This window comes from Pinus tabuliformis, chromosome 1_1 (assembly GCF_031772625.1).
Source record: "Pinus tabuliformis cultivar Carrire ecotype Pingquan chromosome 1_1, CPIR1, whole genome shotgun sequence".
NCBI classification, from domain to species: Eukaryota; Viridiplantae; Streptophyta; class Pinopsida; order Pinales; family Pinaceae; genus Pinus; species Pinus tabuliformis.
In genome coordinates, this window is record NC_142297.1 from 707815820 (window position 1) to 707887908 (window position 72089).

Here is a 72089-nt window from a genome sequence, read left to right on the forward strand (position 1 = left end):
TTGATGTATGGTTCTCTTGTTGTCGGTGGCATGGTTTTTCTAGGTTATGACAATGGTTTCAACCTAGCCTTTCCTTTTTCTAGATGTTATGGTATGTTGGGATGTTTATCTTGGTTTTGATCTTTGATTTGTCGGATGTATTTCGAAATTCGCGGCGGAGGTTGTCTCAAGGTTCATTCCCAAAGACCTAGGAATCCCTTGAATGGTTTTGGCAGGATACACGATAAAGCCTAGGGGAGAAGTCTTGGTTTAGGGCCTAGTGATCCGGGTTTGGATTACGGTAAAGCCTGAGATACAAGGAGATGAAAAATTCCTGAAGGATAATGATGGATTCCAGATGACATTCCAAGTTCAGTTCAGTTGTGATCGAAGCACCGGTTTTGATGTGATCACGGTTTGGTGAGGGTGGAGGTGGTTTAACCTATGGATTCCCTTGGTTGTTCTTGGATTGGTTGTTCTATGAGATCCCACATTCATGCTTGGAATATGGCACGGGGGTGACTGATTGAAAGAGAGACTTGGTTCAGCCATGTCTATGGTCGGGTGGTACGTGGAAGTCTCGAACCTAGTCAAATTTGCCTATGATTAATAAAAGTTAAGTTCTCTTACATCTGTACTTTTTTATATGTGGATTTAATGGTTTTCATATCTCTGATATTTATATGGTTTAATGCTTGTTATAAGCATGGTTATGTGATTGGTTCATGTAATGGTTTTTTCATGTATTTACTTGTAATTTTTAAATGGATGGATGCAAGACTTAATTGATGATATAATAGTCCAATGGAGAAGGAAGTGATCCTTTTGGTTATGTTTCATAAGTTCTTTCAGTCATTTATGCTATGTCTTGTATCTTAGACCTCTAGGTTGCATTAATGCTAAGTGTTTGATAGAATGTCAGTCCCAGTTGGGGATGCTCGGGCCTAGTCCTGAGGTTTATTTTTTGTTTATCGTCTTTCTTATCATGTCTTTGATGGATTCTGAAAGTTGTAGCAATTTTTGGGCAGAGGCTGAGATTCTGGGCTAGAAAAGTGGCTCAAATCTTAGGGTCACTAGCACAGGTCTACTGAGAAAATTCCACAATCACTAGCACTGAGTCATATGAGAGTGACTTTGAGTTGTTGGTCATTGTCTTGTCGATAGCATGAGAGCGACTTTGGGTTATGAGGCTTAAAACATCAGCGAGACCTAGGGACAAGATGTCTGAGTGGCTGACATGTCTCTTGGGTGTGTCATTGCTAATCTGGATGGGTATGTTTGATGAGTTTTGTTGATTCCATTTCTTTAAGGTCACCAAGGAGATCAAATCCCTTATAGAGACCTCTCTCATTGCATGTTTTCCTGGCTATTTTCTTGCTTGGGTGGACTTGGGAGGAGGGGGTGTTAAAGACAGATTCATTAGAGCTTGGGGCTAATTCCTCCACCAATGAGCATATCACGATTTGTTTTGCTAAGAATATTTATGGATATTTTGTGTTACATATGAGGTTGGATTACACTAATATTGAATCTTGTTATTATGGACCCGACTTTGGACATACTTATGAGCACGATGGGGCTCGTAGGAACCATCACCATCTACCAACAACTTCAAGATTCTTTCCACTACCGTCTCAGAACTTGGTATTACCGTCAGAGCTAGAGGAGATATCTCAGCTCGGTGGTGAGACCAAGGAGACTATTGTAGACAACATGTGAACATCATTGGCCAGTGTGTGTGTTGCAATGGATGGAGAGATTAAGATACCACCACCATTGCCTCATAGCATGCCAGTGCTCTTATATGAGGATGCATTTATTGTGATTTTAGCCTTTAATCATCTTTTGACATATACATGTATGTATCGTGATGTCATTCATGAGACTTAGAGGGTGCATGAGTTGTGTGACACAATCCAGGTATACACACACACACACATATATATACATACGAAACGTTTGACTGTTATTGTCAAATTATGCATAATTATTTATATTAATTTCTAGTTCGTATTAGATTATATTTATGTTAATAAGTTCATGATGACATGTAGACACATCCTAGTTACATGGATGAACTTATGAGGTCATTCGAGGGGGGAGTTGATAAGCAATGCCATCCTCAAACAAAGCATGTTTCCTTGGTTTCACCTCCACCGAAACATGCTTTCTCCTCCACCTACAGCTCCACCTCATATGTTCACTTATGTGGAGGAGAGTCACTATGTACAACCACATGGACCAACAGTTGAGGTAAATATTTTTATTCCTAATATTTCAACATTTATTTTTTAAAGTTACACATATATGCTAATTAATTTATAGACTAATTATAATTTGTCTTTGCCATTGTGTACACAAGCACATATGCAAAGTGTCATGGATGTCATTGTTATGTGCATACATGAGTGGGATGTTGGGTTTACAAGCATTGATGATGAGGGTCAATTAATGCAAGCCCCAATAATTGAGCCACGGGCATGGGAGCACCAAACATAGATTCATTGGACCCCCATCCTATCTGTCTTACATTTAGACTTGATTGAGGTTAGTAGATTCATGTATATGTAATTAAAAATGTGTTTCAAAATCATTTATTTCCATTTTGATTATTTTATACAAATAATGATCTGATTAGTTTGAATTTGAATGTGTTATATTGCAGTACCAACTTATAGACACTTACTTTACGCAATATAACTCATATAGGAGTTCTAGTGGTACTTAGAGCGTTATAGTTTGTATATTTTTAGGCTCATTTCATGGGGCACATTCACATGTGATACAATTTTTTTTATATTTTCATACATGGACAGTTTATGGATGTACATCATGGATATTATTTTAGTTTATGGATTCTTATTATTTCAATTTATGGAATTTCACGTGATATTTGTAATTTGTATATATTTTCATATGGATAGTTTATTGATAAATGTATTCACTATTTCAGTTTATGGATTTGTATTAATATTGTTTATGTATGCTCATTAATTTTTTAAGTTTATGGATCTGTTAAAATTATTTTGCTAATTTAGAAAATTTTCCATATATTATAACTTTTATTAGTAAAATATATGTTCAATTTTGATTTTCAGTCTCGCAGACCAAGAAAACAAGTACAATCTAAAGTTATGATGAAAGTCACTTTTATACCTAATATGAACTAAAATATATCTTGTATCAATTTAATATCGAACATGGAAAGAATCCCAATCATGCTTCATATTGGCTTGTAGAAAGTGTCTTTTAGTGCAATCAACATGTATGTTATTACAATTCAATTTTAAAAATAAATTATTTGAATTATAAAGTCATACCCACCCATATACCATTGAATGAACAACTTTTTTAAGTATTTCAATAAATTTTTTATTTTAACGTTGAATAAAAAGCACAAATAGGGTTGAAATAAGTTTTATTCAATTTTAAAAGATGTCATGTAAACAACAAATAGTTTTTATTCAACATTATTGATTTTGAGGTTATCTACAAGAGCTTAGTCAGTGAAATTACGAGAGTAGAGAAAATGGCCATCGCAGTGATTCTGGTTTGCGCAGGGAATGGAACCCTCGGCATGGCGATTGGAAGAGGCCGAGTGGGAAGGAAGGAGGCAGCTACTGATCCATGCAGGCTCGACAACAAGATCGCGACATTGGAAGTTCTCGGCCCTCTCCAAATTTCTGAAGCAGCCCGGATCATGAGCGCATATACCTGGAAAATGCCGGAAGATGTGGGTACAGTAGTAAATCAACCTCTGCATGCTGGGCCAAAGGAGGTTAGGGCCGATCTGAAGGAGAGAGCTGCAAATACGCTCGAGACCAGAGACCTACAGATTTCTTTCAGTGTGGGGCTCGGATCTCTTTTTGGGGGCCGAGATCTGGCAGAGTTTGACTTGATAAACACAGGATCGGTCAGCCTAGTGTTGATTTGGCTCACCTCTCCATAGTTTTTTCACGGAGGTGGGAAATCGATAGGGTTCGGCTCCACAAATGCTTCCCTCCTCCACACGAACTCTGCATGTAAGCTTTGGGGACGGTGGGCCGCAGATCGAAGCCACAAAAGCGTGAGAACCAATCTCGGCAGATCTGGGCCGGATCAACCAGATCTGAGCCCCAAACAAAGTAGATCTCGGGCGGATCTTTTCATTTGGAACAAGACCCAGGTTTTCTACCTTCCTATGTGGATCCGCGAGGAGGGTTCTCTCTGGCTGAAGATCGAAGCACAAAAATGCACGCATGAACAAAAAAACCGATGGGCCGTATGGAGTTTAGGGGCAAGGGCCCGTCAAAATCAGATTGCATGGAGAAACGAAAGGGGGGGTCTGTATGTTACAGATCTGCCCCCCTTTACAATGAATGGGCTCAAATTTGGTAGCTACGGCATGGATCTACACGATCTAGGCCTTGCCCGAGTACCCATCTGAGATCAACTGGAGTCCAGGTGGCAGAACGGAGAAAACAACCCTAGATCGGGCAGGTTTTATGCAGATCCAGACAAGCGAACGAAACCAGATCTAGAACTTCGCCATCAGTCAAGGCAGGTAACAAAATTTTGTTTTCAGATCCTGATTAAACCCCCACAGGGGAAATCTCGATTAGTATGGGTTCATGCAGGAGATACCCCCATGCAGCTAAAACAACAAATATGGGCAGAAATGGGGTACCCAGTTCAGACCCAGCACCTGGTCAGCGGAAGGTGGTCTCTCCAGGACCATAGAACTCTGGAAAGTTATGAGATTGGACCAGGATCAATCATTATTTTAAATCTCAGATTGAGAGGAGGGGCTCTGCCTCAGGGACAACCAAGCTCCTCAGGGGGAGACAAGGGGAAAAAAGCTGCAGCCCAGCACCAGCCAAAATCTTATAAAAATATTTTACAGGGCAGCAGAAATTCAAGGCCATTACCAGATCAAGGAGGACAATTGCCCAGGCCATACATAGTAGATCAGTCAGAGCAAACCCCAGCTCTAAACTTAGATTCCTCAGGGCTCGATGATTTCGTCAAGTCCTATGAAACGCAAGCTTTAATTTGCTGTTTCAACAGCTTTTGGCCTAAACCACTGGATCTTCACCAGCTGGACCATGGAGTGTGATATTCATTTATGTGCAAAGGGTTTTTTCATTGTGAGATTCACATCCAAGGAAGTCAGAGATACAGTCATCAATACCGGACCATGGTTTTGGGGAACAGCAGGGCTGTTTATGACTCCATGGTTCCCAGATTTCGATCCAAATAAAATGACGGTAACCAGATTGCCAGTTTGGGTTAGACTACACAATCTTCCATTGCACTTTTGGGATGAATGGGTGTTGGAAGGTATTGGGAACAGCATAGGGAAATATATCAAAACAGACCGGGACAGGATCGATGAAAGGATCTACACTTACGCACGTATCTGTGTGGAAGTAGACTTAAGTAAAGGACTGCCGGAAAATATAAGGTTGATCTACAAACAACAGAACTAGGTGCAGGTACTAGACTACGAAAACACCGCTTTCAGATGTAGGATCTGTAGGCAGACAGGCCACTTACAAAGCACATGTCCAGAAGCCAAGAATAGGAAGAAGCAGAAAGGGAAGCAGAGGAAAGGTTGGAATTTTTCTCACCCAGATTCAGAGGATGAAGAATCAGAAGCAGAAGAGGAAGAACCTCCAGCAAAGAAAACAGAGGCAACCCAAGAAATGGAGAAACAGAAAGGAACCCCATCAGACAAAAAGGCAGGGGAGACAAGCATGGATCCTAGTACGGGAGGCACCAAACGGCACCACCACCCAGAAACTTCAGATTCAGACAAGGAACCTGGCCTACAGAACACAGAGACACAACTAGTCATTGCTTCGATCGAGCCCACACAAGGAGTATGGCGCAAGGTCGAAAAGAAAAAGGGGAGAAAAACTTGAAGCGTGAGTTTTTCTACTCACTGCCGGATTCCAGTTTTTGCTCCTTTCATTCTCTCTTCTCTCTTCTATTTTCTTATTCTTTTTTCACGTTAGTCCCCTAACGTTGCGTGGGGTGCGAAAGCACTCGAGCCCTTGAGGCAGCCTATGGAATGCTTAATTGCATCTTCTTTGTGTAACTTTTCTTTATCTTTTTAATAAAAAGTTACCGGTTTTTTCCTTTGGAAAAAAAAAAGAGCTTAGTCATAATATGATATAAGTCAATCGTATTGAAATTTAATGTATAGGTCAAAAAATAATATATGACAACATTTATATAATTTTATATATTGCTATAAACTTTCCTAAATTACAAGTAGTTATCCAAGTATTTCAATCAATTCCTTATCATGGAAATAAGTTTTATTCAATTTTTAAAAACTCAAATATGGTTGAAATAAGTTATATATTCAATTTTTAAAGATGCAGAGATGTAAAAGTTACATATACAAGTTTTATTCGATTTTATTCAGTTTGAGGTTATCTACAAAAGCTTAGTCATAATGCACGTCATCAATATTTTTTTATGCTTACACTAAAATCAATTCACAATGTTAAACTAATTGCCTTGAAGTTAATGTACACCATATATCTAGTTACATCAAATAAGAAATCAAAATCTTCACTTAAATCAATGCAAGAAATCAAATAGGATGAAAAATCAACATCTACGCTAAAATCAATGTATATAATGCAAACAATCAAATAGTATCAGAAATCAACATCTACATTGAAATCAATGCATCTAATTATGCAAGCAATCAAATAGGATTAGAACTCAACATCTACACTGGAATCAATTCATCTAGTGCTAGCAATCAAATAAGATTAGGAATCAACATCTACACTCAAATTAATGCACCTAATGCAAGCTCAATTAAACACTATAGAAATTAACATCTTTAATGAAATTAATGCATCTAATGCAAGCAATGAAGTAGAACTAGAAATCAACATCTACACAAATTACAATGGCATATAATGCAAAAAATCAAATAGGATTAGAAATCAACATTTGTACATTGAAATAAATGAATCTAATGCAAGCGATTTTCTTCCCTTTCTCTCCCCCCTCCATCTATATCTATATCTCCCTCCATCTCTCCTTCTTTGTCTCTCTATCTCACCCCACAAGACACACACATTCTCTCTCTTCATATCTATCTATCTCGCTCTTCTTCCCTCTCCCCCCCTTCCATCTATATCTCTATCTCCCTCTGTCTCTCCTTTTTCATCTCTCTATATCACCTCACAAATAGACAAATTGTTTCTCCATATATATCTATTTATCCCTCCCTCTCCCTCTCCCTCTCCCTCCCTCTTCCCCTTCTCTCCCTATGTCTCCCCTTTTATCTCTCTTCCCTCCTAGTCTCCTCTCTTCCTCTCTCTCCATCTCCCTTTTCACTCCCTCTCTCTCTCTCTCTCTCCATCCCCCTTACCACTCCCTCTCTCTCTCCACCTTTCTCTCTCTATATGTATTCCTTCTTACCTCCCTCTCTCCCCCCTTCCAACTCCGTTTCTCTCTCTCTCCCCCTCCCTCTCAAGTCCTTTCTCTTTATTCCTTTCTCTTCCACCTCCCTTTTCTCTCCCCCTCATCGCTCACTCACTCACTCTCTCTCTCTTTATATATCTCTCTCTAGCTTTGTCCTAAACCTCTATTGACTATATCCCTCCCTCTCTCATTCCCTCCCCCCCTTCTCTCCATCTCTCCTTCGTTGTATTTCTATATCACCCACAAACATACGCATACTCTCTCCATCTCTCCCTCATCGCTCCCTTTCTCTCTCTATGTGTCTTGAACTTCTTCCTTCCCTCTCTTTTCCTCCAACTCCATCTCTCGAGCTCCCTCTCTTTCTCATAGACTCTCTCCTCCTTTCCTTCTCTCCATATTTGTGTCTCCCTCTCTCTCTCTTACCCTTCTCTTCCACTATCTCTCCTCTATATTTCAAAAAAAAAAAAATTACTTTGACAATAAAAATATTATGTTTAATTTTTTTATTTTTTTTCGATGTCATACAACAATTTTTTTTTTTTTTTTTATATAATTCATATTTAAAATGCAAGATTATTTCAAATGTGTGTTTTACATTCACTTGGAGGGAAAATGATAATTTTTCATGGAAATATGATCTAAAAGTTTCCAAAATATTAATGTTCCAACCACCTCCATCAAAGTTACATAGAACGTTTCATGTCTTCCAATATTAAATATTTAAGTTTTTTTTATTTAAAGGTAGATTTAGGTTATGATTACTTCAATATTTTAAAAATATTATATATTTTATTATGTTAGATTTATAAAAAAAAATTAGGTTAAGTAAAATTAACATATTGAGTCAGCTTGTATGACTCTTTTTGTGTTAATGACCCTTTTGTTGACACCTATGGTATATATCAACCATATTCTAATGTGGTTGTACTAGTATACATTATAATATAACAAATTTTATGTTATATTAAAGTTAATACTATTATATTAATCCAAAATTAATAAACTTAATATTAATATTAAGATATAATACTAAATTTTTTATATTAATATCATATTTCATAATATAATTTAATAATATAATATTAATATTTTAATATTAATATTATATTTAATAAGGTTTCTACATGACATGATAACAAAAATTATAATAAAATTTGGAATTTTAAAATGTGGTAAAAACTTAAATTTTAGGTCATTCAATTTTTTTTATAAAGGCATGATCAAGCATAATAGCTCAATCGAGCTATGTAGCTCGATCGAGCCCTTATTAAACACGTATATGGCTCGATCGAGGGTTTACGAAACCCTCAATAGAGCTATTTGAATTTGAAATTTAATCACTCGATAGAGCACTTTAAGCATAAGATCGAGCCTATGAAGTCCTAAAATCCACAATTTCAGCACCCTTTCTGCAAAATGTCTTGCAACACCATTTTTTACCCTAGCGGACTTAGGGAAAACTTTTTCCTTAGGTGGCGAGGTTGATCATGGTGGATTGATGAAGGAATCCTCTATCCAATGACACATGATTTTGACATTTTTTAATTCATATGATATTTTTCATCTGATTTCTTTTAAACATAATGATTGAAATTTTTTGAACAATTTAAAGAGGTTGAATAAAAAATGAATATCATAAAATATATGCAACGAAAAAATTTCAAAACTACCACTATATTCATTTAGAGTCCCCTTCAAAAGAGTACTTTTGATTTTTCAACTTATTTAAATAGTTGAAAAAAACCTTAAGTGAACGCGTGTCTCCAAAATGCAATTGAAATATTACTTCACCAACTTTGAAAAATAATAAAAAATATGATTTAGCATAAAAAATAATTTTTTAATATGAAAAACTTAGCTCTCTCCATATAGATCATGCTCATATATATATATATATATATATATATATATATCTATATATATATATATATATATATATATATATATATATATATATATATATATATATATATATATATATATATCTATATACATATACATATACATATACATATACATATACATATACATCTACATCTACATCTACATCTACATCTACATCTACATCTACATATACATATATATATATATATACACACATATATATACATATATATATACATATATATACATAAACACACACACACACACACATATATATATATATATAGATATATATATATATATATATATATATATATATATATATATATATATATATATATATATATATATATATATATATATATAGATATATATATATATTGCTCTTCTATGTCGAAGCCCTTCCCTTCAATCCAATCCAATCCGGCAGTTCCATTCCGACAATCCCATAAAAAAACTTAGCTGTCCAACCAAGGGGTGAATGAGAATCCGTCCGTGTCGTGCCATGTCATCCATCCTCCAGCAACATGAGAATGGTTAGAAAGGTCAAACCTATTGGCTACTCGACCATCAATCCATCCACCCCTTCAGGTAGCACTTACTTTCCCAGGCTTCCTTCCCTTATTAAGTACGCACTGAACCGAGCTTCCTGGTTTCACAGACTTGTTATCCTTCCTGTCTCTTTCTGGGGATGACCATCTTTCTGTTCTGGGATGACCTTCCATCTGTCCTTTCTCTTCTCGTGGGTGTGTTCTTCCTAAGTCTTCTGTCTTTCCTTCAACTTCCCTCACCATATGAATAGTGAGTGACCCCTAAGAAGTAAGGGCCCTTATTGGCGACTTGCTTCCGCTCATATATATATATATATATATATATATATATATATATATATACATTGCACATTTTCGTCTAAGTTATGCTACATGAACACACACATACCTCTCAATATGTGTGAAAAATTGCAAGGACCAACATTTCATTTAATGGAAAATTGACATATTATATGGCACTAAATATTTTTGCAAAAAATATCATTATGCCAACGACATAATTCTCCACAATTTTTCTTTTTCTTCATAATCAAAACTCACAGTGCTTATATGAATTTTGAGGGCTTCATTTCAATAAAACAGGAAAAAATTGAAATTTCATCACCATATTTGGCCCAAAAGTGTAACCCATCTTAATGCATTCGCCCTTATAAAATAATGGCAAGTAATATATTTATCTAGAGCTACTAAAGATGGTTTATATAAATGAGATATAATATAGATATGGTGGACACTATATAGTTCATATTAGTTACTTAATATGATTGCACAACTATTGGATGTGATATCACAATCAATTAAGGCACCCTTCTTTTTCCTTCAATATCTATTATGTTTCCATGGATCTTTCTCTCCATTCAGAACCTTTTCACGCTAGAGAAGGAAAGTGAAAATAATGTTAGAAAATATTTCCCTTGTACACCTCTTACCCATAAGATCCTTAGATGTAGTTGGGCTATCCATTTCTAATAGGGATCAAGAAATGTGGAAAGAATAGAAAGAAAGAGGTAGGGGAACAATGTAAGAAAGTAGAAGGTGGGTCGATGGGGATCCTTGAAATATGGGGTAGGACAACAAAAGTGGAATTGATTCGATGAGGGTAATAATGTATGCACATGGTGATGGATAGGATGGATTAGAGTCAAGGCATATATATTGATTGAAGGGGGAGCATATCTTCTCACTATCTACTTCCCCAACCATTATTGTTCCATATTTAATTGGCCCACGCACAATCCATTCCATTATTAAGTATAGTAAACAAAAACCCAAAAAACAAAGGTGTGATGATACTTGAAAATCAAATTTGGGTGCTATTTGAGTATCATTGCAAAATCTATTAGAGCTGATAGAACATATCACTAGTCATCGTTGGTCTATAGCTTCCTTTTTCACATGGAAGATTTAAACGCCTTGATAGGTAGAGATCAAGATTTCCCATTTGATTGCTATTCTATTATGATTTTGAGACCGACCCTTGAATATTACTGCCTATTGCAATTAGCCTCTCACCTCTCTTAAAATGGTCTAGTGAAACTCTATGTAAGCATGCATCTCACTTTCCATAACTGGCCATTAAAAGAACACAACTTCAATTGAAATATAATAATTACCCAATCAAGCATCCATCTTTAATACTAGCTCGTTCTAGCAAACAAAAGTTTCAGAGTTAGAACAAACCCAAAATAAAGAATGAATTCCTAGCCAACATTCCCTCTTCCAATGCCATTCTTTTTACTTAAGAGTGGAAAATTATTGTCCATTTGAATCAAACTATGTGGTAGTTTTGGGGTGGTTTCTTTCAAGCCCACCTAAGCCCAATTCTTCAGGTTAAATGATCAAATTATAGATTTCCAAATCAAATCTAGAAATAGGCAAGTCAAAGGAAACAAAATCAAGTTAACAAGTATTCAATTATCTCTAGCCTATGAGTAGGTTATGAACTTATGTAAATATATGCACACATTACTACTAATCCCATCATCACAAAGTAATAAAATAGGGATACAATAAAACTATTCCCTTTTTGTGAAAATTATTAACATACTACCTATTCAATTGTTTCTTGAGAATGGTCTTCTTGTAGCAAGGCAGATAATGGGAGACATAAGAGAAATAGTAATATGACTTTGAGCTATGCATGAAGTGGAGTTAGTTTGTGTAGCATTGAATTTAACAATTTTAATTGACGTTATGGTGCATCAAACATAATTTCATTGCATGCTTTATCCAAAGTAGTAGTAGATGAGTAAACAAGATATAGAAGAGGTGGATGGAGAGCTTTCTATATGTGGATGTTGAGGATATATATATATATATATATATATATATTACACATTTTCGTCTAAGTTATGCTACATGAACACACACATACCTCTCAATATGTGTGAAAAATTGCAAGGACCAACATTTCATTTAATGGAAAATTGACATATTATATGGCACTAAATATTTTTGCAAAAAATATCATTATGCCAACAACATAATTCTCCACAATTTTTCTTTTTCTTCATAATCAAAACTCACAGTGCTTATATGAATTTTGAGGGCTTCATTTCAATAAAACAGGAAAAAATTGAAATTTCATCACCACACTTGGCTCAAAAGTGTAACCCATCTTAATGCATTCACCCTTATAAAATAATGGCGAGTAATATAATTTATCTAGAGCTACTAAAGATGGTTTACATAAATGAGATATAATATAGATATGGTGGACACTATATAGTTCATATTAGTTACTTAATATGATTGCACAACTATTGGATGTGATACCATAATCAATTAAGGCATCCTTCTTTTTCCTTCAATATCTATTATGTTTCCATGGCTCTTTCTCTCCATTCAGAACCTTTTCATGCTAGAGAAGGAAAGGAAAATAATGTTATAAAATATTTCCCTTGTACACCTCTTACCCATAAGAGCCTTAGATGCAGTTGGGCTATCCATTTCTAATAGGGATCAAGAAATGTGGAAAGAATAGAAAGAAAGAGGTAGGGGAACAATGTAAGAAAGTAGAAGGTGAGTCGATGGGGATCCTTGAAATATCGGGTAGGACAACAAAAGTGGAATTGATTCGTTGAGGGTAATAATGTATGAACATGGTGATGGATAGGATGGATTAGAGTTAGGGCATATATATTGATTGAAGGAGGAGGATATCTTCTTACTATCTACTTCCCCAACCATCATTGTTCCATATTTAATTGGCCCATGCACAATCCATTCCATTATTAAGTATAGTAAACAAAAACCCAAAAAACAAAGGTGTGATGATACTTGAAAATCAAATTTGGGTGCTAAGATGAAAGTGTTTGAAGTTTGAGTATCATTGCAAAATCTATTAGAGCTGATAGAACATATCACTAGTCATCGTTGGTCTATAGCTTCCTTTGTTACATGGAAGATTGAAACACCTTGATAGGTAGAGATCAAGATTTCCCATTTGATTGCTATTCTATTATGATTTTGAGACCAACCCTTGAATATTACTGCCTATTGCAATTAGCCTCTCACCTTTCTTAAAATGGTCTAGTGAAACTCTATGTAAGCATGCATCTCACTTTCCATAATTGGCCATTGAAAGAACACAACTTGAATTGAAATATAATAATTACCCAATCAAGCATCCATATTTAATACTAGCTCGTTCTAGCAAACAAAAGTTTCAGAGTTAGAACAAACCCAAAATAAAGAATGAATTCCTAGCCAACATTCCCTCTTTCAATGCCATTCTTGTTACTTAAGAGTGGAAAATTATTGTCCATTTGAATCAAACGATGTGGTAGTTTTGGGGTGGTTTCTTTCAAGCCCACCTAAGCCCAATTCTTCAGGTTAAATGATCAAATTATAGATTTCCAAATCAAATCTAGAAATAGGCAAGTCAAAGGAAACAAAAGCAAGTTAACAAGTATTCAATTATCTCTAGCCTATGAGTAGGTTATGAACTTATGTAAATATGTGCACACATTACTACTAATCCCATCATCACAAAGTAATAAAATAGGGATACAATAAAACCATTCCCTTTTTGTGAAAATTATTAACATACTTCCTATTCAATTGTTTCTTGAGAATGGTCTTCTTGTGGCAAAGCAGATAAGGGGAGACATAAGAGAAATAGTAATATGACTTTGAGCTATGCATGAAGTGGAGTTAGTTTGTGTAGCATTGAATTTAACAATTTTAATTGATGTTATGGTGCATCAAACATAATTTCATTGCATGCATTATCCAAAGTAGTAGTAGATGAGTAAACAAGAAATAGAAGAGGTGGATGGAGAGCTTGCTATATGTGGATGTTGAGGAGGGGAAGAAGGAAAATGAGTGTTTCAACGATTAAAAAATGGGATGCAATAACCATGAAGCTTGACACTAAAGTTTCCAAAATCCCTCCAAACTAGTGCATAGTTTAGGATGGTTAGGAGGTATACAATCACTCATGGTTCTTGTGGTGAACAAACTTTTTATAGGACAGGTGCAATTCATTTTTTCATTGTTAATGAGCATAAGCATAGTTCTTTTAGGGATTTGAATATTTTGGATTCTATTAGTGTTTGCAATTTCCATTATCAACATAATGACCTATTCCCATTTGAATTAAATTACCACCTAAATCATATAAGAATGTAGGTAGAGAATATTTTAGGGCATTAGTTTTAATTTTTCCTATTAAGAAAAAATTATCTTATTTCCATTCCATTTTCCTAAAATGTTTTTTCCAAATTTTATAGTATAAAAATATATACTCTAAAAATATCACCAAATATTAATAAAAACTATATCAAATATTTAAAATTTAAAATTTAAAATATTTATACAAAACTATTATAAATATTTATGTTCACATTTTTAAATTTACTGAAGCTAACCAAAACTTCTACTACTTCTACTTTTATGTTAAATATAAAACCTTAAAATTTTTCTTAAAATTAAATTCTCCATTGACTCCACTTTACTTTATCATTCAATGCCTTACCATCAATCCATGCACTTATGTCCATTCCAAAAATCCATTGCAACCTTTTCTTTCACAACGCTATACAGCTCATTTCATGTTTCCAAATTAACCTGCCTTACAATATGATAAAAAATTCCCATAACATTGAAATATAGAGACATCCTCTTTAAATATTTATTGCGCTTCACATGCAGATGAGTAAGGCTTGTCGGCATCAACTTTGTGGACATTCTGCACGGGTTGACTTATAACTCATTTATGGAGGAAAGTTGAGTGTGTGGTGTTTTCCCAAGGTAGGGTAGAAGAGTCTTATTTAGGTTTAGTTTCTCAAATATTTTATTATAAGAGTTTTATTTAGGTTTAGTTTTTCAAATATTTTATTATAAAAGTCTTATTTAGGTTTAGTTTTCCAAATATTTTATTATAAACGGGGTATAAGTAGAATTTCCATTTTAATAAATTAATAGATATTTTATAAAAAAAATTAGTATTAATATTTAATATTTTTATTTTTATTGGTTTTTTAAATAATAGGAAAATTTATTATAATTTAGTTGTCAAATTAACAATAAGGACAATTATTTTTGGTTACTCTTCATAAATGTAAGCTAACTCATCGTTTGTATTTAAGAAAAAACATATTACCTAGAATGACTAGTTGGTGGTTTATAAAGAGGCAGACTTCCACTCCTTCCAGATACCTAGGTATCTTACGCAGTTAACCCCTTCATCTCTATTGTTATAAAGTAATTTATTATTAAACCATGTTTTTAAATCTTTTATTTATATATTATTTAATTTTTTATTGTTATATATATATATATATATATATATATATATATATATATATTTACAAAATTTTAGAAATACATATTTTTTAATAAAAAATAAATAAATAGCAATAATTTTATTTATCAAATTATTTAACATCATTTTCAATTTTTATGTGAATAATTAACCCTTTATTTTGTATGTGTGCAAAATGCTCCTAAAATATAAGTATTTGAACATCCTTAACCATAAGAGCGACAAGGACCACTTCAAATCAACCATGGAAATGAGGACATAACTAATGGGGCATATGGTAGTAGGTATCCTAGTATACATAGGTTAGACAGATCTGACACGATCAAAGATGGCATGTTGTTCGACACTCTGAATAGGAGAGGTGATTGACATAGGTACTATTCCAATTTGGGTTCTGATAGACATCATGATCATCATTGTCATCATCCTTACAAGAGGAGTGATAGGGGATACTTTCCAAATGAGTTTAAGTAGGCAATTCCACCTACCTTTGATGGAGAGATGAAGAAATTACAAGATGTAGAAGAATGGTTGCTTCATATGAAGAAATTCTTCTGAATGCATGAATATTCAGAAAACATGAAAGCAAAGATAACCACTTTCAGTCTCAAAGGTAAGGTGGATATTTGGTGGGAGGAAGTGAAGAATATCAAAGGTATACATGAGGAGGATTTGACTTGGCATGCATTTGAAAGGATCTTCAAGAAGAATTACTTATCGAATAGGTACTATGATGACAGAGCTAAGGAGTTTTATGAGTTATGGATGGGTTCTATGATAGATGATGAGTATACTAGAATATTTTTGGAGTTGTTGAGATATGTGCCTTACCTTAGGGAGAAGGCCAAGGTTCGAAGATTCATAAGTGGGTCGTCAATTTCATACAGAGACCGAATTGAGTAAGATGAGCCAAGATCAATGGAGGAGGCCATCCAAAAGTTGAAGCATTGTTATGAGCAGTCGAAGTGGAAAGTTGAGCCCAAGCATGACTTGAAAAGAAATGAGAAAGCTAAAGGAAAATGGACACCAAAGAGAGAAAGACCTCAAGATGCAAGTGAGAAATAAAATGTAGCTCCTTACAAGAGATTTAATACAACTGAGAAGGGAAGTGGAGAGAAACACGCTAGAGGTGATGGTAGGGAACCATTGCAGTGTTGGATATGTGGTAAGGATCATCGTAAGAGGGATCATCCACATTATTAGAGTGGTGGTAGACCCCAGATCTACAGTTCTCAGGAGGCATATATAGTTGGTGATGTTGGTCATAGCATTCCTTGGATCTATACAACTGTGGGCAATAGGCAGGCAGACCATCAGGCACCAATCATTGAGATGGATAGTAAGCTTTGTGATTGAGTTGTTTTTATTTTGATTGATCCTAGATATAGTTGTAGTTATATTAATCTTGACTTGGTGGATATGGTTTAAGAAAAGAATTGCATGTAGAATCTTGGTTGGTATAGTTGGCTACAGGTACAAAGAAGAAAGTTCACCATTGGGCAAGATCTTGTGCATTTGAGTTAAATTGTATGCCTACAACAACACGTTTGAATGTATTGCCATTGGTTCGTATAGTATTCTCTTGGGTATGGATTGGCTATACCTTCATAGAACCAAATTGGATTGCCTTCACAAGGCCATCGAGTGTGTGGATGACAGTGGGGAAAGGAGGACTTTGTAAGGGAAGAAGAAGCCTACATAAGTGAGGATGGTTACTGCTATGCAGGCTAAGCATAGTTGGAGAGAAGGTTGTGTGATGTTTGTAGTACACATTTCTAGTGACAAGGGTAAGAAGGTTGAGGATGTAGATGTGTTAAGCAAATACCCAGTTTTGTAGCATTTTAAGAATGTATTTCATGAAGAAATTATATAGTTTCCACCTCACAGGGAGGTATAATTTTCTATTGAGTTGGTGCTCGGGGAAGACCCAACATCAAAAGCACCTTATAGGATGCGCACATCTGAGTTAGTTGAGTTAAAATTGCAGCTGAAGAAAATGTTTGAAAAGGGGTACATTAGGCCAAGTGTATCGACTTGCGGTGCACTAGTGTCGTTCGTGAAGAAGAAAGATGGTACTCTTAGATTGTGCATTGACTAAAGGTAGTTGAACAAAGTAACAATCAAGAACAGGTACACTTTGTTGAGGATTGATGATTTGTTTGATCAGTTGAAAGGAGAATCAATGTTCTCTAAGATTGACCTGAGATCAAGATACAATCAGGTATACATCAAGGAAGAGGATATCTTCAAGACTGTGTTCAAGACCAGGTATGGGCATTATGAGTTTGTTGTTGTTCCATTCGGCTTGATTAATGCTCTAGCTAGGGAAGGTTTGAAGGACAAAAAATTATCTTGAAGTTTAAAAACAATAGCGAATCTTACTAATCCCTAATATCCAAACTATAAAATTTTTATTGATATATTTGTAAAATTATTCAAATTTATAATGATTTTATATATTTTTTCTATATAATGTTGGCGATTTTTAAGGTATAATTTTATATTGTAAAATTTGGGAGAATCATTTTTAGAAAAAAAGGAAATTGGTGAATATTGTTTCTGGAAAAATCATGGAAAATTAGCCCAACTACGAATATTAGCCCCTAAAATTTTCCGTGGCTCTAGCTACATTTATGTGTTTGATGAATAGTGTGTTGCGCCCTTGTCTAGACAACTTTGTGATTGTATTCATTAATGACATACTCGTATATTCTAAGAATGAGGAAGAACATGCCAAGAATTTAGCAGCACTGTAGAGGTTGCTAAGAGAGCATTAGTTGTATGCTAAAATTAGCAAGTGAAACTTCTTTTAGATGGAGGTACATTATTTGGGGCATGCTATCTCCAAGGATGTCATAGTAGTGGATCCAGAAAAGATAAGGGCCATCATGGAGTGGGCAACTCCTAATAATGTGGATCAGGTGAGATCATTTATGGGATTGGCAGCCTACTATAGGAGGCTCATTAGGAACTTCTTACACATTGCATATCCTATCACATCATTGTAGCAGAAAGGTAAGAAGTTTGAATGGATAGAAAAATGTGAGGCTAGTTTTGAGAAGCTTAAGTAGTTGTTGAAGCATGCACTAGTGCTAAAGATTGTGGATCCACACAAGGAGTTTGTAGTTTGTACAGATGCTTGCAAGAGAGGACTTGGTGGAGTTCTCATGCAAGAAGCACAGTTAGTGTGCTATGAGTCATAGAAACTAAATGAACACGAGAAGAATTACCCAACACATGATCTTGAGCTAGCAACGATTATACATGCATTGAATATGTGGATGCACTATCTTCTTCGCAGGGGGTTTACATTAATGAGCGATCACAGTGGGTTGAGATATATATTTGATAAGCCGAATATGAATGCCAGGAAAGCTAGATGGTTGGCTACCCAAGTAGTGAGTTTTAATTTGAGATCAGATACATCAAAGGGAAGGAGAACTGGGTTGTGGATGCTCTTAGCATGAAGGTACAAGTAAACCATATATCAACTATTAGCTCTTATGGGACTGTGTTACAAGATAGGATCTTGCATGAAGGACAACGGGATGAAAAACACATGGATATTATGCACAGGCTACAACAGAGCATAGGTATAGGTATAGGTATAGGTACATGTATAGGTATATGTGATCAGGATGTGAGCTATTGTCTCACGACAGATGGTTTGGTGAGATTTAGAGACAGGATATATGTGTTGAATTGCAGTGAGCTCAAGAAGCTTATCGTGAGGGAGTTTCATGCCAAGCAATACTCGGGTCATCCAGGATATCAGAAGATGTTAACAACGGTGAAGAAATTCTACTATTGGCTGAATATGAAAAAGGAAGTGGCAGAGTTCATGGCTAGATGTTTAGATTGTTAGTAGGTCAAGGAATAATGTAAGCATCCAGATGTTTTACTACAACCTACAGCAATTCCATAATGGAAATGGGAGGCCATTTCCATGGATTTCATCACAGTTCTTCTAAGGACAGTGAGGTAGCATGATTCTATTATGGTGGTGGTTGACAGGCTGAGAAGGGTAGCTCACTTCATTCCAGTAAAGACTACATATTCATCCAGTGAGGTAGAACATGTGTTCATTAGAGAGATAGTGAGACTCCATGGTGTTCCAAAGAAGATTTTGTTGGACATTGATGCAAAGTTCTCAGCCAAGTTTTGGAAGGAACCATTTGTAGGCTTGGGTACAAAGTTAGCCTTTAGTTCAACTTATCATCCGCGGACAAATGGACAGATAGAAAGGGTCAACATGATCTTAGAGGATATGCTGAGGATGTACATGATGCAATGACAAAAGAAATGGTTGGAGTATCTTCCATTGGTTGAGTTTGCATACAACAATGGTTATGAGGAGTCGTTGAGGATGAGTCCTTTTGAGGCATTTTATGGACAGAGTTGTAACATTCCCATCATCTAGAGTGATCCAGTGAATAGGGTACTTATTGGACCAGAAATGTTGGTAGACATGGAGCAGGAAATTCAGTTTATAAAGAAGAATATAAAGGCAACACAAGATAGATAGAAGACTTATGTAGATTAGCACAAGGTGTTCAAGGAGTTTCAGGTTGGGGAGCATGTGTATTTGTGCATCAAGCCCAAGAAAAGCTCTTTGAGGATTGGTTCATGTGCCAAGTTGGAACAATGATATTGCAGGCCTTTCAATATCCTTGAGAGGATTGGACTAGTGGCATATCAACTTGCATTTCCTCCAATAGTGAAATTCCAAGATAGTATATAAAGGATGTTGATCATGTTATTGATTGGTCTGTATTGCAAGTGGAGCAAGAAGGAGAGTTCCAGCCAGAGCCTCAGTGCATATTGCAACAAAAACATCTTATGCTCAAGAACATAGCCATAGAGAAAGTTAAATTGTAGTAGAAGCACTTTGGGCCTGAAAGAAGCTACAAGGGAGATGGTGGATCCGATGTGTGCCCTATATCCTTCATTGTTTGTCGGTTGAGGCAAAGAAGTTTTGGCTTGATGTTGGTATATGTTTGGCATATTTTTTGTTGATGTTTGGTATATCTATGTATATGTATATGGATGTAAATACCAACATGAGCTAATTTATAAAGTTGTAATAAGCAGTATGGGTTTCATATTGTTAAGTTTATTATATTGTCATGTTGTCATGATGTTTTGCTTTTGAGCACGTCTTTCATTGTAAATAATGCTATGAGATAAGTTATAAAGCTCCATGGGAAGTATCTTTTCTTTTCAAAGGTTTTTCTGAGGTCATGGTGTGGTTCAACACCGAGGATGGTGTTCCCCAAGGGGGAGGGTTCTATAACAGCCATGCTGAAAATTTCATGTAATAAAATTTAATAAAAGAAAAATAAGACCACGGTTAAGGGACACTTATTCCAAGTTGAATGTTGGGCAAAGGTATCCTAGTGGGCATCACTAGATGTGTGTTTTAGCTAAGGAAAATTGGCAAAGACTAAGGCAAAGGAATTAAAAGGAAAACATGAATTTTTGGCACATTTATTTACGAAAATAAAGGAAAATATGAGAAAAGGAAGGCAAAAGGTCACAGGTTGCATGTGAGGAGGAAATTGAAGGAAAATAATGGAAAATGAAGAAAATAGAGGTCTCATTAATAAAAAGGCTTATGAGGATCAATTGGTAACCTTTTGTCATTTCAAGTTTGGAGCTCTCTCATTATTCTCTCTCTCTCTTTCTCACTCTTGGTCACTTAGAGTTTTCTTGGAACACTCTAGCTTGGATCAAGGAAGGAAAAGAAAGCAAAGGGAAAGGAAGGAATGAAAGGATCAAGGAAGAAGAGTAGGATCAAGCAACTTTGATAGGAATACTTGCATGTAACCTTTTTCATGTGTGATTTCTTAGGTAGTTTGGACATGCATGGATTTGCATGTTGGTGTATGGTTCTCTTGTTGTTGGTGGCATGGTTTTGCCAGGTTATGACAATGGTTTTCAACCTAGCCTTGCCTTTTTCTAGATGTTATGTTATGTTGGGATGTTTATCTCGGTTTTGATCTTTGATTTGTCTAATGTATTTCAAAATTCAGGGCGGAGGTGGTCTCAAGGTTCATTCCCAAAGGCCTAGGAATCCCTTGAATGGTTTTGGCAAGATACATGATAAAGCCTAGGGGAGAAGTCTCAATTTAGGGCCTAGTGATCTGGGTTTGGATTATGGTAAAGCCTGAGAGACAAGGAGATGAAAAATTCCTCAAGGATAGTGATGGATTCTAGATGACATTCCAAGTTCGGTTCAGTTGTGATCGAAGCACCAGTTTTCATGTGATCACGGTTTGGTGAGGGTGGAGGTGGTTTAACCTATGGATTCCCTTGGTTGTTCTATGAGATCCCACATTCATGCTTGGAATATGGAACGAGAGTGACTGGCTGAAAGAGAGATTTGGTTCAACCATGTCTATGGTCAGGTGGTACGTGGAAGTCTCGAACTTAGTCAGATTTTCCTATGATTAATAAAAGTTAAGTTCTCTTACATTTGTACTTTTTTATATGTGGATTTAATGGTTGTCATATCTCTGATATTTATATGGTTTAATGCTTATTATAAGCATGGTTATGTGATTGGTTCATGTCATGGTTATTTCATGTATTTACTTGTAATTGTTAAATGGATGGATGCAAGACTTAATTGATGATATAATAGTCCAATGGAGAAGGAGGTGATCCTTTTGGTTATGTTTCATAAGTTATTTCAATCATTTATTCTATGTCTTGTATCCTAGACCTCTAGGTTGCATTAATACTAAGTGTTTGATAGAATGTCAGTCCGGGTTGGGGATGCTCAGGCCTAGTCCTAAGGTTTATTTTTTATTTATCGTCTTTCTTATCATTTCTTTGATGGATTCTGAAGGTTGTAGCAATTTTTGGGAAAAGGTTGAGATTCTAGGCTAGAAAAGTGGCTCAATTCTCAGGGTCGTTGGCACAGGTCTATTGAGAAAAGTCCACAATCACTGGCACAGAGTCCTATGAGAGTGACTTTGAGTTGTTGGTCATTGTCTTGCTGATAGCATGAGAGCGAATTTGGATTATGAGGCTTAAAACACCAGTAGGACCTAAGGACAAGATGTCTGAGTGGCTGACATGTCTCTTGGGGTGTCATTGTTGATGTGGATGAGTGTGTTTGATGAGTTTTGTCGATTCCATTTCTTTAAGGTCACCAAGGAGATCGAATCCCTTATAGAGACCTCTCTCATTGCATGTTTTCCTGGCTAGTTGCTTGCTTGGGTGGACCTAGGAGGAGGGGGTGTTAAAGATAGATTCATTGGAGCTTGGGGCTAATTCCTCCACCAATGAGCATATCACGATTTATTTTTCCAAGAATATTTATGCATATTTTGTGTTACATATGAGGCTGGATTACACTAATACTAAATCTCGTTATTATGGACCTGACTTTGGACGTACTTATGAGCACGAGCCCAACAACTTCAAGATTCTTTCCACTACCGTCTCCGAACTTGGTATTACCGTCAGAGCTAGAGGAGATATCTCAGCTCAGTGGTGAGACCAGGGAGACTACTGTAGACAACATGCGGACATCATTGGCCAGTGCATGTGTTGTAATGGATGGAGAGATTAGGAGACCACCACCATTGCCTCATGGCATGCCAGTGCTCTTATATGATGATGCATTTATTGTGACTTTAGCCTTTGATCATCTTTTGACATATACATGTATGTATTGTGATGCCATTCATGAGACTTAGAGGGTGCACGAGTTGTGTGACACAAGCCAGGTACACACATGCACACATACAAAACATTTGACTGTTATTGTCAAATTATGCATAATTATTTATATTAATTTCTAGTTCATATTAGATTACATTTATGTTAATAAGTTCATGATGACATGTAGACACATCCTAGTTACATGGATGAAATTATGAGGTCTTCGAGGGAGGAGTTGATAAGCCATGCCATCCTCAAACAAAGCATGTTTCCATGGTTTCTCCTCCACCGAAACATGCTTTCTCCTCCATCTACACCTCCACCTCATATGTTCACTTATGTGGAGGAGAGTCACTATCTACAACCACATGGACCAACATCTGAAGTAAACATTTTTATTCCTAATATTTCAACATTTTATTTTTTAAAGTTACATATATATGCTAATTAATTTATAGACTATTTATAATTTCTCTTTGCCATTGTGTACACAAGCACATATGCAAAGTGTCATGGATGTCGTTGTTATGTGGATACATGAGTGGGATGTTGGGTTTACAAGCATTGATGATGAGGGTTGATCAATGCAAGCCCTAATCATTGAGCCACAGGCAGGGGAGCACCAAACATAGATTCATTGGACCCCCATCCTATTTGTCTTACATTTAGACTTGATTAAGGTTAGTAGATTCATGTATATGTAATTAAAAGTGTGTTTCAAAATCATTTATTTCCATTTTGATTATGTTATACAAATAATGATCTAATTAGTTTTAATTTGAATGTGTTATATTGCAGTACCAACTTATAGACACTTACTTTACGCGACATAACTCATATAGGAGTTCTAGTGGTACTTAGAGAATTATAGTTTGTATATTTTTAGGCTCATTTCATGGGGCACATTCACATGTGATACAATTTTTTTATATTTTCATACATGGATAGTTTATGGATGTACATCATGGACATTATTTTAGTTTATGGATTCTTATTATTTCAATTTATGGAAGTTCACGTGATTTTTGTAATTCATATATGTTTTCATAAAGATAGTTTATTGATAAATGTATTCACTATTTCAGTTTATGGTTTTGTATTAATATTGTTTATGGATGCTCATTAATTTTTTAAGTTTATGGATTTGTTAAAATTATTTTGCTAATTTAGAAAATTTTCTATATACTATAACTTTTATTAGTAAAATATATGTTCAATTTTGATTTTCAGTTTCACAAACTAAGAAAACAAGTACAATATGAAGTTATGATGCAAGTCACTTTGATACCTAAAATGAACTAAAATATATCATGTATCAATTTAATATCGAACATGGAAAGAATCCCAATCATGCTTCATATTGGCTTGTAGAAAGTGTCTTTTAGTGCAATCAACATGTGTTATTACAATTCAATTTTAAAAATAAATTGTTTGAATTATAAAGTCATACCCACCCATATACCATTGAATGAACAACTTTCTTAAGTATTTCAATAAATTTTTTATTTTAACGTTCAATAAAAAGCACAAATAGGGTTGAAATAAGTTTTATTCAATTTTAAAATATGTCATGTAAACAACAAATAGTTTTTATTCAACATTATTGATTTTGAGGTTATCTACAAGAGCTTAGTCATAATACGATATAAGTCAATCGTATTGAAATTTAATATATAGGTCAAAAAACAATATATGACAACATTTATATAATTTTATATATTACTATCAACTTTCCTAAATTACATCCCGAATTCGGGTGTTTGAGGTGGCCATAAATTCGAAGGGACAAGGGTGGGGCGAGACAGATCACCATCTACCCACCCAGTACAGAGTGTTAAAGATTGGTAAGGTAGTTGGCACTTGGCATGCATGCAAAGCTTGGTTTATAGGCTCTCATTACAGAGGAAACAGTTCTCACATCACGTTCAATTCCATGGTTCCTCCCTCCGTACGCTCTGGCTTGCATAAGAAGATGAGGTTCATCAATGCACGAGTTATGGCAGGAGCCTCCCGAGGTGCACCAAATAAGGATAAGGCCACGAGATGTCTTGGGGAAGTGGCGAATTCGACATTGTTGTTTCATTTGATCTACCCTCCTGCCTCTGGTTTCATTTCTGATTTCCGGGCACCTGAGGGGAACCTGGTCATTCCTAAGGTCTCCTGGAACTTGTGGGGGAAGGCTCCTCTGTCACCTGGCTCGGTCCTCTTGGCGGAGTGGACTCTGTTCCTCCTCTCGTTCCTTTCCGGAATTTCGAGCTGTTGTTTTCTTGTTTTTGTCTCAGTGATTCATCTCCTTATCTATGGCCTCGTTTCTGGTCTTGGGTGGTGGGATGTTGGCTCTGTCGTAGGAAGGGATTTTTCAGAGCTAAGCTTTGCTCTTTTGCCGAAGAGGCTTCAGCTTTACCGTTCGCTCCCCTCCTGGATTTTGGGTTTCTGTTGTAAAGTTTGTTCGTTCTGTAGGCAAAGTTGTTGCCACTCTCCGGTTCTTGCTGTTGTTCCGCATTCCTGGATTCCCGTTGTTTCTCTACCCCTGATGCCTCGTTTACACCAAAGAATGGGATGTCGATTAGGCCAGCGAGGCGCGTGCCTACCAGCTCGTCATCTGACTTGCCTTCCCTTTCCAGTGAGTTGCTTGTAGGCCACTACCCCAGCACCCGTAGTGGGAGAGGGAGGTTCCACTCAACCAAATACCGCCATGGGTCTCCTTCTACTTCTGGCTCTGCTATCTTTACCTTTAATAGCACGCTGAACTGGCCCAGGATAACTGCTCATTTCTCAGTGGTTTTCCATGAAGACAACCAAACAGAAGACTCTGGTACCCATCCGGGGGGCTCGGAGGCAATCACTGCTCCATCTTCATCTCTCCAGCTCGCTATTGGAAATGTGCCTCGGCAGGATTTAAATGTACAGGTTCGTAGTGTGCAGGATGTGGTGATGGTTGATCCTGGTCCCTCTGCTCTGAATGCGGCTCAAGCAGGGGAATTGCCAGATTATGGGTGGTGTCGTATCGAGGAAGAGCCTCCTGATGACTAGTTCGTTCTCCCAAGACTCTTCTTTTTGCAATGCGACTTTCACCTCTGGGCAAGTCTGTAAGGCAAACAGTTTAGTGGTTTTCTGGTGTCTTCTGGCTTTTTTGTTAATTTTGTATTATCATGTGAATCTCAGTCTGGGCCCCTGTGTGGGTACTACCAACAGACAGTATCCTCATCTGCTTTTTTTGACAGTTCTGCCTCTCGTTAGTGCAGAGTTTTGACTTCGGTCACGTTATATTTGTACCTCCTTACTTTGTTAATAGAATTAGTATTATTCAGAAAAAAAAAAAAAATAAATAAATAAAAAATAAAAAAAAAAAAAATAAAAAATAAAAAATAAAAAATAAAAAATTCCTAAATTACAAGTAGTTATCCAAGTATTTCAATCAATTCCTTATCATGGAAATAAGTTTTATTCAATTTTTTGAAATAAGTTATATATTCAATTTTAAAAGATGCGGAGATGTAAAAGTTACAAATACAAGTTTTATTCGATTTTATTCAGTTTGAGGTTATCTACAAAATCTTAGTCATAATGCACGTCGTCAATATTTTCTTTTATGCTTACACTAAAATCAATGCACAATGTTAAACTAACTTCCTTGAAATTAATGTACACCATATATCTAGTTACATCAAATAAGAAATCAAAATCTTCACTTAAATCAATGCAAGAAATCAAATAGGATGAAAAATCAACATCTACACTAAAATCAATGTATATAATGCAAACAATCAAATAGTATTAGAAATCAACATCTACACTGAAATCAATGCATGTAATGATGCAAGCAATCAAATAGGATTAGAAATCAACATCTACACTGAAATCAATGCATCTAGTGCTAGCAATCAAATAAGATTAGGAATCAACATCTACACTCAAATTAACGCATCTAATGCAAGCTCAATTAAACACTATAGAAATTAATGTCTTTAATGAAATTAATGCATCTAATGCAAGCAATGAAGTAGAACTAGAAATCAACATCTACACAAATTACAATGGCATATAATGAAAAAAATCAAATAGGATTAGAAATCAACATTTGTACATTGAAATAAATGCATCTAATGCAAGCGATTTTCTTCCCTTTCTCTCCCCCCTCCATCTATATCTATATCTCCCTCCATCTCTCCTTCTTTGTCTCTCTATCTCACCCCCCCAGACACACACACTCTCTCTATTCATATCTATCTATCTCGCTCTTCTTCCCTCTCCCCCCCTTCCATCTATATCTCTATCTCCCTCTATCTCTCTTTTTTCATCTCTCTATATCACCTCGCAAACATACACATTGTTTCTCCATATATATCTATATATCCCTCCCTCTCCCTCTCCCTCCCTCTTCCCTTCTCTCCCTATGTCTCCCCTTCTATCTCTCTTCCCTCCTACTCTCCTCTCTTCCTCTCTCTCCATCTCCCTTTTCACTCTCTCTCTCTCTCTCTCCATCCCCCTTACCACTCCCTCTCTCTCTCTCCACCTTTCTCTCTCTATATGTATTCCTTCTTACCTCCCTCTCTCCCCCCTTCCAACTCTGTCTCTCTCTTTCTCTCTCCCTCCCTCTCAAGTCCTCTCTCTTTATTCCTTTCTCTCCCACCTCCCTTTTTCTCTCCCCCTCATCGCTCACTCACTCACTCTCTCTCTTAATATATCTCTCTCTCTAGCTTTGTCCTAAACCTCTATTGACTATATCCCTCCCTCTCTCATTCTCTCCCCCCTTCTCTCCATCTCTCCTTCATTGTATTTATATATCACCCCCAAACATACGCACACTCTCTCCCTATCTCCTTCATCACTCCCTTTCTCTCTCTATGTGTCTTGAACTTCTTCCTTCCCTATCTTTTCCTCCAATTCCATCTCTCAAGCTCCCTCTCTTTCTCATAGACTCTCTCCTCCTTTCCTTCTCTCCATATTTGTGTCTCGCTCTCTCTCTCTTACCCTTCTCTCCCACTGTCTCTCCTCTATATTTCAAAAAAAAAATACTATGACAATTAAAATATTATGTATATTTTTTTTTCGATGTCATACAAAAATTTAATTTTTTTCTATAATTCATATTTAAAATGCAAGATTATTTCAAATGTGTGTTGTACATTCACTTGGAGGGAAAATGATAATTTTTCATGGAAATATGATCTAAAATTTTCCAAAATATTAATGTTCCAACCACCTCCATCAAAGTTACATAGTGCGCTTCATGTCTTCCAATATTAAATATTTAAGTTTTATTTATTTAAAGGTAGATTTAGGTTATGATTACTTCAATAATTTTAAAAAATTATATATTTTATTATGTTAGATTTATAAAAAAAATTAGGTTAAGTAAAATTAACATATTGAGTTAGCTTGTATGACTCTTTTTGTGTTAATGACTCTTTTGTTGACACCTATGGTGTATATCAACCATATTTATTAATGTGGTTGTGCTAGTATACATTATAATATAACAAATTTTATGTTATATTAAAGTTAATACTATTATATTAATCCAAAATTAATAAACTTAATATTAATATTATATTTAATAAGGTTTCTACATGACATGATAACAAAAATTATAACAAAATTTGGAATTTTAAAATGTGGTAAAAACTTAAATTTTAGGTCATTCAATTTTTTTTATAAAGGCATGATCAAGCATAATAGCTCAATTGAGCTATGTAGCTCAATCGAGCCCTTATTAAACATGTATATGGCTCGATCGAGGGTTTATGAAACCCTCAATCAAGCTATTTGAATTTTAATTTTAATCACTCGATAGAGCACTTTAAGCATAAGATCGAGCCTATGAAGTCCTAAAATCCACAATTTTAGCACCCTTTCTGCAAAATGTCTTGCAACACCATTTTTTACCCTAGCAGACTTGGGGAAAACTTTTTCCTTAGGTGGCGAGGTTGATCATGCTGGATTCATGAAGGAATCCTCTATCCAGTAACATATGATTTTGACATTTTTGAATTCATATGATATTTTTCACTTAAATTCTTTTAAACATAATGAATGAAATTTTTTGAACAATTTAAAGAGGTTGAATAAAAAATCAATATCATAAAATATACACAATGAAAAAATTTCAAAACTACCACTATCTTCATTTAGGGTCCCCTTCAAAAGAGTACTCTTGGTTTCTCAACTTATTTAAATAGTTGAAAAAACCCTTAAGTGAACACATGTGTCTCCAAAATGCAATTGAAATATTACTTCACCAACTTCGAAAAATAATAAAAAATATGATTTAGCATAAAAAATAAATTTTTAATATGAAAAACTTAGCTCTCTCCGTGTAGATCATGCTCATATATATATATATATATATATATATATATATATATATATATATATATATATATATATATATATATATATATATATATATATATATATATATAGATATTAAATTACACATTTTCGTCTAAGTTATGCTACATGAACACACACATACCTCTCAATATGTGTGAAAAATTGCAAGGACAAACATTTCATTTAATGGAAAATTGACATATTATATGGCACTAAATATTTTTGCAAAAAATATCATTATGCCAACAACATAATTCTCCACAATTTTTCTTTTTCTTCATAATCAAAACTCACGGTGCTTATATGAATTTTGAGGGCTTCATTTCAATAAAACAGGAAAAAATTGAAATTTCATCACCACATTTGGCCCAAAAGTGTAACCCATCTTAATGCATTCACCCTTATAAAATAATGGCGAGTAATATAATTTATCTAGAGCTACTAAAGATGGTTTACGTAAATGAGATATAATATAGATATGGTGGACACTATATAGTTCATATTAGCTACTTAATATGATTGCACAACTATTGGATGTGATATCATAATCAATTAAGGCACCCTTCTTTTTCCTTCAATATCTATTATGTTTCCATGGCTCTTTCTCTCCATTCAAAACCGTTTCACGCTAGAGAAGGAAAGTGAAAATAATGTTAGAAAATATTTCCCTTGTACACCTCTTACCCATAAGATCCTTAGATGCAGTTGGGCTATCCATTTCTAACAGGGATCAAGAAATGTGGAAAGAATAGAAAGAAAGAGGTAGGGGAACAAGGTAAGAAAGTAGAAGGTGGGTTGATGGGGATCCTTGAAATATGGGGTAGGACAACAAAAGTGGAATTGATTCATTGAGGGTAATAATGTATGCACATGGTGATGGATAGGATGGATTAGAGTCAGGGCATATATATTGATTGAAGGGGGAGGATATCTTCTTACTATCTACTTCCCCAACCATCATTGTTCCATATTTAATTGGCCCATGCACAATCCATTCCATTATTAAGTATAGTAGACAAAAACCCAAAAACCAAAGGTGTGATGATACTTGAAAATCAAATTTGGGTGCTAAGATGAAAGTGTTTGAAGTTTGAGTATCATTGCAAAATCTATTAGAGTTGATAGAACATATCACTAGTCATCGTTGGTCTATAGCTTCCTTTGTCACATGGAAGATTGAAACACCTTGATAGGTAGAGATCAAGATTTCCCATTGATTGCTATTGTATTATGATTTCGAGACCAACCCTTGAATATTACTGCCTATTGAAATTAGCCTCTCACCTTTCTTAAAATGATCTAGTGAAACTCTATGTAAGCATGCATCTCACTTTCCATAATTGGCCATTGAAAGAACACAACTTCAATTGAAATATAATAATTACCCAATCAAGCACCCATCTTTAATACTGGCTCATTCTAGCAAACAAAAGTTTCATAGTTAGAACAAACCCAAAATAAAGAATGGATTCCTAACCAACATTCCCTCTTCCAATGCCATTCTTTTTACTTAAGAGTGGAAAATTATTGTCCATTTGAATCAAGCTATGTGGTAGTTTTGGGGTGGTTTCTTTCAAGCCCACCTAAGCCCAATTCTTCAGGTTAAATGATCAAATTATAGATTTCCAAATCAAATCTAGAAATAGGCAAGTCAAAGGAAACAAAAGCAAGTTAACAAGTATTCAATTATCTCTAACCTATAAGTAGGTTATGAACTTATGTAAATATATGCACACATTACTACTAATCCCATCATCACAAAGTAATAAAATAGGGATACAATAAAACCATTCCCTTTTGTGAAAATTATTAACATACTTCCTATTCAATTCTTTCTTGAGAATGGTCTTCTTGTAGCAAGACAAATAAGGGGAGACATAAAAGAAATAGTAATATGACTTTGAGCTATGCATGAAGTGGAGTTAGTTTGTGTAGCATTGAATTTAACAATTTTAATTGACTTTATGGTGCATCAAACATAATTTCATTGCATGCTTTATCCAAAGTAGTAGTAGATGAGTAAACAAGAAATAGAAGAAGTGGATGGAGAGCTTGCTATATGTGGATGTTGAGGAGGGAAAGAAGGAAAATGAGTGTTTCAACGATTAAAAAATGGGTTACACTAATCATGAAACTTGACAGTGAAGTTTCCAAAATCCCTCCAAACTAGTGCATAGTTTAGGATGGTTAGGAGGCATACAATCACTCATGGTTCTTGTGGTGATCAAACCTTTTATAGGACAGGTGCAATTCATTTTTTCATTGTTAATGAGCATAGGCATAGTTCTTTTAGGGATTTGTATATTTTGGATTCTTTTAGTGTTTTCAATTTTCATTATCAACCTAATGACCTATTCACATTTGAATTAAATTGCCACCTAAAACATATAGGAATGTAGGTAGAGAATATTTGAAGGCATTACTTTCAATTTTTCATATTTAAATTTTTTTTTATCTTATTTCCATTTAGTTTTCCTAAAATGATTTTTCCAAATTTTATAGTATAAAATACTCTATAAATATCAACAAATATTAATAAAAACTATATCAAATATTTAAAATTTAAAATATTTATACAAAACTATTATTAATATTTATGTTCAACATTTTTAAATTTAAAAAAACTAACCAAAACTTCTACTTTTATGTTAAATATAAAACCTTAAAATTTTTCTTAAAATTAAATTCTGCATTGACTCCACTTTACTTTATCATTCAATGCCTTACCATCAATCCATGCACGTATGTCAATTCCAAAAATCCATTGCAACCTTTTTCTTTCACAACGCTATACAGCTCATTTCATGTTTCCAAATTAACATGCCTTGCAATATGATAAAAAATTCCCATAACATTGAAATATAGAGACATCCTCTTTAAATATAATTTATTGCGCTTCACATGCAGATGAGTAAGGGTTGTCGGCATCAACTTTGTCGACATTCTGCAGGCCCGGTTGACTTATAGCTCATTTATGGAGGAAAGTTGAGTCTCTATAGGTGTCTTCCCAAGGTAGGGTAGAAGAGTCTTATTTAGGTTTAGTTTCTCAAATATTTTATTATAAGAGTCCTATTTAAATTTAGTTTTTCAAATATTTTATTATAAGAGTCTTATTTAGGTTTAGTTTTCCAAATATTTTATTATAAATTTGGTATAAGTAGAATTTCTATTTTAATAAATTAATAGATATTTTATAAAAAAATTAGTATTAATATTTAATATTTTTATTTTTATTGGTTTTTAAAATAAAATTTAGTTCTCAAATTAATAATAAAGACAATTATTTTTTGTTGCTCTTCATAAATGTAAGTTAATTCATCATTTGTATTTAAGAAAAAACATATTACTTAGAATGACTAGTTGGTGGTTTGTAAAGAGGCAGACTTCCACTCCTTCCAGATACCTAGGTATCTTAGACATTTAACCCCTTCATCTCTATTGTTATAAAGCAATTTATTATTAAACCATGTTTTTAAATCTTTTATTTATATATTATTTAATTTTTTATTGTTATAAATTTATATATATATAGATATATAAATTTACAAAATTTTGGAAATACGTATTTTTTAATAAAAAATAAATAAATAACAATAATTTTATTTATCAAATTATTTAACATCATTTTCTATTTTTATGTGAATAATTAACACTTGTATGTGTGCAAAATGCTCCTAAAATATAAGTATTTGAACATCCTTAACCATAAGAGCATTCACTTGAATTGACAATTAAGTTTTTTAAGATTATGAAACAGAGCAATGGAAAATTAAGTTAAAGTCACAATTAAACTTTTTAAGATTGTGAACAAAGAACAATGGACTTGATGTACAAAAGACCATGCTTCAAGGACATGATACAAGATTTCCTATGTTCCATGGACCACCTAATTAACCTCTACAATGGCATGGTAAAGCCCCCTAAATTCTATAGTTACAATAGCCCTTATTATGGTGGAGATCATTGAGTCTGTTTGAAGAAAACCTAAGCCAGAAGCCAGAAATTCTTCTGTCTCTTGGTACTGATCAGATAACCTCCCATTCTTCGGCTTTTCGTTCTCACTGCAACACTAAGGCACTCTGAATTTTGAATACAGTATTCCACCATTGCTGCTGCTGCTGACGAATCCTGTGACCTAATAGTCCACCTTTTTTCTGACCATATAGCTCGTAGTCTGCACATAATCTCAAATATATCAGCAATTACATGATCAGTCAATCATATATTGTATTAATCATACTATATTGCCTTACTGCAAATATAATTAATGGTACAGAATTTTCTGCATTTAGCAACATGAATTTCTGTTTCATTACTTGCACAGTAAGGGTGGTTTGGGCTGCCCTAAAACCAGAAGAGAAACCGAATGCTTCTTGGCTTGCTGAAGTATTGTTGGACCTTTGTCCTTAAATCCTTCTACAATCATCACTTCGACCTCCACCTGTTTGCAGAATTCAGCTCTCAACAAAACTTTGGAAGTAACACAAATATTGTGATATTCATCTAACTGGGGAAAACAAATGATGATAAGCACGGTTTCACAGCATGAATTTACCTCTGGTCTTCGCTGTATGCAAAGGGATTTCAAAGAGTTCAGAAAATTAGAATCTTTGGGGTTGAGATGACGTTTGCTGGAAAAAGGAGATTCAATCCCTGCACTCCAAAAAATTTGCACCAATGTAATCGTTTAGACATACCAAGACTGAAGTATAAATGAAACCAGAAGCTATACTTTCTATTTAGCTCAATGGTGTTTGATGGCTTTCAATAAAATTATTTTATTCAGTGCCTTGAATTCATAATTCCACATAGAAGTTCAAACCAGAAGCTATACTTTCTATTTAGCTCAATGGTGTTTGATGGCTTTCAATAAAATTATTTTATTCAGTGCCTTGAATTCATAATTCCACATAGAAGTTGTTAGCTGGTTCATTTTCCTGTTAGAACACGGTGAGATAATTGCAAATCAATTCCAAACACCAAAACCCCAGAGGCAGGAGTTAGTGATGGGACTTGCTCTCATATTGCTTGTATCCTCTTACACTACCGGCGTATGTATGGGTGACGCCTCCAGAGATTTGAACACGAGTGAGACTACTGCAAATAGATTCCAAACACCAAAACTCCAAAGTTGTTCTGGTAAACCTGATTTGCTCAAATTACCAGTGCTTTGAGGTCCCAGTAGGGTGGGGATAAGGATAAAACATGAAACATGACTGTGGGTTATCTAAAGAACCTTAATACAAATCTATTATGTTTAACATACAATTTTAAGATGTTGCAGACATTACAAGAAACCCTTTTCAATTCAGGTTAGATATACATCTGGAAGATGGAAGGCTCAGACAGGCAATGTTGAAACTCAAGATATCCACCCGCATGCTTAACGAAATCCAGCAACAACTCAGATGTGCAGACACATTTAGATGATGATAAAGATAAGTTCACAGGATTTGAAACCAGAAAAAATACAGAACAATCCATTTATGAAGCAAAGTAAATAATATAAATAGGTCTTTAAAAACTGTATAGAATCTTCATGTATAAAACCCTAGGCCTACCTTTCTTTGGAGAACCTGGAGGCAGTGGGGCTACATGTAAAAGTATAAGCCTGTCATGCTTAAGTAGAGCATGAGAAAGAACCCAAAGCAGAGCTCTCTTGGCCTCTCTTGTGGAGTCTACCACCACCATGACTTTTCTGACCATGGTGGAACAATCTTCACCTATATAAGGATTAATCTCCTCAATCATGTTACTGCAATGTAAATTAGCCCCTGCACTCATGGATTTTACTGTGGTAGGAGATGCAGCATTCAAGCCACGGCAGAAACGTCTGCTCCCCATGTTTTTCTTCAATACTAGTGGTTGCAGCCAAAGCCTCAATCTGATCCACAAATCTCAGTTATTAGCAATGGCCTCCCAGAGAAATTATGACCATCAGAAGAAACACAGGCACCCTACATAGCATTTTGTGTGTATCAGAAACCCTTAATATATTTCACAATTCCTTCACAGGTATTCACACAATTATCAAATCTGACCACTCAGCTTTTTTCATGTTCTGTCATGATTATATATCAAATTCCACAATGTACTTGTGCCTTGGATTCTGCGATGGATCATGCCATGACCCACAATTATTTTTTTTGATGGTCAATTATCACAGCGTACTTGATAAACGTTCGGCGAGAAAACTGTGCAACGCTTGCAGAATATGAAACATTAGATTCTTCAGGAATAACCAGCTTGTACACAGTGCCTTGTATTACATTGCTGTTATTTTATTTTCAAAATATTTAAAAATAACGCACAGGAGAAGAATCAAACAATTGACTTCTAAAACTTCCCGCCATATAAAGTTCCTGCTCAGTCCACCTCTAGCACTGCCTGCCCCATAGGTTCCCTGGCTAGGCAACAATGTGGGGAAAACTCTTTTCTATTTTGGTACTTAGCTGGACCTTAGTACGTGCGTAGATATGGGAAAATATATATTAAAAACAAAAATCATTAGGCATTTGATGGAGAATATTTGGACGTTCAAGGTCCACGTACCAATCAGTCCAGATTTGGCTTTTGTCGAAGTGGGAGACACGTCTCTCTAAAATAAAACGACAAAATTATATATCCATTCATATCCTCATATTCGATCGCTGTCTTTGGATTTTTTTGAAGTTGCACATGATTATGTTTTTTAATTAATGGTGGTAATTGAGATTTTCGCTAATTTATAGTTGACTGATTAGTATGGAGAATTGTAACATTTTTTAAAATAAAATTGTGATATTATTTTATAATTTTTTACACATTAATTTAGATTATGTATTTTATATATCTTTTTAAAATATATTTGTATTTCATGTTTTATAATTTGTATAAATTTTTTGGATAATACTTTACACATTAGTTTGGATTATGTATTTATATGTTTGTTAAATTAGATTCTTTTCTATAAATTTTTTGGATAATACTTTACACATTAGTTTGGATTATGTATTTTATATGTTTTTTTAAATTAGATTCTTTTCTTATTTCATTAGAATTCTTACATATTAATATAGATTATGTATTTTATATATTTTAAAATAAATTTATATTTCAAGTTTTACAATTCATATTATTTTACAAACTTTTTGCATTTTGTACCTTATATATCTTTTATTAGTATTTCATTAGAATGCTTACACATTAGTTTAGATTATATATTTCATATATCTTCCTAAAATATGTTTCTATTTCAAGTTGTACAACTCATATTATTTTACAAACTTTTACATATTACTTTACATTATATATTTCTTTTATTTTCCTATTCAATTGGTTTAAATTATATTTCATATTTGTTTTATATCTATATATTTTATTTTATTTTTTTCACATTCTTTTTCCTAATATAATTCATATATTTTTATAAAATAAGTTTAAGTTTTATATTTGTTTCAGATTTGTGTTTTTTAAATTTGTTGAATAAATTTTTTTTATATAAAATTTATTTTTTCACATTAAGTTTTATGATTATGATTTTATTTAATAAAATTATAAATTTAAATTTAAAAAAATTAAATATTTACATTTTTTTTTCCAAAATATTATTTGAAAATAAATCTTTTATTTTATAAAAAAAAATCTCATGTACCAATTTACAACTAAATAATAGTACCAATTTACAACTAAATAATAATAAATTATTATTATTATTAAAGTAATCTCAATAAATTTTAATATATTATAATCTTCAAACTAAAAAATATAATTACAAAATAATAATCACTCTTACTACAAAATCTTACCTAAATTATAATTAACTTAGTTATAATTTTGTAATAATATTGATTAAAATGTCATGGTCTTGTTCTGTTTTTGATGCAAAGTCTTTATCCCATCTGTGTTGCGTCTAGTCTCTTAAAGTCATCTAATGGTTATAGCTTTTTTTGGGATGATATATGGTTGTAATTGTCGATGGCATCTGTGTTGCCTCTGGTCTTTCACATTTTATAATTTATAAATTTTTTTTGGTATTTTAGATGATGTATGGTTTTAGCTATTATTATGAGTATTGAGAATTTAGTTTTATAACCATTATCCATAGTACCCATATAAAATTAAATTTATATTAATAGAAAACTTGGTAATACTAATTCAATTTAATTTTATTTTATTTTATTTTATGTATATTAAAATATTAACACATATATAATAACTTTCAACTTAGCTAAATATTAGAAAATAATAAAATTAAATTAAATTAATTTCTAATTATGTATATATAATTTGAAATTGTAACAAATTTATAATACTATTTTATTTCCTTATAAATAAATTTTTTTTTTTTTTTTTATAAATAAATTTGATTTCATCAAAAGATTTTATAGGAAATTATTGAAATTATTTTGATATGCAAAATCTATATTTGGAAAATTTTACTTCCCCTCTATATTTATTTTTAATTAAGCATAAATAACATATTTAAAATTAAGAGTACAATTTAGAATATAAATTTATATTTTGATTAAAAAATAATATTAAAAATGTTTTAAATAAAACTAATAAAATTAAATATTATAAATTATAACTAAATTAATTTAAATTTAATTATCAATGTGATTTTTGTAGTTTATATTGTTATTGATAATGTTTTTAGGATAAATCACATTATTAGTTGTCGGTCATATTCAAATTATTTAATGTGGTTCATTCTAAGGACAAAGATGAAAAAACAAATCTATCATTAAATAAAAATAGCATGCATAATGCTCCAGAAATAAACGTTAAAAAATAAGATTATATATATATATATATATATATATATATATATATATATATATATATATATAATTTAAAATGAATGTTAAGATAGAGGATTATCAAAATATCACCCCATATATATAAGAAAGAAGGAAGAATAAGAATAAGACTAAAATAATATTATATTAATAAATAATTAAAATATTAAGTAAAATTATTATTATATCATATTACCATTGAATTAAAATACTATATTATAATAATTAGGAGATTAAATTAGATTAACGAGAGGTAAATTAGGAAGAATATATATATATATATATATATATATATATATATATATATATATATATATATATATATCTTATTTTCTAACATGTATTTCTAGAGCACGATGCATTTTTGCTAATTATAACTAATGATAGATATGTTTTTCATCTTCATCTTGAGGATGAAATGCATTATATATATATATGTGTGTGTGTGTGTGTGTGTGTGTGTAATTTTGAAGTGTGTTATGAAATGATAGGGAATCTCAAGAGTAGACAACTACTTTCACTCCATGAGGGAATTGGCTCCTTAGTATTCATAGTGTTCATGAGAGAATACTATTCATAATATTGGTTCCTTAGTATTCAAAAGAGAATTTTGATTTCCTTGGTGTTATTGATAGTTTTAACACCCCTTGGTATTGTATACTTATTGTTATTTACTTTTACTATAAACCTAATAACTTGTGGGATTAATCAAAAGCATAATGAAACTTTAATACTTTATAATTTTATTAACTATTTTTGTTGTGAGAAGTCTTGGAATTCATAGCAAGAATCTAAAACAAATTTTCAACTTCCATACAATTATAGATTGTTATCTTCTCTCATTCCCTAGAGATATAAACATCTCAGTGGGAAATCAAGGGGGTTGGCAGAACAAGGAAAACTGGAAGACACATTGAGAGAGAGAAGAAGGAATTTTGTAAACCTAAACAGGATCTCAGGAAGGTGTGGCTAGGTGGTGCCAATGGAGTGTTCTTGAGTTGGACTAAGTGCCAATGAAAAAATCCAAAATAGACTTAAACTTGTAAGTTATGGGTTGGACTATGTGGTCTCGATGCCTGTGAACTGACCTTGAGAGGTCACTATCAATTGGTTGCTCTAGAACTGAGAAGCACTGGGGGAGAATTAGATGTAATTTCCAATCTCTCTAGTTGGCTGGTGTGGTCTCATCTGTGAGTTCATAGATAACTTTCATCACATATAAGTAACATGTTATATTATTCTTTTCTTTTTCTTTTTTGTTGTCTATTAAAAGGTTATGGTTATGTATGTTGGTCATTGTTCCTATGTGGTGTGAACAAATGAGAACTGTTGGAAGTGTGGTTTGAGTTAGGTTTAAAAACAAAAAGAACATGTTTGGAAAATTAAATATCTAGTCAATGGTAGCATAAAATTTGAATTGAGAAGATAGTTCAAATTTTGTTACAGAATGAGGGCGAAGAGAAATATCAAGGAAAGAAAGACTCTCTCATTTCTTTTCTTCTTCAAAAGAGGTGAAATGAATGATATGGGTATTGTAGTTTTTGAGGAGGGTTTTAGTCTTTGTATGCCCAGTTGTGTAAAACATTAAAATAGAGTTTTCATGGAGTGGTAAGGAACCTATACAATGTTGTAGGATCAATTGTATTAAACTGAAACCCCATTAGTAGATATAATAAAATGAGTGTTGTTAGAATCCGTGGGTGAGACAAATTGGATTTAGAAACTGGGGCGCCATTATGAATTTTTGAATTCAATGGGATCATAAAGGAAACATAAAAAAGATACTAAAGGAAAAATTGACTAACAATTGTTGGCTTATTAATTCGAAAAGAAGTTCCTAAGTATACAAATAACATAAGATTTCTCTATAAGCTCTTGACGTATTAATCGAGCAACCCTAGTGTATGATGACATAGGTTACATTTTAGGAATTGATTTAAGAGGTCCAGGTTTCCTGGATAAAACTCTCTGTTAAGAAAAGTTCCATACTGTAAAAAATGAATGTCAATTGCAATGTAATTGGGAAGAAACTAAGTAAGTGTGAGGCCTCGGTTAGCCTAAAGACCTAGTCGTTTCCAGTAGTCAACCGACAATCCTGGGCCCGAATAATTAAACTTCAATATGCATGGATTTCCAACATGAGAACTGCACATGAACTTTTTATATCTCAACAACTACACTAAACAAAAGATAATAATATAATAATTTATAAAGAACCTGTTGAATGCCTATAACATGCAATGCATGAGTCATAAACCAATAACATAAAACAAAATGATTGTACATCATAAACCCTTGATAACTTGAGGAGAAAATCAAAACATAGTTATACAATATAAAGTTTAAAGTACACCTAAACCATCTTAAGAGTTTGATTTTGAACCACTAGGAGAGACCCAAAATTACACATAGTTACAAATTATTACATTCAATAAATAAAATATGAGGTGAGAAATATTATGTATTAAATCCAAGACCTTAGGTCCCAAAAGCTATAAAAAATACAACAACCAATAGCAGGACATAGGTATGTAGCCGAAGCAAAGAAAAAGAACAATCTATATTCTTATGACTACCATACAAGTTCCAACTTATTATGGCAACAACTTGATAACCCTATATAACAAGCAAAAGTAAGTTTAGGGAAAACTAGAGGATGACAAACCCTTTGCAACAAATGGAAAACCCCAAATTTCACTAGTAGGACCCAGTTTGGGAAAACGGGGTTTGAAACCTTCTGGGAGTGTTTTGAGGCATCAAACGACATTATGCACACACAGATATTTCCAACGATGTAAGAAGTGTGTCAATCGTAATCTGTATGCAAACATTATGCCACTCAAAAGATGACCTTCCTATTTTCACGCCTATAGTTCGTGAGGATGCCGCGTCAAACCCCATTATTCATGGAAAAGGGGCTAGCCACGTGTTTGTGATGTAAAAGACTCTATAAGAGTCTATATTGTAACTCTAGTTAAGAGTTGATGTAGTTAAAATTAACCACTATTAGGCTATCGGGTTGTGTTATAACCAAGCCACTAGGAGGAAGAGGCATTCCATTCTTTTGAGAGAATTTTATTCCATAGTTGAGCAAAGATAGGCAGGAGAGATAGGAGTTAGAGCATACAAATAGGATCTATGCATGATAGCATCCCACGGTCCACGGACATTACTTCTTTGTACCTGCAACTATATTTTTTGGACAGAGAAGGAGAGCGAAGCGACCTCACCTTCCAGCTGGGATTTCTCTCGAAAGAGTTTCTTATACCATATTTTTTGTCTTATGTGTGCGTGAGAGCTTATTTTTTCATTCTATACTTTTCTGCATAATTTCCATCCTCATTCATGCATTAATTACAGTAAAATCTATAGATATAGAAATTAAATAAAATTGTAATAGTGTAGAACTTCAAATTTCTAATATAATATTGTCATATCTATTGTGACGAACTATCCAGTGGAATATCCATGACAGTTTATATATCTATATATATATATATATATATATATATATATATATATATATATATATATATATATATATATATATATATATATAGGCACACACACACAAGGCATATATGTAGAAAAACCTAACCAGAAGTGAAATGTTATCTCTTGCTTACCTTTCCGTGAGGAACCCCTTTGCAAAAACTCTTGAAAAAGTAAAAACCCTCATTGTTAACCTTTGGTCTAGAGCATGATGTCAGGAAGATATTATCTTGCCCCATTTATGACCTGGGTATGCCAAGAGATAGAAAACCCTCATATGGAAGCAACCTAAAATTAGAAAAAATAAATCAAGGATGCCAAGTAAGGGATAAAAGCGCAAAGAAGAGTTAACAACCAGTAGAAATGTAAAGATTTCATGTCATGCAACAACTAAACCGGGAGGGAATCCATTGCAGTTCCTCGTATTGTAGGTTCATGGTTCAGGAAGAGACTAGGGTTGATTATGTAACACCCTCCTCCCAGATCTACCCAAGCAACTGACCAACTAGGGTAAACATGCAATGAGAGGCCACTATGATAAGGCTCAACCTCCTATGTAACCTTAAGGAAATGGACTCGACAAAACAAGACCTTACAAATCTCCCTCAGGTGCTTCAAGACCCTCAGGAGCTAATCCACCACTCAAGGTGCCCAACCCTTGAGTTACCCTAGAATTTCAATGAACTAAACCCAAATTCACTCCCATGAAAAGGCATGCATGTGACTACAATCCTATAGTCACTCCCACAATTCCTGCAAGGGAGAGACTGCAATCTTTTTCAGTGAATTATGTGTGAGAGACTGTGAGATTTAAGCCACTTTTTCAAGGCTAGTCTCCAAACCAATGCCTAGAACTTGATGAGACTTTACAAGACAATAAATGACACCAAGGAAAATCCTCTAACACAAAACTTAATATAGGGCTTGACCTAACCAATTCTAACCATGATAGACCATTTTTCAAACACTTAGTAAATATGAGTAAATATGCAACCTACATGTGTAAATAACATATCTGAGCATAAGGGTCTCATACTCATATGAGATTCACCATGAATCATTGTTTCCTTATCACTTTAACTACCATTCCATCCATTAAGTCATAGATACATTGTTCATTCATTTAACAGTAAAAATATGATGAGAGATATACATAGTTGTTGTCATAAAACATATACATAACCAACATAATATGGATATAAATATCAATGAAATCACAACCATATATACCACATATAATCCATAATAATACTCATAGAAATAAAAAGAGAAATAAAATTTCATTAATGATACAAAATCCAAACCCGGGATGGGGCTTCCACATTCCACCTGACCATAGAATGGCTAAGCGAAAGCTTTGTTCACCATTCACCCCCATGCCATATTCCAAGCATGAACGTTGGATCTCATAGAACACATCAATCCAAAACCATCCAAGGCTTCCAGAGGCCATCCACCTCAACCCATCAAATAGTGATTCCACCTCACAACTGAACATCACAAGACCATCATCAGATTGGTCTCTACTCAAGCCTTCCAGGGCTACGGAGTGTTTGTTCCAACCAAGGCTCCAGAACTAGTAACTCAAACCACAGCTTATATCGGGCTCCAAAGGCTTCAGGACTCATAACTCAATCCACGGCTTATACAGGGCTCTAGAGCATTTGTACAACCAAATCTCCAGGACTAGTAACTCAACCCACCAAGGGCTCCAGAGAATTTGTTTGGTAAAGGCTCCAGGGACTAATAACTCAACCCAAGCTAAAGGAAACATGAGAACCAACCAAAAAAATAAAGAAATAAATCCACAACACCATGGCTATCCAGGAAATGGCAAGACTAGGAAAATCCATTGTCAATCCAGGCAATCCTCCATAACAATGACAAATCATAACCAATAAACTACATGCATGTGCCACGCATGCCAAAAATTGTGAGGAAAACATACATGCAACTCGGTACTTGCAAGAAAAATTGTTGTAGTTGTTGATCTTGATGCCCTCTTGCACTTTCCTACTCTTCCTTTTTCTTATTACGCGAAGAATCCAAGTATGCCACACCCTCCAAGAGTGCTCCAAGAAAACTCTAAGTATCCAAGAGTATGAGAGAGAGAAGAGAGAGTTAAGATAGAGATAGAGAGAGAGAGAGAGAGAGAGAGAGAGAGAGCTTCAAAACTAAATTGACCCAAGTCCTATCCACTGATCCTCAGAATCCTTTTTATTAATGAGGCCTCTATTTTCTTCATTTTCCATTATTTTCCTTCATTTTCCTCCTCACATGAAACTTGTGACCTTTCACCTTGTTTTTCTCCTAATTTCCTTTATTTCCATAAGTAAATGTGCCAAAATTCCTTTTTTCCTTTCCAAAGCCTTAGCCATTTTCTTTGCCAATTTCCTTAGCCATAATAAACCGAATCAACACCCATTATGATGTTTTACCCACCATTCAGCTTGGAATATGTGTCCCATCATTTGTGGTACTTGTATATTTTTACATGGAATTTTCACCAAGGTTGTTATAGAACCCTCCCCTTGGGGGAACATTGTCCTTGGTGTTCAATGAAACCTATAACCAATAAGACTGCTAAAAAAAAAACATACTACCCATGGAGATTTATAACATAGCTCGTTGCAGTATTTACAATGACTACTACTGAAACATGACAAACATACCATTTATTGGAGCTTTATAACATAGCTCATTATGGTATTTACACTAACCACATATGCATAGATGCATTTTCTTCAACCAGCAAACAACCATACTATATATGGAGATTCATAAATCTAGCTCGATATAGTATTTACAATAATACACACACATATTCACATATGCATATTTGCTCAACCAACAAATAAAAAGATATGATGCCTGTATCAATCAACAAGGGAATCCAAAGCCTCACACCTCCACCCTCAAAGTAATACGAGGATCCACCTCCTTCCTAAGAAGTCCATAATCCACTATCAAAGTCAAAGCTGCATCCAATGTCCAGCACTACAATCCCGTGCCACTTGTCCTCTTAGTGAACAATTATCGACTCATTGTTCCAGGGAGCACTCCCAAAACAAATCCATCCCCTACCTTCCCTTCTCTACTACACAGTCCCTTGGGAAATCTAGTCTACCCCTTCCATGCAGTCACTCACCTTCCAAGTTTTGCTGACACCCCCATCCCGGGCATTCCATCCCTTGGCAAGGCTTCCTCGCATAAGAAGATACAAAAACCAAGGAATATCCCTGCCTTAAAACCATCATACCGGTCATAGAATGCTCATGGAAATCAATGGATACTATTGCGTGCCAATTTCCCACAATGGCCCTACTCATGAATTTCTCTACTAGCATACTGTTTCATGTTCCAATTTCTTTCACTCCTGCTACTAATTCTCGCAATCAATTTCGGCCACTCAACCGGGCATGTTCATGCATTCCCGTTACAAGCACATAATTTCTATTAGATTCAAAATAAATTCAAATAAATTCAAATCATACCTTATTGGGGCTTGTCAATAAGGTACATTTGCAATTTTGTTCACTTCCTATCACAACAAGTCAAACTATCACCTTTGACCAAATCAACATGCATAACACATCACATCAGGTTAGCTCAAAACACAACCATCATAGATCAAAATCATAAATCACACGTAACCATCATAAACCAAAATCATAGATCGCATGTAATCATCATAGACTAGAATCACAAATCACATGCATAATAAAACTAAATAAAATATTGATACTTATCCTTTAATCAATCCTTAGCTTCCACATTTGTCCTTATTTCATACACACTCCAGATTGGTTGCCACACCCGATAAACACCTAGTGCATTCTCCTCAACCATGTGTGCATACATATAATTTGCATCACACCCATACCACCACACACGACATACAACACCATGCAATATATGCATCTACACCTAGTGTGCAATACAATAGAATACATATGCCTACACCCAGTGTACAACACAACACAACACATATACGTACACAATGTACATCACAAGACATGCATCCACACACAACGTGTGACACCAAAATTGCATACACATACACCCCATATAAAACACAACTTATGCATCTATACTTGATTTACAATGCCACACAATACTTGTACCTACACCTAGTGTATTGTAGAAAATCTTGTAGGTTCACAAGCTCATGCAATGTACTAAAGCACGGGACAATAATCTACTTCTACTTTCAACTAGTGGAAGCCAATGGAAGATAAATCAATGGCACATAACGCAAGATGTATCTGGGGAAAGCCATGGCTCAAAACCCCACTATCTGTATTGCATATATCAAAAATATGAGTGAAGATACAAAGCTTGTTCTCACTAGAACAATTCCGCACAAGTATGCTCAACTCTCTCAGCTCACAAGCAAGCTCTTGGCCAACACTTAGCCAATTCTGCATCTCTCCAAGCCCCTAATCTCTTGCGTAATTCCTAGGATGAATAGATCATATTTAAAGGGAATTCATGCTTCCAAAACTATGTAATCCAAACATAGGATCAATCTCTAATGCATGCATGATATTTACACTCCAGTAAATAATACAATTGATAGTACATTTTCCCTTCACTCTAGTCTCAAATGGGTATTTCTTAGAATCGACATGCATGAGTTTCCAATGAGGGAATCCTCAATTAACTAGAGTGACACTTGTGGATTCACTAGTGCACCAACTAACTGTTAACTCTCTATTAGTTCCACAAACAATTTGGAACTAATTTAACTGAACTTAACTCAATGAACTAAGTGATCTAATTTCCAACTCAATTTAAACTCATACTGGACCCCTAAAACTTAGGGATAACATATACATGACTTCAGAAAGACTTCCAACTCGAAATTCCTAAGATAATTAAGTTAATTAAACTTAATTAACTATTTACAAGTCGCTATGAGAACAGAATTTGATTTTAATTCTCAGTTTAATTCAAGGACAAATTAAACTGGAATTTCTTGTTGCCATTTATCAACATGTACAACACAATAAAATACATGTACTACATAGAGTACAACACAATGAGTACGCATGTCATGATACCATAACTAGACAATACACATACATAGTACTACATGTTCACAACACATGTACGAAACACACACAATACCACATGTACACCAGTACCATATGTACAACACGTATACAGTACCACATGTACAAGGCACCACCTACACAACGTGTGCTCAACATCACATGTACATGGCACCACCTACACCACGTGGACACAATGCCACATGTACATTGTACCACCTGTACAATGTGTACACAATACCACATGTACACAGTACCACATGCACGACATGTACACAACACCACATGTACACAACACCACATGCACGACATGTACACAACACCACCTACACGCAATGCTACTTGTACAACATGTACACAACACTATATGCATAGAACACCACGTGTACAATCATGCACACATCACCATATGTACGTAGAACCACATGTACAACATGCATGCAACACCACAGGTACATAGCACTACATATCCAACATGTACATAGCATCATCTATACATAGCACTACATATAAAACATGTACATAGCATCATCTATACCCAACACTACATATGAAATATTCACACAACATTATTTGTACCATCCTATACATAACATTGCATAAACAACATGTACACACTATATATGCACAACACTGCATGCACACAACAACACTTAAGCAACATGTACAACATATATAACATATGCACAACAATAAAACTACACATCCAAGACCACATTGTCTTTATCAAGCAACTTTTCCTCCAGCGTCTTATCCATGCTTATCCCAGCATGTCGCAGACCACACTACTTTCATTTTGCTAATGTATCCCTCGGTATAACCTGTCCATAACATAGACAATATAATCACATAATATCAACTGATAACCACATGATACTAACCTCGAATATTTGTCAAGAATACACTTCCCACTTGATTCCTCATTAACTAGGAACCTCTTCATGTCATTCGCTTGCATAATCAATCATTCTTCGACAATAATGACTCCTGATGACCCTGTTAGACAGTGACATAGATACATACATACATATATATGCATATAAGTATTAGCATTGAAAAATAATGATCCACGATGACTCTATCAGACACGACATACATACACATATATACATATATAAACATCAGCATAATTATGATCATAACATAAGGTCTAGGTTAAGAGAACTTCCTTATTTGTGCACAGCATGCAAAACATTGAGAACCACCATTTCCAACTTAGAAAAGGCATCTGACACCTTAGATCCATTTACTTTATCTTTTCTGGTTACCTTTCTCATGTATGTACTGCCACTGTCCATTTACCACAATGGACCCAACCAGTCCAACTGACTGTCATAGTCTTACCTTCAGTTGCACTTACTCGAGCTTCATCTATGTATTACATTACTTGTTGGGTAACACACAACTCTCCCTGAGCTCCATTAACTATCCTCTTTCCCAACCATTTTCCAAGACTCAGCACATAAAAGGAAAGACAAGAAACAAACAAGAAGAAAACCATGAAAACCAGTAGCAATACGACACCACAAAGAAAGTGGCATGATCATGAACTATACATAACAAAACTGCAAATAAAGCACAAGAAAATCACAAAATACCAAAAGAAAAAGACTCTCAACAGTCGCCATGTCTCAATCCCCATGGTTTCTAGTGCTTCAAAAGGAAATATCAACCTGAACCTTCTTCAAGATTTCATGGCAGTCTCTTTGCCATGCAATCTCCTACATCATATTTCCATAAACACATAGCTATCAATACATAAATAAACATAACAATACACCAGTCACCTTATCTTGTTGTTCCAACCAAGTTTCTTTCAACTGAATACACCCAAGCCATCTCTCAAGTGACTCCAATCCTTTGACGGATCCACCTGTAACTAGAGACTAGCTAATATATGTGTCAAGTACATGTTGATAGCACATATCCACATAATGTCAAACAAAAATCAAGGTTAAGAAGACTTCTTGTATGAAAGGCACACATTTGTTTGGAATTAGGGTTTCTAAACATAGCTAAAGGAATTCTTGTCCAATTCCTTTCTTTTACCCTTTTTAACCTTGTTTCAATCAAGGCTTACTATGTACTGCCACATCACCCAACTATTAGTTATGTAAACACATCAATTATTACCTTGTCACACTAATACCAAACATGTTTCCTGCAACTTCTCACCTATGTCAACCACACGTTCCAAATATCAATACAATCATACCTATCAATTTGAAATCAACTTTTACAAACAATCATGTCATAACCCATATTCAACTCATAGTCATTAGACATAATGCTACAAATGTCAACTACATTCAAGTACATATCAACTGTCTGAAGACATATGTGTTAGTACAATCATCTTGAAAAAAGATAATTTGAACACATACTCATATTATGCAATTAATCAAACATTCAACCAACTTGCAAACATACCATGTTAAATAAATCAACTAGACGACGTAATAGACACCAAACACTGAAACACCAAATAGACATCATAATCAAACAATAAAGCACCAAGTATATGACATAAGCGAACTCATACCTTAATGTCATAACCATAACCATTTGCATATACCAATCCAACTTAGTATGATACATATAACATCAAGATCGTAAATGGAATAACCCTAATCATAAAGCTAACTATCATATAACAACGATAAGTTAACCTATAACATACACATCAACAACATATAACATAGTCATCAAGTTATCTAACATAAAACAACAATAGTAATGAATACAACCACATGTTACTATCATTCATGACTATCTGACACGTGCATGTGACTATACTAGTCAACTATTATCTATCATGTATGTAACCATAACATCAAAAACATGTACATAAACCTAATGGATATGAAAATCCTTAACAAACATACATGCATGCCAAACATATAATACCTGTATGAAGATCCTCTCTTGCCTTGAGGTCCAATGTTGCAAATTCACTTTAATGATCTACATCTCTTGTTCTATATCAGCCAACACATTAGCATCATAACAACTAATAGAACCATGATGACCTAAATTTGCATATAATGACTTCACAAGGCAATTTTGACCTACTATTCATGCATAGCTATAACTAAGACTATACATGCATAACAACTACATATAGACATATAACACATGAGTACAAAACCATATACACATCATTCTCGCTAGAGTCCAGTCATCAATGCATGACCATATCAACTACACAAACCATGACCTCATGCATGACAACAACAACCACATCATGTGCACTTGAGAATATGTGAACACTGACGTGCATAAAAAATGCATATACAATAGTACACTCATGATAATGTAATCCACGACAAAACCTTCAAACTTCACATGACGAAATCACTACAACCATGCTCAACACCATGCAAATGAAACAAGCACATGGACTATAAGCATAAGCAACACATATGAAATCGACATGAATTCATGATCAACACAAAAACAAAGGAGTGCGCAACCACGCTCTGATACCACTCCATAACACCCTCCTCCCACATCTACCCAAGCAACTGACCAACCAGGGTAAACATGTGACGAGAGGCCACTATGATAAGACTCAACCTCCTAGGTAACCTTAAGAAAATGGAGTTGACAAATAAGACCCTACAGACCTCCCCGAGGTGCTTTGGGATCCCGAACAGCTAATCCACCAATCCAAGTGCCCAACCCCTAAGTTAACCTATAATTTCCATGAACTAAACCCAAATTATCTCCCATGACAAGGCATGCATGCGACTAGAACCCTATAGTCACTCCCACAATGCTTGTAAGGGAGATACTGCAGTTTGTTTCAGTTAGTTTTGTGCCAGAGACTGTGAGATTTAAGCCACTTTTTCAGGGCTAGTCTCCAAACCAATGCCTAGAACTTTATGAGACTTTCCAAGACAAAAAATGACTCCAAGGCAAAGCCTCTAACACTCATGTGATTCCACCTCACGGTCAGACATCACAAAACCATCATCATATTGGTTTCTACCCAAGCCTTTCAGGGCTCTAGAGTGTTTGTTCCAACTAAGGATCCAGGACTAGTAACTCAACCCATAGCTTCTACCAAGCTCTAGAGCATTTGTCCAACCAAGGCTCCAGGACTAGTAACTCAACCCACAACTTATATAGGCCTCTAGAGCATTTTTCCAACCAAGGCTCCAGGACTAGTAACTCAACCCACCAAGGGCTCTAGAGTGTTTTTCCAACTAAGGCTCTAGGACTAATAACTTAACCCAAGCTGTTACAGGGCTCCAAGAAAACTCTAAGTATCTGAGAGTATGAGCGAGAGAAGAAAGAGAGAGCTTCAAAACTGAACTGACCAAGTCCTTCCCACTAATCCTCATAAGCCTTTTTATTAATGAGGCCTCTATTTTCTTCATTTTCCATTATTTTCCTTTATTTTCCTCCTCAAATGCAACCTCTTACCTTTCACCTTCCTTTTCTCCTAATTTCTTTTATTTCCATAAATAAATGTGCCAAAATGACGTGTTTCCTTTCCAAAGCCTTAGCCATTTCCTTTGTCAATTTCCTTATCCATAATAAATGAAATCAATGTCCATTAGGATGTTTTACCCACCATTTAGCTTGGAATACATTTACCATCATCCGTGGTATTTTTATATTTTTTTAAATGAAATTTTCACCAGGGTTGTTACAGATTATAGACACTACTCTATTCCAGAATAACATAAGGAAGAAACGACGCATAGGAGCAACGAAGGGTGGTTACACCCATAACCTACTTGAACCCTAATGACTATCTAATTCTACAATTGAAAGATCAATGGTTCATAGGTGCCCACCTCATCCTATTGTACAGAGGCCATGTGCACTTATCGAACACTCCAAAAGTTTGAATAAATGTGACCTAAAAGAAAATGAGTGTAGTAATAAACATGTACATTTCAAATAGAAAATCATGTTCTTTGGTTGAGGCTTTTTACATTCATTTATGACAAACATTCAATAGTCCCAGTTATAGGCCGTCAATAGGGAAAGACTTTTAACGAAGGTTATATTCTGAGCTATGAGGTTAATGTATAACCATAGTGTCAGAGTTTTGTTGGCCATGAAACCCAATTGTTAAAAAACAAAATGAAGAAATTGAACCATGTTTTTTAACTATATAACGTTGCATATGCGTACATGGTTTATGGAGTCAAAATTTTGATATGGTAGTGCAAATAGTAAATTTTTTGTTATTGTTGTTAAGTCTGGTTGGATGTTACAAGTGGTACGAGAGCGTCATGGTTTCAACACAATGGCCTATTTTGGAAATTAGGAAATAACTAAAGTGTTAATGATGCATAGAGTAGAAGAAGCATGAGGAGAGCAACTGGAATCACTCCACCTTGGAGATCATTGGTGGGGTCTAGACTTGTGCCAATGGTTGAAGTTAATCCAGAGATGTGGGTTCAGTTTGGAGAGGAGCCTCGCAATACAAATATTATCTTGCTAGAGAAAATTCAGCAGTTATGAGATGAGATGAAAAATTTAAGAGTTGATAATGATAGGTTGAGGCAAGAACAAGAAAGGATCTTGAAGAGTCTTTCTGATAAACAAAACCAAAGAGAGTTGAATCTAAGTCTTGGTGATGAAACCGAGCCTGATATACACCAATAGAGGAAGGATAACCTAGAAATTGAGGGAGGTTGAATTAATAATGAAGAAGGATATGAAAATGCTTCTAGTGGAAAAGGTAGCAAGAGACAAAAAATTGAATTGCAAGGAGAAATAAAGAAAATAAAACCTGCAACATTTGATGGAGAATTGGAGGAAGTTGTTGAAGCCTGGTTAATCAACATGAATAAATAATTATAGATTTATGAATATGATGAAAATTTAAAGGCAAGATTGGAAATTTATCAGTTGCAAGGCAAAGCCACCCTATGGTGGGAAGAAACTAAACTGTCTAAGTTGACGAGTAGGAAGTAACTTGGGACAATTTTCAAAAACATATTAAGAACAAGTATTTAATAAAATGATTCTACAATGAAAAAGAAAAAGAGTTCCATGATTTGAAATTAGTACAACAATCCATGGATGAATTTACAACTAAGTTTAATTCTTAATTGAGATATGTTCCCTATATCCATGAAGAAAAATCTAAGGTGCAACATTTTGTTAGTAGTTTACCAGCTTTCATGAAGGAAAGACTAGAATTTGATAATTCGAGGATGATGGATGAAACTATTCAAAAAGATCGAATCTGCTACCAACAAATGAAGAAAAAAGGGGAATGGAAGTTGCAGAAATTTTTTCCAAATATTAAGAATGTGAAAGATGTTGGAGTTAAGAATGCACATATAAAATAACAAAATAGACCTCTAAGGAAGAATCAACAGAAATTTAGGTCGCAAGGGGAAACAAGACAAGTTGAGGTGACAAGCAAACAAGAGCCTATTCAATTGAAAAAAACCCCTTTGCAGTGTTGGGGTTGTGCACAGCCCCATTATTATAAAAATTGTCCTCATCATACCATAATAGAGCTGACTTCTAACATCCAAGAAGCATCTATAGTTGGGTAGGTAGAAATAACTATACCAAGAATTAACGTTGCTTTGGAGGATCACCAAGCTTAATACCAACCTGCGATGATAGAATTTGAAGGTAAAATAGCTAACCATTTTGTCTCTATTTTAATTGACCCAGGTGCAAGCTTCAATTATGTCTATCTGAAAATAGTTGAGTTGTGTCATTTGCAAATTATTAAATTTAAGAACCCTAGGTTAGTGAAACTAGCTACTGGGGCTAAAACAAGAGTAAATGTGAAAGTAGAGAACTATCCTATTGAGGTAGAGGGATAGAAAATTAAAGTAAATTTAAATAGTTTTCCCTTAGGATCCTATGATGTGTTAATCAGATTGACTGGCTAGAATGACATTGGCCTTTGGTGAACTGTAAAGACAAAACCATTAGTTTCCTCACTGATGAAGGTGTTAGACAAGAAATTCAGGGGATTAAAAGAGCCATTAAATTATGACCTATCACAACTAACCAATTGGGTAAGTTCATCCAAAAGGGTATCAAATATATGCTTTGCAGGTGGGCTATACGAATTCTGAGTAAGTTAACAATAAAAAATAAATATCTGTTGCCAAGAATTGATGATTTATTCAGTTGAGCTAAAGGTGCTACCTTATTTTCTAAAATTGAATTGTAACCAGGCTATCAACAAATAAGGATAGAAGAAGAGGATATTTTTAAGACAACATTCAGAGCTCGCTATGTTCGTTAAAAAAAATTTGTTTTTCCATTTGGGCTTACTAATTCCCCAACAACATTTATGATTTTAATGAATGATATTTTCCATCCCTACTTAGATAAATTCGTTGTGGTATTTATTTATGATATTCCGATTTACTCGAGGAGTTTAGAGGAACATAAGGAACAGCAGTGGATAGTGTTGGAAACCTTATGAGAAAACCAACTTTATGATAAATACAGTAAATGTGATTTTTATAAGGATCAAATCCAATACTTGGGACACATCATTTCATCAAAAGGCATAGGTATAGATCGTGAGAAAATTAAAACCATCATGGAATGGCATGTCCCCAAAAATGTTGCAGACATTTGGTCTTTCATGGGTTTAGCCAGGTATTACTGCCATTTTATAGAAGGATTTTCTAGAATGGCTTACCATATAATATCTTTTCATAAAATGGGAAGAGACGTCAATTCAAGAGAAGAGTGTCAGCACAACTTTGAAAAATTGAAATGTTTATTCTGTGCTAAAAGTCGCAGATCCAAAGAAAGAATTCACAGTTTGCACAGATGTGTGCCAAGAAGGTGTTGGAGTAGTTCTGATGCAAAAAGGCAGAGTAATATCTTTTTGAATCGCGTAAGTTGAAATATCATGAGAAAATATATTTTGCTTGACATAGAACTTATTGCAGTAGTTCACACTTTGAAGGTATGGCGACATTAATTATTAGGGAAAATATTCCTATTCAATGACTGATCATAGCAGTTTGACAAGTTTCTTTAAGAAACCTAATATAAACACATGCCAAGCCAGGTGGACCATATTTCTAAGATAATTTCACTTTGAAATTAAGCATTTCAAAGGAAAATAAAATCGTGTGCCTAATGCACTAAGTAGGAGATTACATTATGTGTATGAAATTTACGATAGTCAAATAGAAATTAAGTTCTATGAACTGATCAAAGAAGTTTCTCTAAAGGATCCAGAGTACACTTTTTTATGGCAGCAAGCCAAACAAGCACAAAATTCTGGAAATCAATCCGAATATGGTATAAACAATGATAATTTGTTGACTTTTAGGGGAAGAATATATGTTCCAAATAAAACAGTTGTTAAACAATTTATGTTGGATGAGTTTCGCAGAAGTCCATATGTTTCCCATCTCGGTCATCAAAAAATATTTTCTATAATGAAAAAGGACAAATTTTACCTGATATGAGGAAGGACATTTCTAAATATTTAGACAAATTCTTGGAGTGTTAGTAGGTCAAGTCTGAGCACCAACACACTATTGGTTTGCTACACCCACTACCTATTCCTAAGTGGAAATGGGACACTATAACATTAGATTTTATAACAGGTCTGCCTATATCTAGGAAGTGTTATCACCTGGATTGAACCTCAGGCTGAAGGAAGGCAATGCCAGGGTAACCACAAACCATGCTTAGCCAAGTAGCTAGCCCTACTAGGCCAGGAGAGGGCTCTCTCCATAGGGATCTCAGTCAAAATGACTGGATCAGGAAAATGATATTAGGCTAGGTATAGTAGCACAAGGTTTGATTTGATTTTGAAGGGGTTTTGCTGGATCAGGAGGAGCCAGACAGTTTGGGCAAGGAAACTAGGTCAAAATTGCAGGGTGTTCGATGGGGCAAGGTAGGTATGAAGCTTAGCACTCTAGGGTTTGGTAGGTGAGGTGATTTAAGACCGGTGAGAAGCTAGGAAGAGCATGTGACCATCATGGATCCTTCCTAAACTGTTGAAAACATGAACTGTGAATATTTTCCCAAAGCAGAGCATTAATGTTATGGATTCTGCCTATCAACTTGAAAACATTCACTTAGAAGCAATGAAATGATTAATGAAGTACACAAAACATTTAAACATATGATCACAAAGAGAGGAAACTGAACTAAACACCATACCACATGGATCCCAAAGAAATAGTTGCAATATCTGATTAATCTCCTGCTAAACTGATACAAAATGATGTACAATCAGAGCATAAGCCTCCAGCTGAGTCCAACCCTTTACAATGAGAAAGAAGAAGAAGATATATTCATTGTTTCAACCTCCTCCCATCCTCTAGGGTCGAATCCCTATGATGAGGAGCTAATCTAACCAACACTAAACAAGAAACTAGAATCTAGGCATCCTAACAACTTGCCTCTAAAAGTGAGGAAACTGATTCATTTGTGCTCAAAATGACTTTTAATCTAATGAATCTACCCTCTACTACTAATTATCCATCATATTTATAATCCAAGTTAACATTTACAGTATTAAAACATCCTCCATGAGAAAAAAATCCACGAACATAGTCAAAACATAGTAAAATGGCCATCCTGTGCAAAATTTGTCTTACGCGCAGCGCCACTGGTCCAACGTGCAATGCCACTTTCAGGTCCCTTTTGGAGGCCTTCCCAGCATCCAAATTGAGCTCATGATAACGCATTGGTCTACTTTCCAAAACACCTGGAATTTCTTCATTTCAAGCTCATTTGACCCCTCAAAATTTGATTCTCCCAAGACTTCTTCTGTGTGTCCAAAACATGGCATAGAGGTCATTTTTTGGGTGTTTTTTGACTTTTTGGTGGACCATTTCTGCCCCAAAAAATTAGCAAATGCATAGGGTTCATGTACTCATCACTTTGAATCCAAAAATGCAAGCCAATTGTCCATTGGGTGCCCCTAGGAAAAGTGCAACGCCAGTGGCGCTGCGCGTTGAGCCAAATTTTCTATGTTTAAAATTTTCAAAATTTGCAAACGATAAAAACTCCTCCAAACTTGACCAAAATTGGTGAGAAGCACCATCATCAAGTATCCCGATGAGCCAAGGAAGCTTCAGAAAGAAACCTATGCATATCCTCCTCTTTTTTGCCTTTTAGAGCCCGTCTTAGCCTTGCTTTCATCTGTTTGACCCTTATAATGGAAATTTTGTTCCGGGTCCTGTAGTGGTAGGCCATGTGCCTGATGATTCGGTCTTCCCTATTGGCCTTTTGCAGCATAGTTTCTATGTGAAAATTGACTCTTTCAAGCCAAATCTCTCTATCACCCTCATTTTTCTTCTCAATTAGAGTCAAAGTGACCAGTGCCTCTTCCTCTTGCATTGCTGACTTACTCTTGTCACTTTGTATTTTTATCTTGAGAAGTTCCAACTCCATGAGGACCTACTTATCACTCAGCTACTTGTTCTCTTGTTCCAAATATGTGATGACATACTTGGCTCTCTCTAAATTGTCCATCAATGCTTGGATTTGAGCCTCTTTCTCCTGTATGATGATGTTCTCTATTGTTGCTTCATCCTGAGCCTCTAAGTCAATTGTTTCTATGCCATGATGAATATAATGTTGTTTTGGCTCATCATGCTCCGTCAAATCAAAGTCTCTTTCCTCCTCATCATCAAGATCTTCCACCTGCATCTTTTCTTTCCCTTTGTGTAGCTGTTGCACTTGTTCCTGCTGTGTTGATGAAGAAGGCAAAGCCCCTTCCACACCCTGTGGAGAAAGCATTTGCCTATGAGTGGATGAAGAAGGAAAATTCCCTTCCACACCAAGTGGAGCAAACACTTTCCTATCAGCTGCAAACAATCTTCTTGTGCCCCTCTAGTATGTCTTGTAGGTCCCAGGCACCTCAGTAGCTTTAGTCTCTTTGGCCTTCTCATCTGTCTTCACCTAAGCATTGCTAGAAGGTCCTCCTGATTCTTGAGACACTGGTGGAGGAATTTGAGGACCCTGTTTGGTCAATTTAGTGTGTCCTAAATTTCTATTTAAAATGTCAATCCGAGAGTCGTAAACTGCTGAAGTGAAGTGCACAGTATATGCAAGATAACTGATTTCTTAGTTCTTTGTCGTTTTTGAGATTTTGGTTTGTTTTTGGGTTTATCTTCTGTTGATTCCCTAATGTGAGATGGCAGAATTGAAAGTCAAGTATGGATGGCAATGGTGATTTCTACAATGATTTTCCAAACTTTGAAGTTCTCAAAAAGGTTTCAAACTTGCTGTGATGAAATCAATTCTCAAAAGAAAATTAAAATGTACCAAAACAGTGAACTAGTGACAATGAAGCCCAATATCCTTACTGCTATGTAAAAAGAAAACAAAAACTGAACTCAAAGCAATTCAAACACTGTAAGCAAAGAAAACTATATCACACTACTTCAACTCATAGTCTGATCCCTCACCTTTCGACTCGCTCTGGCTATAGGAGGTAATCATAAATAAATTGAGTAATCTGATATCTAAGTTGCAGGAAATGAAATTGCATAAAATGAAACTAAGATTAAACTACACATTCATATTTCAATTCCTGAAAATGACATGAGTAATCTAATCACTAATCTTGTAGAAAAGGAAACTAAATCATACTACATCAAATAATTTTGATTCCTCACTATTTGAGTCGCTTGGCTATAGGAAGGTAACCATAAACAAATGGAGTAATAAGATAACTAAATTACATGAAAGTAAATGAGCAAAACATAACTGAAAGAAATGACAATGCTAAAATTAAAACTTCAGAAAAGAAATCAGCAGAAAGGACAAGATGATCTCATGTCATTAGTCATTAAAACTATGTAAATTTCTCGGGCTGCCTACAAGAACCTGAAAGAAAGACATTGATCAGTTAACAATCATGAAAAAGCATAAAAGAAAATATGGACAGCAGTTAACATGAATATCAAAACAATGTAATATATACAAGCAAATGATTATAAAAGCAGTGACATAATGAAAGAAAGCGAGAAACTATACAGTAGATACAGAGCCTTGGTGTACAGGGGCCCTCTGCAACCTCGGCCAATCAATACTCAGTCACAAATTGAACTTAAGAACGTTGTCTTCTCATATATTAAAGTGTAGTCAAAACATAAAGACGAAGCACGGCAACTGGGCTTATAAAAACAGTCGAGATTACATATGAAAAGCTAACTATCAAGCGTATGATAACGCGTTATTTATAACTGAAGATGCTATAACTGATTCCTAAATTCTACGCTGCCAAACAGACACGTAAATCTCCACGTCCTGAGATCTAGCAGTATGGTAGCCGTGACAAATAAATCTATGGAGTGGTGGCTGTTCGATTTGGTTCACGGATTGATCCACAGGTGTTAGCACACCTCCGAAGATTGAGGAACTTGCCACGCAAAACTTCACGTGGGAAAAACAGAGCCGTGCCACCGCAAAACTCTTGGTTTGACCACTCCTTTGACCGTCCTTGACCATGGTTGTTTGTGAGTGATTCGGCTGAACCAAGGGGACACACTCCATGTACATGTCATTTGCAGCTTGCCCATGTGGCCAGATTCTCCAGTGGACACTTGTAACATAGTCTTCGACAAAATGGCTGCGGAAACTTGAGCTGGCTGCGAAAAGTGACAAGTTTCCATAGCTGATTGAACAAAAATATAAATCAAACAGTAGTCACAAGGCATAGTTAGGAAACCATTTTATAAGCTCTTTTTAAACTAATATGCAATGATTTGACAGCTTGGTGGGTCAAGTAAATGGAAAAGAAGGCTGAAAAGGTGTATAGGGAAGATGCAAGTTTGGGACTCAACATACCCCCACTGTGAAGGTGTTGCATGTCCTCATGCAACCAAAATTTTAGTCATTCCCCTTTAATCCATATGTTCTAAAGCCTCTGCTAGGACATCTAGTCCTATTTTCTTCTTTCTTGGTGCTACCACCATCCTGGGTTTCCTTATCAGACATCTGAATTTGAGATTGATCAATTCTCTGCTTAACTTTCTGCACTTTTTCTTTAGTTTCTTGTTTTTCTTTTGCCATAGTCCCAAATGAAGCATAGTATTATCATGAATAATTTTATCCACTTTGCTCTGCTTCGTAAGTGCTTCATTTTCCTGCTTAATATGCCTGTTTAGAACCTCTAATTCAAACACTTCTTGCTTTAAGTATTGGACTTGTGCATCTTGTGTCATGTGGGGCAGAGTGGTACTCAGGCCTGTAGCTGTATTTTCTAAGGATTCGAGGTAGTCATGTAGATATTGCTAACTATTTGGTTACAGGGAAGCTACCTCCACATTTATTTCCTAGTGAAAAAAGAAGAATTATTCAGGAGAGTTCAAATTATTCATGGATTTCTAACGGATTCTTTAAAAGAGGGCTAGATTGTGTGATCAAAAGATGTGTTCGGGAAGATGAAATGCCTGACATCCTCAAGGCATGTCATGATGAACCATGCGGTGGACACTTTGCTGACAAAAGGACGGCCTATAAAATCCTTTCTTTAGGATATTATTGGCCTTCCCTCTTCAAAGATACAAAACAATATGTCAAAAGGTATGACAGCTGCCAAAGAGTTGGGAGACTGATTCTTTCAAATGAAATGCCATTACAACCACAGGTACTCATCGAACCCTTTGAAAAATGGGCTTTAGATTTCATTGGAACCATTAATCCACCATCTAAACAGAAGAAGTATATATTGGTATGCACTGATTATGTCACTAAATGGGTAGAAGCCAAAGCATTGCCTTCTACCACTGAAAGTTCAGTTGTTAATTTTCTTTATGAGGATATTTTTACTCGTTTTGGTGTCCCAAGAGAAATTGTGACAGATCAGGGAAGTCAATTTACATCTAACTTGATGGAGAAGTTGATGGAAGAATACAAAATCAAGCACAGAAAATATACTCCTTACCATCCGCAAGCAAATGGCCAAGTGGAGTCTACAAACAAAGTTCTTGAGAGCATCATCACCAAAAATTTCAATATGCACAGAAGAGATTGGGCAGAAAGGCTTCCTGAAGCCTTGTGGGCCTACAGAACTACACCTCTGGAGATTGAGGAACTTGCCACACAAAATTTCACGTGGGACAAACAGAGTTGTGCCACTGCAAAACTCTTGGTTTGACCACTCCTTTGACCGTCCTTGACCATGGTTGCTTGTGAGTGATTCGGCTGAACCAAGGGGACACGCTCCATGTACATGTCATTTGCAGCTTGCCCAAGTGGCCAGATTCTCCAGTGGACACCTGTAACATAGTCTTCGACCAAATGGTTGCGGAAACTTGAGCTGGCTGCGGAAAGTGACAAGTTTCCGCAGTTGATTGAACAAAAATCTAAATCAAACAGCAGTCACAAGGCATAGTTAGGAAACCATTTTATAAGCTCTTTCTAAATTAATATGCAATGATTTGACAGCTTGGTGGGTCAAGTAAATGGAAAAGAAGGCTGAAAAGGTGTATAGGGAAGATGCAAGTTTGGGACTCAACAGACCCCTGAATATGTCATGAGCAATAAATGTCTCCTAGGAGATGTTGAGGAGGTTAAGATGATGAAGCACAATCATCTTGATCAAGGAATAATGATAAAGACTACTCATCTGCTGAGGGTATGGATTTTTCTGTACAAAGTGGGCCATCTTCTCAATATTCTTGAACAAGAAATAAAGGAGGTTTAACATCCTCACCCTGGTAAAATGCATGAAAAGCCTGATGTGATAGGTGTACAGCCTAGAAAAGCTGCCCTCACAAGTGAAATATTTCATGATGATTTTCATCATCGGGGCATACTTGTATTCAAGGAACCTGAAAGGAAAAAGACTTTTTGCTTCATTTTTGTACCTAGGTTTTATGTAATGCTCATAATAGTGTTCATCTAGGTCTTGTGCCTTATACCATTTCTCTCCCACATTTTGAATCCTGGTCACATCCGCAATGATGGAGGGTGAAACTGTAAATGTCACCCCAGCAAGAGTCACTTTGTTGTCACGAAGATTGGCCATAAAAAGCCTGGTGAGCTCAGGATGGTGTTGAAATCTCTCTACCTGCTCACATAACTCATAGCACCCTAGATGCCTAAAACAAGTGACAGCCAAATGAGAGGCCTGAAACTCTCTGAGGTTTGATGGCTCTTCCCTGATAATTCTGCCTTCCTTGTGTGGTTTTCTCTGATGCCTAGGTCTATCTGTTGAACTGTCACTGCTAGTGTTTTCCTCCTCCTCATAGTCTTTGTCTCCTCTGTCCATGTTTGCAAATTTTGAGGCTGTGCACTCCTAGAAAAGGGATGAAGGGGGTGAGCAAGAGTGATTAGGAATAAGGGAAGGGGAGGTGACCTTGTGAGGTATTTGGTGGGCTAGAAAATGAATGGGAGGGTATGAATCATAAAAATGAGGGAGAGGGGCTTGGGTTTTTGAAGTATTGCTTATGGGATGAAGGACAGAGGGATATAAAATGTTATGGAGTGATATAGGGAAGGGGTTTAGGGTTTTAGTGATAGGTGATGGGAGGAATAATAGGGGTTAGGGTTTTAGGCATAACTAGGGGAGAATCTAGGGTTTTACATTGCCATGGTAAATTATCCTTAAAAGCTTTAATTGCAAACCAATAATGAAGTCCAGGGAGAAAACTTACTTGTTTGAGGGAAAGGAGGGAAATTTTGATGTTTTTTAGGTGGCAAGAGGTCTTTTGGCCCTTGTTGGCCCAACGCACAGTGCCTCCTACAAGCGTGCAATGCCCTTTTGTAAGCGCAACACCATTGTTTTCTCCACTGCCAAAACTAGCCTACGCACAGTGCTTAGTCTATATGCGCAGCACTCCGGCCTGAATGCTCAACGCCACCTTCAACTGCCCCAAACGCGCAACGCCAATCACCCTAATTGCAACGCCACTTCTCCTTGGCCCAAAAATTGATCAACTTCTCCTCTCTTCTTCACTTTTTGACTCCTTCTTTGCCAAATAAGAATGATAAGCTTGAAAATGAAATGTGACACCTTATATAGGAGTAGATTTTGATTTTTCATTAGAAAAACCCACTTTCTAATGTTTTTTGACCTTTTCAAAATCTCTGTTTTAATGCCTTTTCTTCATTGTTCCTTTTCAGGTGGATGATGCTCAATTTGAACTGATTTTTACAGTGGTTCATTGTCTTGTAGCAAGGAGAGATGCATTGATGTAGTCGGGATCATTTATTACATAAAGTGACTTAAATTACATAAAAATATAAATTAACCTAAAATACTTTGTTTTCACCTCAAAAACATGTTTTTGAGGTGAAAATTACATTAGTGAAAGAGATAATTGTACAATGACTATGACTTACTAGCAATCATTCTTGATTTATTTATCATCCTCATACCCTTGCTGCCCTTTTCGCACCCATTTTCTTCAAAAAATTTAGACATGTAATCAATGTCTCATACTCCGCTTCATTATTAAAGCAATCAAAATCTAACTTGTAGGAACATACTCTAACATTACTTGGGACTTTGGCAGGCTAGAAAGCAGGGCTTCGAATCCAAATTCCAATACTAGCACCGTCTTTACCCAAAGCACCATCGAAGTCCATGCTCCAAAGGCCGGCTTCATCTTCTAGATGTTGGAATTCTATTTTATTTTCAACCTTACCTTCACTGATTACTTCATTTTTCTGCTCTTCACTGACCTTCTGCTACTGTGTAGGCTGCTTAGAAGAAATTGATATTTTTTCTTTTCCTTGATTAAGAACTGCTCTAAAATTCGCAAAAATTTCTCATACATCATCTACCTCTACAAGATAAATATCTACATCATTCAATCCACTATCAGAGTGAAAAACAAAATACTCTAAATCAGTATGTACAACATTTATCGGATGATTTACAGGCTTCTCTTTACTAGTGATCATATACTTCATTTTCTTTTCCCGGTACAACTTCCTCAATTGACCGAAAACAGGGAATGTAGCATAAGAGAAGTCAAGCTGTAAAGTGCCTTTGAGTTTGGCTCCCCACGATATAGACAAGAGCATACCGAATCATGGTGGTATATCAGCAACTACCACATCCATCAAGACATTTTTGGCTGGGATTTGATCTAAAGAAACTACCAAATCTTTGATGAGACCAATGCAACGAGATCTACCAGAATCAAATGAGTACAAATCATGATATTTTCGGGTGATATCAAGGCCCAGCTTTTCCATAATGGCCTTGGGCATTAAATTATGGGAAGCTCTGGAATCAAACATAGCATTATGGAGAATATACTCATGTAGTTTAAGACTCAGATAAAAGGGAGGCACTTCGCTATCTTCAGACTGACCTTCTATGGCTGGACCAAAAATGAGTTCAGGATGATCATCCTCAACATTAACCATGTCAAAAAAAGGATCTATTTGCAATATTCTAGATACATGATGCTTATAGTTGCTATTCTTAATAAGCTAAGTCGAAGGAATGGACACTTTCAATTTATCAATTTCAATTTCTAAATTCAAAGATGAAACTTTCTCTACCTCCTTGACACTGATGTCTTTATCTGTTTTCTCTTTTGTTGCACTATCCTTTTGCTGATTATTCTTCTCGTTTGCAGCAGTACTTGTTGATGGTACCTTGCTGGGATTAGGATCAGCAAGCTCTTTTCCTTTCTTCTGATTGTTTGAGGGATCATTCTTTGATTGCACATCCTTTCTTTTCTGAATGGGATTGACCAATACATCTCTGCTCCTTAAAGAGTATTGCCTCTGTTGTGCAGTCAAAGAATTCATGTAACCATGCTGATAGTCATTAGATTCAGTGTCCAAAACCACATCATTTGCCAGAATGTAGTCCTCATCCTTTTTAATGTCGGGAACTTCTGCATACTCTTCATCTTCAGTCAGAAATATGGGTATACCATCAACAATGAAAAAGTGATTTGTTTCAATTTCCAGATCTTCCTCATCTTCCTCTTCCATTCCTTGAACATAATTTTGTTGTAGGGGAGTTATGATCTTCTGTTGTTGTTGTCTTCGTTGCTCTGGTACTTTTTGTTCTCTCTGCTTGATTCGAAATTAGGGTTGTTGCTGGCCTCTAAAATTTGGATTCTGGATTTGAGGTTTAGGTCTATTTGTGAAGAATAACTGATCAACCATCCACTCCATTGTTCGAATCAGTGTATCCATTTTCACATCTAAATTAGATGCTTCTTATTTCATGGTCACTCTTTTCTTGAATCTCATTCTTGCTCTTTTGACTAGCAAGTTTGATTCTACACTCACAACATTCTTTTGCGTGTCTTCTAGTGTTGTAGGATCACATTCTTGCAACTGATATGCCATATCAGTATCAAATCCGTCTAGAAACTTAAGCAAAGACAATCCATCTGGTGGTTTACTGTTTGCAGGAATAGCAGTGTATACTTCATTAAACCTCACACAATAGTCTTGCACACTCTCGCCAACATTTCATTTGATGTTCTCATATTCGGACAAAATCTGAAGGGGATTCTTCTTCACCTCCCATCGATCTAGGAACTACCTATGGAGGACTGGTAAAGTGGTGATAGAAGTTGCTGGTAGGGCTCTGAACCATTTCCGAACTTCACCTCCAAAACTTTGTACAAACAACCTCATCGTTACATCTTCAATTTCAACTTCATGGAGGTCAAAGAAATCATTCATTTTATCTACGTGCTACTGAGTTGTAATGGTTTGGGTGGCATCAAAGAAAGGTATTTTTGTTTGATCATCAGCGGGAATGGCACCAAGATTTTTAGGTAAAACAAGGGGTGCATATCGAGCAGCCATAACTCGAGCTTGGGGGGGGGTGGATTTAAAGCAAGGATTGGGGTACTCGGTATATTCAAAGGGGGATTAACAACAGTTGGAGTAGTGTGAACAATCTATAAATATGAAAGTAATGGGTAAGGAATTGTTTCAGTTGCAGTAGATGTAAAGGAGATATTTCGAAAATCAAAAGATGGCCTATTTTCACCCAAGTGTCTACGCTTGAAGTAAGGTTCTCTAACTGATCTAGAGCATGAATAACCTGTGACCCTGATTTACTTTGTGTAAACAAGTCTTAAATGGGGTTATCAAAAGATATAGAGGAATCAACAACTATTTGATCAATCCAACTCAAACGGGAATGAATGAACGTGAGGAATGAAAGCTTCACTTGATTGTTCTTATACTATATTGAATTTCTCTGCAGCTTTCTTAGATTTCTACCCAATTTTATGAGGATCACTGACAATGGTTGGAGGATTTGGATCTGGGTTGGATCTAGTGTACTTTCGAGAAGTCGATATGCTTGATTTTGAAATTTTGTATATTGCTTTACAACTTTCCAATTCAACCTAGTAAATTCTAAGACTCATCATCCACAAGCTTAAGAATTCCAATGAAAGATATTACTGGGGTGATTAATCTTTTGTTCCCCAGTATGGTCGCCACTATGTTATCACCTGGATTGAACCTCAGGATGAAGGAAGGCAATATGAGGGTAACCACAAACCATGCTTAGCCAAGTAGCTAGCCCTACTAGGTCAAGAGAGGGCTCTCTCCGTAGGGATCTAAGTCAAAATGACTAGATCGGGAAAATGATGTTAGGATAGGTATAGTAGCACAAGGTTTGATTTGATTTTGAAGGGGTTCTGCTAGATCAAGAGGAGACGAACAGTTTGGGCAAGGAAACTAGGTCAAAATTGAAAGGTAGGTATGAAGCTTAGCACTCTAGGGTTTGGTAGGTGAGATGATTTAAAACCGGTGAGAAGATAGGAAGAGAATGTGACCATCATGGATCCTTCCTAAACTGTTGAAAACACGAACTTTGAATACTTTCCCAAAGCAGAGAATTAATGTTATGGATTCTTCCTATCAAATTGAAAACATTCACTTAGAAGAAATGAAATGATTAATGAAGTACACAAAACATTTAAACATATGATCGGAAAAATAGGAAACTAAACTAAACACCATACCACATGGATCCCAAAGAAATAGTTGTAATATCTGATTAATCTCCTACTAAACTGATACAAAATTATGTACAATTAAAGCATAAATCTCCAGCTGAGTCCAACCCTTTACAATGAGAAAGAATAAGAAGATATAGGCATTGTTTCAACCTCCTCCCATCCTCAAGGGTCGAATCCCTAAGATGAGGAGCTAATGTAACTAACACTGAACAAGAAACTGGAATCTAGGCATCTTAACAACTTGCCTCTAAAAGTGAGGAAACTGATTCATTTGTGCTCAAAATGACTTTTAATCTAATGAATCTACCCTTTACTACTAATTATCCATCATATTTACAAGCCAAGTCATCATTTACAATAGTAAAACATCCTCCATGAGAAAAAATCCACGAACACAGTCAAAACACAATAAAATGGCCATCCTGTGCAAAATTTGTCCTACGCGCAGTGCCACTGGTCCAACGCGCAATGCCACTTTCATGTCCCTTTTGGAGGGCTTCCCGGCATACAAATTAATTTCACGATAGCTCATTGGAAATATCTTCAAGTATACATTCCAAAACACCTAGAATTTATTCATTTGAAGCTCATTGGACCCCTCAAAAGTGGATTCTCCCAAGACGACTTCTGTGTGTCCAAAAAGTGGCAGAAAGGTCATTTTTGGGCTGTTTTTCTGACTTTTTGGTGGACCAGTTCTGCCCCAAAAAATTAGCAAATGCATAGGATGCATGTAATCATCACTGTGAATCCAAAAATACAAGCCATTTGTCCATTGGGTGCTTCTAAGAAAAGCACAGCGCCAGTGGCATTGTGCGTTGAGCTAGATTTTCTATGTTTAAAATTTTCAAAATTTGCAAATCACAAAAACTCCTCCAAACTTAACCAAAATTGGTGAGCAGCACCATCATCAAGTATCCTGATGAGCCAAGGAAGCTTCAGTACGAAACCTAAGCCTATCCTCCTCTTTCTTTCCTTTTAGAGCCTGTCTTAGCCTTGCTTTCATTTGTTTGACCCTTATATTGCAAATTTTGTTTCAGGTCTTGTAGTGGTAGGCCATGTGCTTGATGATCTGGTTGTCCCTATTGGCCTTTTGTAGTAGCTTTTCTATGTGAAAATTGACTCTTTCAAGTAAAATATCTCTATCACCCTCAATTTCCTTCTCAATTGGCGTAAAAGTGACCAGTGCCTCTTCCTCTTGCATTGCTAACTTACCCTTGTCACTTTGTCTTTTTATCTTGAGAAGTTCCAACCCCATGAGGACCTGCTTATCACTCAGTTGCTTGTTCTCTTTTTCCATATATGTGATGACATATTTGGCTCTCTCTAAATTGTCCATCATTGCTTGGATTTGAGCCTCTTTCTCCTTTATGATGATGTTCTCTATTGTTGCTTCATCCTGAGCCTCTAAGTCAATTGTTTCTATGCCATGATGAATATAATGTTGTTTTGGCTCATTATGTTCCGTAAAATCAAAGTCTCTTTCCTCCTCATCATTAAGATCTTCCACCTGCATCTTTTCTTTCCCTTTGTGCAGTTGCTGCACCTGTTCCTGCTGTGTTGATGAAGAAGGCAAAGCCCCTTCCACACCCTATGGAGCAAGCATTTTCCTATGAGTGGATGAAGAAGGAAAAGTCCCTTCCACACCAAGTGGAGCAAAAACTTGCCTATCAGTTGCAAAAAATATTCTTGTGCCCCTTTGGGATGTCTTTTAGGTCTCAAGCACCTCAGTAGCTCTAGTCTCTTTGGCCTTCTCATTTGTCTTCACCTGAGCACTGCTAGAAGGTCCTCCTGATTCTTGAGACACTGGTGGAGGAATTTGAGGACCCTTGAAGATGTCATGAGCAATAAATGTCTCCTAGGAGATGTTGAGGAGGTTAATATGATGAAGCACAATCATCTTGATCAGGGAATAATGATAAAGACTACTCATCTATTGAGGGTATGGCTTTTTCTGTACAAAGTGGGCCATCTTCTCAATATTCTTGAACAAGAAATAAGGGAGGTTTAACATCCTCACCCTGGTAAAATGCATGAGAAGCCTGATGTGATAGGTGTACAGTCTGGAAAATCTTCCCTCACAAGTGAAATATTTCATGATGATTTTCATCATGGGGGCATACTTGTCTTCAAGGAACCTGAAAGGAAAAAGCCTTTTTGCTTCATTTCTGTACCTAGGTTTGATGTAAGGCTCATAATAGTGTTCATCTAGGTCCTGTGCCTTGTACCATTTCTCTCCCACATTTGGAATCCTGGTCGCATCCACAATGATGGAGGGTGAAACTGTGAATGTCACCCCAACAAGAGTCACTTTGTTGTCATGAATATTAGCCACAAAAAGCCTGGTGAGCTCAGGATGGTGTTGAACTCTCTCTACCTGCTCACAGAACTCATAGCACCCTATATGCTTGAAATAAGTGACATCCAAATGAGATGCCTGCAACTCTCTGAGGTTTGATGGCTCTTCCCTGATAATTCTGCCTCCCTTGTGTGGTTTTCTCTGATGCCTAGGTCTATCTGCTGAACTGTCACTGCCAGTGTTTTCCTCCTCCTCATAGTCTCTGTCTCCTCTATCCATGTTTGCAAATTTTGAGGCTATGCACTCCTAGAAAAGGGATGAAGGGGGTGAGAAAGAGTGATTAGGAATAAGGGAAGGGGAGGTGACCTTGTGAGGTATTTGGTGGGCTAGAAAATGAATGGGAGGGTATGAATCATAAAAATGAGGGAGAGGGGCTTGGGTTTTTGAAGTATTGCTTATGGGATGAAGGAAAAAGGGATATAGAATGTTATGGAGTGATATAGGGAAGGGGTTTAGGGTTTTAGTGATAGGTGATGGGAGGAATAATAGGGGTTAGGGTTTTAGGCATAACTAGTGGAGAATATAGGGTTTTACATTGCCATGGTAAATTATCCTTAAAAGCTTTAATTGCAAACCAATAATGAAGTCCAAGGAGAAAACTTACTTGTTTGAGGGAAAGGAGGGAAATTTTTATGTTTTTTAGGTGGCAGGAGGTCTTTTGGCTCTTGTTGGCCCAATGCGCATCGCCTCCTACAGGTGCGCAACGCCTTTCTGTAAGCGCAACATTGTTGTTTTCTCCACTACCAAAACCTACGTACGCACAGTGCTCAGTCTATACGTGCAGCGCTCCGGCCTGAACGTGCAGCGCCACCTCGAACTGCCCCAAATTTGTAGCGCCAATCACCCTAAGTGCAACGCCACTTCTCCTTGGCCCAAAACTTGCTCAACTTCTCCTCTCTTCTTCACTTTTTGACTCCTTCTTTGCCAAATAAGAATGATAAGCTTGAAAATGAAATGTGACACCTTATATAGGAGTAGATTTTGATTTTTCATTAGAAAAACCCACTTTCTAATGTTTTTTGACCTTTTCAAAATCTTCGTTTTAATGCCTTTTCTTCATTGTTCCTTTTCAGGTGCTCAATTTGAACTGATTTTTGTAGTGGTTCATTGTCTTGTAGCAAGGAGAGATGCATTGATGCAGCCAGGATCATTTATTACATAAAGTGACTTAAATTACATAAAAATATAAATTAATTGAAAATACTCTCTTTTCACCTCAAAAATAATTGTTTTTGAGGTGAAAATTACATTAGTGAAAGAGATAATTGTACAGTGACTATGACTTACTAGCAATCATTCTTGATTTATTTATCATCCTCATACCCTTTCTGCCCTTTATTTACACTTTTAAATCATGCTTTTGACTTTGGAAATGAACCCTCAAACCTAGTGAAAACATGCCCTAAGACCTAATGGAAACATGATTACATTTGACTCTGAAACTATGGCTAAATCACTACAACAAAACAGGCAATTTGTGCCAAATTTAGCACCAGATTTTAGTGCATTTTTTTTTTCAATTTGGATGAGCATACTGGCGCTAAATCTGACTCTATTGTACAATTTTTAAAGCGTCCCTTTTTGCACCAAATTTTTCATCAGTTTTTGCTTCCTGTTTTGTGTCATTCTTTGCTTCTAGTTTTGTATCGTAATGCATCAAGTTTTACACCATCTTTTGCATCCAATTTAGTGCATTTTTTTGCATCCACTTTTTGCCAATTTTTGCATCTAGTATTATGTCGTTTTTGCTTCTAATTTTGTGCCTATTTTTGCACTAGTTTTTGTGTCTTTTTTTGCACAATTTTTTGCATCCAATTTTGCACCATATTTTGAATATGATTTAACACCAAATTTTGCACCATTTTTTGCATCCACTTTTGCGTTTGATTTGTCTCCCTTTTTTGCATCCTATTTTGCATCTAATTTTGCATCATTTGTTGCATCCAATTTAACATCATTTTTAACACCATTTCTTGCATCCTTTTGAGCATCTAAATTTGCATCCTATGTTGTGTCCACCATTGTATCCCATTTTGTGTCTAATGTTATGTTCAATTTTGAGCCATTTTTTCGTCTACTTTTGCATTTGTTTTTGCACCAACTTTTGCATCATTTTTTGCACCTCATTTCACCACCAATAGCAGCACCAGGTCAAGATCCACCTTTCATAAAGTCACCAACCCCGTATGTCGGGTAGCTCAATGTGTATCTGTGGTAACGCCTGTACGTAAATCCTCCTCTACGTGTATGGGCCTCGTGCTATGGGAATGGTGGTATGTGAATCGTGCTCTACTAGGGAATGGGGAGTCATTGTGCTATGTTATGGATAATGGGTAAAGGAACCTCCAGTTGTTCCCACCATACTAACTGATAGAGAACCTATGAAAAGAAATCCTGCATGCCCAGGTTGTACTATAGGTCCTAGGGTTAATCCGTTGCATCCGAATTTGAGTCATTTTTATGCCCATTTTTGCACAATTTTTTCTACTTTTGTGTCCAATTTTGCACCATTTTTTATGTCCAATTTTGCATCCTTTTTGGTGTCTAATTTTGCATCATTTTTGGCATCCAAATTTGCATCATTTTTTCTGCCACATTTTGTGTCCACATTTGCATCTCATTTTGCGCCTAGGTTTGATTTTGAATGTGCATCTAGTTATGCATCATTTTTTGCATCCTTGGTTTCACCCTTTTTTAGTCTCATTTTACATCTTGTTTTGTGTTTTTTCTTACATCCTTTTTTGCGCCCAATTTTGCATCCTAATTTTACACCATTCTTTGCATCCTCATTTTGGTGTCCATTTTTGCGCGCTTGTTTGTGTCCAATTCGGTATCCTTTTGTATGCCCTAGTTTGTTCCCTTCTTTGTGTCTAGTGTTGCATGATTTTTTAATTCT

The 72089-nt window shown here is 35.5% G+C and overlaps 1 protein-coding gene across 1 annotated transcript; it reads right to left on the bottom strand.

The window, feature by feature from the left end:
• Positions 1-33381: 33381 nt before the first annotated feature.
• On the bottom strand, positions 33382-35868 carry LOC149215479 (uncharacterized). The gene is made up of 4 exons (XM_089391091.1): positions 35181-35868; positions 34175-34272; positions 33936-34060; positions 33382-33793 (listed from the first exon to the last, which is right to left on the bottom strand). Exons 1-4 carry the CDS (start codon positions 35461-35463, stop codon positions 33604-33606), a joined length of 696 nt encoding a protein of 231 aa, XP_089247217.1. The 5' UTR covers positions 35464-35868; the 3' UTR covers positions 33382-33603.
• Positions 35869-72089: the final 36221 nt, after the last annotated feature.

Excerpts from the sequence above, each read along its gene's own strand:
- LOC149215479 (XM_089391091.1), bottom strand. The coding sequence starts at position 35,463 with ATGGGGAGCAGACGTTTCTGCCGTGGCTTGAATGCTGCATCTCCTACC. Across the intron at positions 34,273-35,180 it reads TCCAGGTTCTCCAAAGAAAG|GGATTGAATCTCCTTTTTCC; the intron begins GTAGGCCTAGGG and ends TTTGGAGTGCAG. Across the intron at positions 33,794-33,935 it reads AAACCACCCTTACTGTGCAA|ACTACGAGCTATATGGTCAG; the intron begins GTAATGAAACAG and ends GATTATGTGCAG.